The sequence below is a fragment of the Anastrepha ludens genome, chromosome X (assembly GCF_028408465.1).
Source record: "Anastrepha ludens isolate Willacy chromosome X, idAnaLude1.1, whole genome shotgun sequence".
In the NCBI taxonomy this organism is placed as follows: domain Eukaryota; kingdom Metazoa; phylum Arthropoda; class Insecta; order Diptera; family Tephritidae; genus Anastrepha; species Anastrepha ludens.
The window spans coordinates 23,313,811-23,385,899 of NC_071503.1; positions in this window are offsets into that span (position 1 = coordinate 23,313,811).

The window sequence follows — 72,089 nt, forward strand, 5'->3', positions numbered from 1 at the left end:
TTGACGTGCAAGTGCAGTTTTTTTGTTGAAAAAAAAAGAGAAACAAGTTGATATTTTCGCTTCATTGGCTGCTCATGACTTGGGCTTATAGAAATATAAAGATAGAGTACGACAGTGACGAAGAGCAAGAAATAGAATTTAGGCCAGGAAGAAACGGTCAATTAGGAATGGAGCCGGCATTACTAAAAGCGTTAGTAGAAGGTGCGGTAAACAGTGCGCTCCTCGAACAAGAGAGGAGACTAAAAGACGAGTTCCGAGCGGAACTTGAAACAGTTAGAGGTCAGGTTAATGCGTTAAGAATAGAGACCCCACAAGTTGAAACATACCAGAGAGTAACAATTGACCCTAGTGTGGGATGTGAGGTGAAGTTAGATATTGTAAAATCAGTGCCTAGCTTCAATGGAAATCATGAGGAATACGTGTCGTGGCGACAGGCGGCTATAGACGCATATGAGATTTTCAAAAGATACGTAGGCAGCGAGGCGCATTACGAGGCTGTGGCCATTTTAAAAAACAAAGTAACTGGTCCAGCTCGTGCCATCCTTACGTCGCACAATACAGTGCTTAATTTTGACGCCATTATCGCTAGGCTCGACTGCTCGTACGCAGACAAAACATCCTTGCGCGTACTTAGGCAGCAACTAGAACTGGTTAGGCAGGGTGACCTAAACTTAATGGAATATTACGATGAGGTAGAAAAGAAGCTCACTCTGGTCACAAATAAAATAGTAATGACTCATGACGAGCAAGCTGCGTCCATTCTTTGTGCAGAAATTAGAGACGATGCACTACACGCTTTCATGGCAGGGCTTAGGAGGCCCCTAAAATCTTTAGTAATCCCAGCGAAGCCCAAGGATTTGCCATCTGCATTAGCAGTGGCCCGTGAGGCTGAAAATAGCATCGAAAGAAGCGCATTTGCTGCATCTTATGCTAAAGTAATTGAAGAAAGAAACCATAGCGGCGATAATACTAGATTTGGCAATCGTAACCAAGCTAGACAAGGCAGGGGCCAGGAAAGAAATCCACATTTTGTGGGAAATCAAGGCCAAAGCAGGGCACAGCAAGCTGACCCTAAAACGCTAGCGAATGACAAAGAGCCACAATCAAAGTATCAGGCTCAACCCATGGACGTTGATCCTTCGATGTCCAAGTTAAGACAACAGACCAATTGGGGAAAGCCACAGGGCTATTCTACACAAGACGGGGCTCGGAAAAGGCATAACACTTCAGAACGCACGTCAGGCTATAGGCGCCAAAAGATTAACAATATTACGCAACGAGCGCCTACCCAAGACGAGAAAGAATACGAAGAAATGGCCGAAACTGCGCGTGCTGAAATAGATGACGAAAGTGGCGAACCCGAGGACAACGATTTATTGAATTTTTTAGAGGTCGTTCCCGATTGCCGTTCGTCGAGCGTCAATTGGCTGGCAAAACATTAAAGATTCTTATCGACACCGGGGCGGCAAAAAGTTACATTAAACCCGTAAAGGAGTTAAAAAACGTAACACCAGTCGACACCCCTTTTACTGTGAACTCCATTCATGGGTCCAGTAAAATTAAAAAAAAATGTTCAATAGTAATTTTTGGGAAAGTTGCCACGTTTTTCATATTAGATACCCTTGACACCTTTGATGCTATAATAGGCTTCGATCTGCTCACGCAGGCGGGGGTAACTATTGACCTGATGGAAAACAGCATAAACTACGGTAATACTTCGGAAATACTCAATCACCATCCGTGCGATAACGTGAACTTTACACGTGTCGATGATATCGTAGTCCCAAATTCCGTAAAAGGCGAATTCAAGAAAATGATACTGAAGAGAATTAGTGCATTCGCGACCTCTAACGAGGCACTGCCTTACAATACTTCAGTCGTCGCCAGGATCCGGACTGTAGACAATAAGCAGGTATATTCAAAGCCATATCCATACCCAGTAGGCGTGTCAGATTTTGTAAACAACGAAGTCGCACAGCTGTTGAAAGATGGCATCATAAGGCCATCAAGATCTGCGTATAATAGCCCAGTCTGGGTTGTTGATAAGAAAGGAATAGATTCCAACGGAAATAAGAATAAACGGCTGGTCATTGACTTTAGAAAACTAAATGAGAAGACCATCACCGACCGATATCCGATGCCGAGTATCCAGGTAATCTTAGCTAACCTCGGAAAGGCTAAGTTTTTTACCACACTGGATCTTAAATCCGGATACCACCAGATTTACCTAGCGGAGGACGATCGTGAAAAGACATCCTTCTCGATAAATGGCGGAAAATACGAATTCTGTCGTTTGCCCTTTGGTCTAAAAAATGCGGGAAGCATTTTTCAAAGAGCAATCGACGATATCTTGCGAGAACAGATCGGAAAGATATGTTATGTCTATGTGGATGACGTAATTATCTTCTCTGAAAATGCCGCAGACCACGTCCGCCATATCGATATAATACTTCAGCAACTTTGCGATGCTAACATGAGAATCTCCAAGGAAAAGTCGAAATTTTTTAAAGAAAGTGTCGAATATCTAGGCTTCATTGTTACTAGCGTGGGAGCAAAAACAGACCCAGAAAAAGTCAAGGCGATCCAAGAGTACATTGAACCAAAAAATTTATACTCTCTGAGATCTTTTCTAGGCCTAGCCAGCTACTATAGGGTGTTTATCAAAGACTTTGCAGCCATAGCAAGACCCTTGACTAATATACTAAAAGGCGAAAACGGCACTGTAAGCAAACACATGTCTAGGAAAGTAGCAGTCCAATTTGACGAATCTCAACGCGACGCTTTTAACCGATTGAGAAACATACTAGCATCAGAAGATGTTATGCTCATGTACCCTGATTTCAAAAGACCTTTTGACTTGACTACAGATGCTTCTGCAAATGGCATTGGAGCAGTATTATCTCAAGGCGGTAGACCCATCACCATGATCTCCCGAACGCTAAAAACGTGCGAAACTCACTATGCTACCAACGAAAGAGAGTTGTTGGCGATTGTATGGGCCCTCGGCAAACTGCAGAATTACCTTTACGGTACAAGAGAGCTACATATATTTACAGATCATCAACCTCTCACGTTCGCAGTGTCTGAGAAAAATACGAATGCGAAAATCAAGAGGTGGAAGGCGTTTATTGAACAACATAACGCCCAATTGCATTACAAGCCAGGGAAAGAAAACTTTGTCGCAGATGCCTTATCTAGGCAAGAGCTTAACGCTCTCCAAGACGAAACGCAATCAGACATAGCCACTATTCACAGTGAGGTATCCCTTACATACACTATACAAACAACTGATAACCCCCTAAATTGTTATAGAAATCAGATAACTTTGGAAGAATCACGTTATTCGTTGCATCGAAGACTTATTCTATTTGGCAAAAAAACCCGTCACTTAATTCAATTTACAGATAAAATTAATCTCATAGAAACATTAAAACTTGCTGTGCACCCCGATGTTGTAAACGCGTTTTATTGCGAACTCACAACTTTAGCTGCATTTCAACATGAGCTGGTTTCAATTTTCCCGACAACCAAATTCTGGCATTGCAAAAGAATAGTGTCAGACATCACTAACAAAGACGAACAGGTAGAAATAGTCAACACCGAACATAATCGTGCGCACAGAGCGGCACAAGAAAACGTAAAACAGATACTTCGGGACTACTACTTCCCAAAAATGACTAAATTGGCTAACGAGGTTGTACTAAATTGCAAAGTTTGCGCTATCGCCAAGTACGACCGACACCCCAGAAAACAAGAACTCGGGAAGACGCCAATTCCCTCATTTGTCGGAGAAATGTTACACATTGACATATTTTCTACCGATCAGAAACTTTTCCTGACTTGCATCGATAAATTTTCCAAATTCACCGTCGTCCAGCCCTTACCTTCTAGATCAATAGTCATTATTGTTAACCCCATTTTACTTATAATTAATACATTTCCAAACACAAAAACCGTTTATTGCGACAATGAGCCAGCGTTTAATTCCGAAACGATCACTTCATTGTTAAAAAATCAGTTTAACATTGACGTTGTAAACGCCCCCCCATTACATAGCTGTTCCAATGGGCAAGCGGAACGTTTCCACAGTACATTAATAGAAATCGCAAGGTGTTTAAAGTTGGATAAAAAAGTTAGCGATACAGTTCAGGCTATCATGAGAGCAACAATAGAATATAATAAAACCATACATTCAGTAACAGAACAAAAACCACTCGATGTAATTCACTCTATACCGGACGAAATTAAGCAAAAAATCAAAGATCGACTAATAAAAGCTCAGCAAGATCAATTAGCTAGATGCAACCCGAACAGACAGAACAGGATGTTTGATGTAGGAGAAAAAGTTTACCTCAAAAATAACAAAAGATTAGGTAACAAACTATCTCCCTTGTGCACAGAGGGCGCCGTACAAGCAGACCTGGGAACGTCTATACTTGTTAAGGGGAGGGTGGTCCATAAGGACAATGTGAGGTAAACATAGGTCATAACGCATAAGATTCTTACAGATAGTTACTACAATTCAGTTTAATCATTTCATACAGGTTCATCGGAGTGACCCTCATACTCTTATCCACAACTCACGCACGCATCACCGATTTGTCGCACGCAAGCTACATTCCGATATTGGACGGAAACGTTTTTGTATGGGAACAACATAGTTACGTGAGACATTCTACAAATTTATCTAATTTCGTGAGCATTATAGGTGATACAATTAAATTATCAAAACTTTTCCCTCAGTCACACATGCGAAAATTGTTAGATGTAGATATCGACCATATTCAGAATATTCTATCTAGCTTAACGGTACACCATAGAATGGCCAGAAGTTTAGACTTTCTAGGAACAGCTTTAAAAATCGTTGCAGGTACGCCTGATGCATCAGACTTAGAAAAGATTAAACTTACCGAAGCCGAGCTCATAGAATCAAACAACAGACAAGTAATAGTAATCACTGAAGCACAGAAACAAATTAACCTTTTAACTGATGCAGTAAATAAATTAATTAAAAAAAAAAAAGGCGAGTTCGTAGACTCTCCTCATTTGTATGAAACTTTACTTGCACGAAATAGAATGTTTACCACTGAAATCCAAAACCTTATGCTCACTATAACGCTCGCCAAATCTAACATCATAAACCCCGCAATTCTCGACCACGAAGATTTAAAATCAATTTTTACCGAACAGCTCGCAGAGGTCCCAATAGTTAGTTTAATGGCAGTATCAAATATAAAAATATTTCAATCAAATAGAGTAATCCACATAATAATTGAATATCCTAATGTTAAGACTATTTGTAAGAAGGTTATGATATATCCTGTTGCCCACAATAACACCATTCTGCAAGTACATGATGACATAGTAGCTGAATGCGACGATGGAGTCCTAGCTGTGACAGAATGCGCTACAACCAACTTTGCGACGTTCTGCAAGAAATCTGCTTATGACACATGCGCCAGCGGATTACATTCCGGAGGTTCAGCGTTATGCCACACACAGCCAAGCCACTTGGAACCGATTACCCTATTAGACGAAGGAATAATCGTTGTCAACGAACTATCAGCAAGAGTAAGAGTAGATGACGGCCCAGTGATGACAATTGAAGGCACACATCTCATCACATTTGAACGTATTGCGACTATAAACGAGACCACGTACATTAACTACAATGGTGTTGTAAACAAGAGTCCAGGCATCGCGGCGTCACCATTGCTGAATATTACAGGACACGACCAAGTGCTCAGCCTACCAATGTTACAAAGGATGAATGAGCACAATCTGCATATAATTCAGAAGTTAAGAGACGATACGTTTTCCGGAGGGACTCCCAGAGTCTGGTTCATGGTTGGTGTAACACTCAGCCTTGCCTTTGGCTGTATTGGCATCATCTATCAGTGTTGGTACCGGAGAAGATCTTCCATCAAATTGCAAGAACTGGTAAAGGAGTTAAGTGTCACCGAGGACGGCAACAATCTTAAAGGGGGGCTAGTTAACAGCCAAATCATCGAACGTCCCTCGCAATGAATTCACCGAGCAACCCGCGCGCAAACAATGTCGCTGAACCCGACCACATATGCAACATAAACAAAATAATGTGAGTCGGAGCAACGGCCAGCCGTTTCCGTTGTGTCGCAAGCGTTGGAATTCTGATCGGAAATATGCTGAGTCGGTTTTACAGACCACAAACCCATGGCATGATCTTTATGTACTTATTATGTATTTAGGTTTAGATTCATATTTCCATTTATGTACTTAGCTTTAGTCTTTTATTCATTCCATTCTTATAATCAGTTTTGTCCAGACAATTGTTTAATAAAGAACGATTGACTTTACTCCGGCACGCCGCCGTTAATATTTGATGTATTGATTTACACTGTTGAGCCACAAGGCCAATAGTCCAACAAAGGGGACGAAGTCAAGTCTCCCAACCTAAACATCCTAAAGCTAATTAGAATCAAGAAGTAGCTGAGACGTGTCAGCAACACCCGCCGCTGGACCAAGGCATCATCACTGCTCCAGAGGGAAAGTGAACCAATACTTATAACTTATATATTATATTGTAATATAAAAACAATGTACAACTACCTTAAATCAAATGGTTTGCTAAGACAGATATAACTAGATACGCTTAAGTTTACCCTATATACTAATTGGTAATATTACTTTTATCCAAAATTTAATAATATTTTAACTTTTGTAAATTCGTAGATAGCTGATAGCCTTCGTTGCTAGTGCTGCAATTTTAAAACTTGTATAATATATTAATTATATATAAATATTATTATATATATATATTATTGTATATATAAATAACTTGTTATTAAATAAGTTAAGCAAAAAAAATATATATTAAGAATTTTTTTTAATAAGTTAGAGATTTGTGTGGTATGACTCTTTGCGTTGAATTCTTATATCATTGTTTTATTAAATATTTATTGCATTCAACATTCAACACAAAGATAAATGGTGGTTTTGGAATTTGAGGTTTTTGCGGCTCATTGTTGTTATTTGTCCAGCTGCTTTGTATTTCGTTTTTGTTTTCATCAAGAAACAGTATGTATATACATCACATCCATAATGGAAAGAATAATGAGATGGCGCCTATCTTGGCCCCGTTACTTTGTTTTCAGCGAATTTGGCAACTTGAGTGAAGTCACCCTAGCGTAATTGATGGCGATGTAACCATATTACCTATTTCGTGACTTGATTTAGCATTTTGTGTTCTTTAGCTTCGGAGTTTTCATTTATTTAATTTAGTCAAAAAACATTAAGGTTCTAATATATAATAGAATAACCAATAAAACGAGCTAAAACTAAAATACAAGTGCACTAAAAAGAATACAATTAAATTAGTATATTAAATAATGAAAGAAGAAAATTGATTTTTAGTTATTGTACAAACTAAAGGGCTGCAAAAATACATTTGCTTCTTCTACGCTTTCAAGTACTCTACTCAAAGTAGAATACAAATCTCTCTTCGCGCTAGGCGGCTACTCTGTATTGGCAGTATAAATACTAATCGTGCTTTTTCTGTTGAAGTAAATTGTGTACGCGTCTTGTCTGATCACGAATACCATATACTCGAACTAGAGAACAGCGATTACAAAAATTAATACATGCTTACTTGTAGTACTCGCAAGTACTTGTGTATTTACAATTAGTTTTGTTTGCGGCTTAACTGATACCGCATATGCTGTGACCATTGAAATTTCATAAGTATTAATTAACAATATGGAACTTGACAACGTAAGTATATTATTAAATATTTTGTTTCTTTTCTTTTAATGTATTAATATTTGCAGTCATTTACCAGTGATTCACCTGCTGCAAACGTTAGTTTTAATAGCAGTTTAAAATAGTGCCATACGAGAAAAAAGAGGCGAATTGGAAATATCTAAAGTTACTGGAAAAAGCAAAGTTTGGGAGATATATGGAATAGTAGTTAGTGAAGTAAATGAATAAATTCCAAATATTGTGGCGTGCAAAACGTGCTTCAATATATTTAAGCACTGCAAAAAATCAACCTCGAACTTATTGAAACACAAGTGCTTTATAAATTATTCAACAAATAGTAACAGCAAAAATATCAATAAAGTGGTTATAAGCGCAGAATTATTAAATTATTGCAATATTTTGCTCATCTTGGTGTGTCATATGGCCAGTATATCAATGTGCAAAGCGCGCTGCTGCATCCGACTACAATATCAAGAAAGATAGAAAATATATACGACAAATATTTTAACAATGTTAGAGCCGACCTTGGATATTGCAAATTTTATGGATATGGACTGACAACAGATCTTTAGACAGATAATTTTTTAAGGAAAACTTATTTGGCGGTAACAGTACAATACATTAAAAATGGAAATATTATAAACAGACTTCTTGGCTTGCGATCTACGGGCGAAGAAAAAAATACAAGTAAGTAATTTTCGAAGATTTAAAAACACATTTCTATCATGCATACCTAGTATGTATCAAACATTTCAACCACCTTTTGCTTATTATGCTATTATGGTTTTATGATACAATCGACCAAGATCTTGATTAAGATTAATACAAGAATATAACTTGTACGTATTAACTATAGAAAATAGCAAACAAATAGAATTTTCTTAAAATAAATTTAGAAATAGAACTGAACTCCTTTCAAGAGTAACAGCCAAATAAAAAAGATAGATCGATAGAATGTGCAGCTAAACATTTTGCCTACAAATACACACATATTAGAATTTGAATATGAATCTCCGAATTCATTTTGTGCTTTTATAAAACTGTACGAAAACAGTCAACTCTAGAACAGGTAATATTTAAGTCACATGACCAATGATGTTATATTTTTTTTTTTGTTGAAAATAGATACATAGGTTCATGAAAAGTAGTCAGTTGTGTTTAAAAGGGAAATTCCAAAAAATTGCCTGAGTGCTGTTGCCCCTTTCAAGGATATTTTTAACAAATTTCAACACATTAATAAACATATTTTAACCACTTTAAAAGGAGTTTTCATCAAAAAATGCCCTACCTACTTTGGGTTTGGGTACATATGAATTAGTACATATGGTTAGTTGAAACTTGAAAAAGGACACATAGCCTTCCAAGAATTTTGTGAACCTTTACCACATAGCCTGCAATTGCAAGCTGTGCTCATCTGCTCATTTATGGATATTGTAACGATTTGCGACATATCCCAAACTACACATATGTTAGTTATGTAAAATATTTACTGTTTCAATTTATTTAGTTTTTTTTAGACAATCCCATTTTTCCTTTTGTATTAATTTCAGGCATAAATATCCATACGAAAGTCTCCGGAATCCTTGAAGAGTTCAACCTGGGTCTTGACGATAAAGCAATTATTGTGACAGACAGAGGATCCAATATGGTTGCAGCATTCCGGTCACACTGCCATCTGTTCTGTGTGAATCATTTGCTTCATAATGTAATTCAGAAATCGATTGAAGAGACTGAAGTTATAGCGAAACTGGCCCGTTCTTGCACAAAAATTGTCAAATATTTTAAAAAGTCTGGTCACAACTCGTCTTTAAGAAACACTTTGAAAAGCTTTTCACCAACACGATTCAATACTATTTATTTTTGCTCATCTCTATACAGAGAAATTGGACCGAAGTATTAAGTATATTACAGCAGAAAAATAATCTACACAAAATTAGCAGTATTCAGCTAAATAACTTGGACGCTTTAAGTGCTATTTTGGAGTATTTCGAACAAGCGTCTAAAAAATTAGAGGGAGAAAAAAACGCTACAATTTATCTCGTACATGTTTTAATTCATAGGTTACAAAAAGTTTGTATTTTTACCATCACCGATTCCGAACTTATCAAAGAATTCCAGACGAAGTTGTGCACATTTATACAGTCTACAGTCATTGAAAATCTAAGCATTATTCATAAAATTGCACTTTTTCTATTCGTTCCTGCAAATAAACTTTTACCATTTTCCGAACTCGACAAAACTTCTATTAAAAGTGAATGTAAGCGGTTAATGGCAGAATTCACTGCAGACGCATTATATACTGCGTCAGATTCTACGCCGTCGTGTTCCACTGAAAATAGTTTGTTATTTACAGATTTTGTTCAAACAAGACAAACGCTTAATGTTGAAAGCAAAATTATCAGGGAAATACATAAGTACGAGAGCACTGACGTCGAGTTTTATGATGATTTCGATCTTGTACGGTGGTGGGGCGGTCATAAAAGTGATTTCCCAATTTTGTATAAACTGAGCTGTCGAATTTTAGCAACTCCAGCATCCTCAGCTCTGTCTGAAAGAGTATTTTCAGTCGCCCGGAATATTATCACCGAGAAACGCTGCAGTATTAGTTGTAATGACAGTGCAATAAACAAGATAATGTTCTTGCATTCCAGCATAGATTAAAATTATATTAAAAAACCCAGAATTCGAGTTCATTTAATTTATAATCTTTAGTTTTGAAAAGCGTTTCTTTTCAAGTTTGTATTTTCTTTTCTTAAGTATTCTGAAATATTACACTTATTTTTGTCTAATAAATATACTATAAAACTTTCTTTAACATTAAAATTTTAACTAGTCCTCATTACCTTATGCAAAAAAGGCATTCGCTGAAATAACTACATATGCAAATATACATATACACATATTTTTTTACATAAAATAACACATTATTTGCGCAGCAATTGTTGTATTGTTCATACATAGTAGGTAGAACATATTTAGCCAAACAAAATTACCAACAATAAGCAGTTCTATGAAAATACTCAAGTACTTGCAAGTAGAGTTCTATACTTGCGAATACTTTTCAGGCAATGTAATTGTCGCTTGCAAGGCAAGTACTACTTGGCTTGCCGTTGATCGGTTTCTTAGTTACACATACACCAAATGATTTGTATAATATTTGCCCGCACTTAAAAAGAGAAAGGAGAGACAAAGAGAGTAAGTAATTGCCCTGCCAACAAATGTCTTGTTGGGCTAATCAAATGTATTTGTGCAGCCCTTTAGTACAAACTAACGATATGGAACTCGAGATCGCATTAGATTCGCGTAGAGTTCAACCAATAGGTGCATTCGACTCGAAATTCGTTTGAATATCTTGTGATAAAAAGGGTAAGAGTTTCGTAAGGTTCTCGTCGGAATAAGAAAGTTAATGCATTGCAAAATAAACGCACAATCAATGTCACAAAAGAAAGAGTTAGAATGGACCTTCTGCACCTAAACGACTTTAATCCGGTTGCTATAAAAGGAATAAGGGATAGAAAATTTTGAAGATCACCGTTCCACCGAAAATCGCCTGATCTGGTTACAAAGAAGTGTGTGAGCCAGTTTTTAACGACCTTTTTGCTATCGAAGGTAGCGCCCTTTATATGGTTTCACAGGGAGGGGAAAAGATGGTAATCGGTCGGTACAAGGTCCGAAAAACGCGGCGGATGCCGAAGAACCTCCAATCTCTTGTAGTGTGGCATTGACGACTTGTGGAACATGAGGCCTAGCGTTGTTGTGAAGGAGTATGGATTGACTATGTCGACCAGGTATTTTCAGCCGAATAGCCTCATTCACGCGTTGTAGCGTTCTTTCCGAAGAATAAGGCGGATGCTGAAGGACCTCCCATCTCTTGGAGTGCGGCATTGGCGACTTGTGGCGTTGTTGCGAAGGAGTATGAATTGACCATGTCGATCAGGTACTTTCAGCCGAATATCCTCATTCAAACGTTGTAGCGTTCTTTTCGAGCATTTCCCAGTACACCTTACCCTCCTAGTCCCACCAAGCACATATCATGATCTTATTTGAATTGATGATCCTTCTTGACTTTCGGCTTTGGCATATCTTCTGCAGCCACCCACTCTTTTCCTACTTCATATTGATGTATAGGCACAATTTCTCAGCTCCCGTGACGATTCTGTACAAAAAGCACTGTTTATGCCCGCGTGTTGCTCGAGATGTTGAGAAGCAATTTGAAGGTGACTAGCTTAGTTTTTTTTGTTATTGTTTGGTACCAATTTTTCGGTTAATAACATTGAATGGAGGTGATTGAGAATCGTTTTATGATCGCAGCTAATTTTCTCCGCCAATTTACTACTGGTTTGGCGACCGTTTTCCTACAAGTGATTTGAGAAGTTCTCTATCAAATTCAGAACACCTTCCAATGCGGGACGTGTCATCGACGTCAAAGTCACCATTTTTGAACTTTGAGAACCATTTCCGCGCTGTACGAGTAGACTCGCCTATGACATTTTCTCCATACACGTCACACATGTTCCGTGTCGGTTCGGCAACTTTTTGACAGCAGGTGTCGAAAACGTGGATTTTTGCCTCCACGGTATTCCATTTCTAAGCCCCAAAACAAATAAAAGATTAAATAACTCAAAAATACAATCAGCTTAGTATTGTAAAGCAGAAGTGGTTCTATCGAATAAATACTTACCCTTTGCCGAACAGCAAACAACTCATAAAATAAAAGAAAATGTAAAACGCTATGAACTTATTCCCCAACCCAACATATTAGCGTTTTTGCATACTTTTCTATATTTTCTAACACAATTTGGAACGCTATTAATTTTACATTTCATTTGTATATCGCTCTAATTTTTCCACAATGATGGCTGCCTTTTAAACAAATCTATAAGTTCCTTAATAAATGTTTTGCTTAATGGACCATGAGCGGCCGCCGTAGCCGAATGGTTGGTGCGTGATTACCACTCGGAATTCACAGAGAGATCGGGGTTCGAATCTCGGTGAAAGCAATATTAATAAAAACATTTTTCTAATAGCGGTCGCCCCTCGGCAGGCAATGGCAAACCTCCGAATGTATTTCTGCCATGAAAAAGCTCCTTATAAAAATATCTGCCGTTCGGAGTCGGCTTGAAACTGTAGACCTCTCCATTTGTGGAACAACATCAACACGCACACCACAAATAGGAGGAGGAGCTTGGCCAATCACCTAACAGAAGTGTACGCGCCAATTATTTATTTTTATTTTTTTAATGGGCCATTTGTCCACTCATACGAACACTTCGAAATTTCTTTAGAAATATAGAACGTGTGAAAAAAATAAATTTAAATGCGAAATCCCATGTCGCCTTTTACACTACCTAAATTGAACCAATATTTTTCTTCGTCCTCTCATCCCTTCTTTTCAAGCACAAATAAATATCATATATGGAAATAAATTTTTTCCGCGTTCCATGTTCACTCAGCAACGAACCACGTGAAACTTAAATCGTCAACCCATTGTTTCAATTTGTATCCCCTCTGTGGCCTACTTTATTTGTGTGTGACTTTTGTTCGCTTTATCTATATTTTTTCCAAGTTTATTTTCTTGTCCTCCAGAGAACGTTAATGTATAGAGAAGTGTCACGGGCTACGAATAATGTGAATTGTCAAAAATGAAGTCTAACCACCGCCGGGGTGTGGTGAAACTATGGCGAATTCTCTCTTTAGTACATTGGTTCTGCGCAGTTTTTGGCTTCTGTAGGAAATCAAATTGACGAATAACCGACGTCATTTTGCAAAGAATTGGCTTGTGCATTTCTATGTTCCCCTGATAAACGAAATTTTATTCAATTTATATTTTCAAACAAGCTTAATTTGAAATTATTTATATGCGCCAACATTTAAAATCAGAGTAACGAAAATTTATTCAATTTATATTTTCAAACAAGCTTAATTTGAAATTATTTATATGCGCCAACATTTAAAATCAAAGTAACGAAAATTTATTCAATTTATATTTTCAAACAAGCTTAATTTGAGATTATTTATATGCGCCAACATTTAAAATCAAAGTAACTTTAATGTTTGTTGATTTTATTTAAAACGAAGAAAAATACATAATAAAACGAATTCACATTTTTTTGGTTTGCTCCGATCTGGCTCTGAACGCATGCCTCATAAGGGAATGAGCGGGAACGCTTTACTTGCGGAACCGCTTGCGACCCGTAGTGAGGTAGGACTAGAGGGGATGGCCAGTACCAGTAAGAGGTACTTTCCGGGGGTTTCGGGGATTTCTCTTCAGGGGTCCCTCGTTAGGCCTAAACGGCAGCCAGGACAGAGCAGGAAAGCCTTCTCTGACCAACGCGTAGCCACTAAAATCCTGGAACGCTACGGCGCCAAAATGCTTGACAGGTACCTGAGAAGTATTTAAGGGCGCTTGAGTGGGCCAGGATGGTACTTAGTGGGACAGAGAAACGCCGGGCGGAAATGGAGGGTGCGGTAGCACCGCCAGTAGAATCGGAAGTGAAGCGGTAACGCTCTCAAGAGGAGGAAATTCTCCGGCCGAAGAAACCGAGGACTGGGGGTGGTCCACCGAAATCTTTTAGCGAAGTCGCTTAGCAAGCGGAATCCATCACTCTGGGGGTGGTCGACAACAGCAGGGAAGATGGCGCCATTTCCAGCGATGAAAACCCTGGACCTCCACCGTGCTGTGGGAGTGCCGGGTGGCACCACGGTACCTTCAAGCGTATTGTGTGCGCCGATGAGCGGTCGGCCACAATGTACAGGGCGGCATTAGCTCTGACGGGGGAGGTCTGAAAGGGAGTCAAGCTGGAGGCTGTGGACAAGAAGGACCTACCTCTTCGTCCGCGCGCCCGGGCCTGGCTCCCCTCTGCTCTAGAGCATATGAAGGAAATCCTCCGTTATTGCAGCACCAAACTTCCCACGCACAACTGGAAGGTAGTCAAGATGGAGAAGTCCGAAGGACATTTTCAGCAAGCGCTGATTCTGCTAAATGCAGAGTCCCTCAGGTCTCTCGCTGAAACTAAAGGGTTCACGCCCTATGGTTTCGAGAAGGTAGTTCTGAAGGTTTACCAGACCGATGCCAGGGGGATGTTTCTGCAACTCCGGTAGTGTTGGGAGGGGATAGGCCTACGGAGATCAGTCTTCAGTATCGGGCAACTGTTCGACAGGGTGGAGGAGGAGGGGCTTTTGCCCTCGGATAGTGAGGAAGCTGTCCACAGGATGTTGGAGAAGGTTATCGAAGATGATGATTCTTCAGATAAATCTCCGGCACTCTAAGGCAGCTTCTGCTAACTTATTAATCCACCTTGAGCACGGTGGAGTTGACGTAGTCCTGATCCAGGAGCTGTGGCTGAGCAGTAGCGGTATCTCTGGAATTAGGACAAAAAATTACTTACTGATGGTTTTCTCTGAATGAAACTAAACCGATTAGATCCTTCTAGAATCTTAGGAGCACGGATTGGGACCTATACTACAAAAACCTGCAGGTTTTCCTTCCGGAAGCACCGCAAGGAAATGCGGATCTCTCGGAAAAATCTTTAGATGCATTGGTGGAGACATTCCCCGCTGCGTGTAACAGAGCTCTCGAGAGGGCTTGTCCACTAAGATCGCCCCCCAAAGAGGAAAAGCCGCCTTGGTGAACAACCGAGCTCACAGAAATCAGGGCTTCGTGTAGGCGACTCTTTAATAGAGCCAGAAGAATTAAGTCTCCCTCGGGATGGGAACTGTACAAAATAGGACTATTAATTTATAAGTCCGAAATTAGGAAGGCGAAGCGAGACTCATGGAGGAGATTCTGCGAAAGCGTGGAAGGCTGTCATGAGTCCGCGAGACTCAGACGTTTTCTCTCGAGGAGTTCCACACCTATGGGGTATCTAAAAGACGGCTCGGGGTGCTGGAAGATGAGCAGCGAGGAGTCACTCAGATTACTTCTTGACGCCCATTTTCCGAACACTCCGCACTCGCTTAATATCGGCTGGGATAGGATGCGTAGCAGTCCACACTTCCACCACCGCTGGTTGAATAGGCAAAACCTGGCTTGGGCGATTGACTTTTTCAAGCCCTTCAAGTCACCTGGGCCCGATGGCATTATACCGGCCCAACTGTAGAAATCTGCTGATGTATCATGCGATTGGCTTCTCCCTATCTACGCGAGCTGCATACATAGGGGCTACATACCCAGATCTTGGAGGGCTGTGAGAGTTACTTCCATACCCAAGGCAGGTAAGATCTCACACGTATCCCATAAAGATTTCAGACCAATCAGTCTCTCCTCGTTCCTGCTGAAAACCCTGGAGAGGCTGATTGATCTGCATATAACGAGTGAAATTCCTCGGGGGCGTTTCTCGTACGGTCAACATGCTTACTGTAAAGGCAGATCGGCAGAGTCTGCTTTGCATACAATTGTTAAGGATATCACCTCAGAAAGATTTCACTGTAGGCACCTTCCTCGACATTGAAGGGGCTTTTAATAATGTCCTACCAGGTCGCTGGGTAAACTAGGAGTCGGAACCGAACTTATACGGCTTATCCACATGATTCTTAGCGATAGAACGGTCGTGGCAGAATGGAGAGACAAGTGACCAGAGGCCCTCCGTTCGGCGGTGTTCTCTCGCCACTACTCTGGATAGCCGTACGTAACGGTTTACTGGAGGAGCTGGAGAGGAGCGGCTGTAAGGTGATTGCCTATGCGAGTGACGAGGCACTTATTGTCAGAGGCAAGTTTCTAGATATTCTAATGGAACTGATGCAGGGTTATCTGAATCTAGTTATGAATTGGACCGCAAATTGCGGCCTATCGATAAATCCTCTGAAGACGGAGCTCGTCTTATTTGCGAGGAAATACAAAATACCTAGAGTGTTTCTCTCCTCAAAAACGGGCGCTCCTTTGGTGATCTGTGACAAGGTGAAGTAGTCAGAGGTCTTACGTGGAAGCCAAACACTGAGGAGAGAATTAGAAGGGCAACCGTCGCCTTGTATGGTTGCATTGGCGTTATCGGCTAAAGATGGGGCCTCTCGCCTAAAATCACTTTTTGGCTTTATAATACGATTGTAAAACCAATCCTGCTATACGGAGTCCTTGTCTGGTGGAACTCGCTAGAAAGGTTGGTATCAATTAAGAAGCTGGAGAGGGTTAAAAGATCTGCACTCATTGTAATCAGTGGGGCGCTCCGTACCACTCCTACTTTGCGCTTAACGCTATACTGAATGTGGCACCCGCGGACATCGTAGGTAAAACTACCGCTGCAGGCGCCGCAATCAGACTAAGGTGTCCGGGCCATAGGATATACTTAAGTTACGGACACTCTAGCATCCTTACAAATTTTGAGCTCATCCCCATGGTGCTGGATCAGTGTACACCCACTTTAGGAGCGGATCGTTTTCTACTCATATTCCCTCAAGGGATGAGCGTGGCGGCAAGGCATGGCAAACATGTTCACGGATGGCTCGAAATTGGACGGAAGGGTTGGTGGGGGAATATTCTGTAAGGAGCTTCCCATCAAACTTAAATTTAGGCTTCCGAGCCACTGTAGTGTTTTCCAAGTGGAGGTATCCGCAATTAAGGAAGCGGTGGACTCGTTGTTTACCTCGGTAATTACCGTTAAGGAAGTAAATATTTACTCCGATAGCCAAGCGGCAATAAGGCCCTTGGGCTCGTTGTTTGTGCGTTCGAGATAGGTCGGAGAATGTCTGGCTTCTCTCTCGATTGCATCCGAATACTTCGACATCAGGCTCATTTGGGTTCCCCGTCACAGCGGCACAGAGGGAAACTACTGGGCTGATGAGCTGGCTAGACAGGGAACTTTGGAGACGGTTTCGTCGGGAAATGAGAGAATTGGTGTTCCCTCAAGAACCTGTGGTCTACTCCTGGAAATATGGGCTACGAGTCAACTCAGCGAGCGCTGGGCTAGTGCGCAAACTTTCAAGGTCGCGAGATTCTTCTGGCCACGGGTAGATCGGGGACGCTCGAGGGAACTCCTAAGACTAACAAAGCCCCAGCTCTCGAATTTGGTGGGTATCCTTACGGATATTGTCCGTTAGGTGTTCTTGCCGTGAGACTTGGGATTGCCTCAAGTCCGTTCTGCAGAAGCTGTCTGGAGGACGAGGTGGAATCATCTCAACACCTTCTTCTCAGCTGTCCTGCTCTCGTCTGGCAAAGATTTAGATATCTGGGCTCTCATTTTTTCGCTACACCTGCGAATATTGCTGATCTAAGTATCATAAATTTGGTGAAATTAATGAGTAGCTTGTTGCGGCTAACTACGAACGCAAATCAGCCACCGTCGGCGTCGTCGTAAAATGCATGGTCATCATCGTCTCTAATCCCAATGCTCCTTCTTCCTTCCCTTTTCCTTTCTCCTCTCCCATGTATGGCAACACAACGGACGAATTTTCAATATTTGTCCAAGTGTGTCCTAAGCTAGGGCAGCCATTTAACCTAACCTAGTAAATTTAAAACCTCATATAAATTTGATGAAAATTTTTACAAATTTTTCGACTCGAAATTAATATGTCAATATATACATTTATTATGTTAGTTATGCTTGGGCAAAAGTTCAATTGCATCTTCAATTCTTATATATAGTTCATAATGTTCATACGCACTGCAGCAACCATGACCTATCTCCTACGCATCGCCTTATCATATAATATTTACATGCAATAATTAGGGAGTGAACACCCGAATGATCGAGTCCCTGCCTAAGAAATGCTAAAACAATTCTCTTTTGCATATACATATACATACAACCGCGCACATAGGTCACTCACGTGATAAATTCGAGTTCATAGTTCTAAGAGCATAGTACTTTCGTTCATAAAACGAGCCACCCATATGCCAATTTTCTCGAACATTCGAAAATAGTCAATACTGGAATACTGAGAAATATGCAAACAGAATAGACGTGTTTTTTTGTGCGCTGCAGTTATTTTTTATTTACTTGTGTTTGTGAACAGCTTTCTTATATAGTTTTTTGCTAATACCGGTCTCTTTGATCACTTTCTAACTCCGTGGCCGTGAAAATAATTTAGTATACGCTAAAACTAACAAATCAGAAATTTTTGTGAATTTAAAAACAATTTCAAATATGACCACCAGAGGAAAAATCACACGCCAAACGGTATCCACTCCGCAAAACAGCGCGAGCACTCTAACCAAAGCGGAGAAAAAAAGGAGCTCGCCACCTCCTTTCTGGCTTGAGCGGATAGAGGAACAACTCGAGCTGCAGAGAAGGAGTATCACCGAAGAGATTTCGGAACGAGTGAAAACATCTGAAGAGCGAGTAATTCAGCGGTTTGGCGAAATAGCGGCTGAAATGGCGAACCTGCGGAAAGCTGTGAACTGCAAAAAAAGTTTGAAATTTAAACTAAGAGCAAAGTCAAATAACTGTGAAAATGAATACTTATTTACTGAAGTATCTGATGGCATGAATAAAATTTTAATTGCATGTGTTTACAATCCTAACAAAAGTATTGCTCTTGATACACTATTTGTCGACCTGTCTGATTTTGTCTTAAATTACGAACGTATCCTGTTGTGTGGTGATTTTAATGTTAACATTTTAAAAAATGAGCCTAGTAGTAGTAAACTATTCGACCAGTTGGTAACAGCAGGACTTTGTGTTGTTAACGGAATTACACCAACGAGATATTCAAATAACTCCCAACCTAGTCTTCTTGATTATTTTATAACATGTGACTTGTCACATATTCTAAAATTCGACCAAGCTGACTTTATATCTGACCACGACTTAATATTTTGTACCTTAGATGTTGTGATGAATCGTCCAAATTTAGGTGCCACCTATGAGTATCGTAATTTTAAAACGTTGAATGTTAATTCTTTGTATTCAGACATGGGTTCTATAAATTGGAATGAATGTTGGTTTCCTAGTTCTCTTGATAATAAACTTGACTTCCTCAACCGTAACCTATCCTCGTTATTTAACATGCATGTTCCGCTTCGTTCTGTAAATGTTTTAAATAGTTCATGTCCTTGGTACAACTCGAAAGTTCGAGCTGCCATTAGAAAGCGCAACAAGTGTTATGCTAAGTGGAGAAAAAACTTGACGGATACTTCTTGGCGCCGGTACAAGGAAATCCGAAATGAAACCACTGCAATAATACGACAAGCGAAACGTTGGTACAGTTACTCAAAACTTGATCCGTCACTTCCAACAAGAGAACTGTGGCGCAACCTAAAAAAATTTAAAATTCATGGCAAGGAAAGTCCCGAATGTGAGATTGACCTTGATGAACTTAATGACTACTTCATTAGTGTTGGTAAGAAAACAAATTGTGCTCCTACTTTAAAAGAGTCCTCACCTTGTGCTACTCTAAAAGAACAATTTCAATTTATGACAGTTTGTGAGGTAGATGTCCTGAAAGCTTTATCCAAAATAAAGTCTAATGCAATAGGCGACGATGGTATCTCGCTAAAATTCGTCCGTATAGTCATCCAATATATAATGGGACCCCTTACCCATATAATAAACCATTGCTTGACTAGTTCATGTTTCCCAGCAGTATGGAAAAAGGCTATAGTTTTCCCAGTCGCAAAAAGGCAAATGCTATTTATGCTGGGGACTATAGACCTATCAGCATACTGCCCACATTTTCCAAAGTTTGCGAAAACTTGATCGCCACGCAAATTTCATCATTTGTACAGAACAATCGTCTACTCTCTCCACTACAATCTGGCTTCAAACAAAGTCACAGTTGCTCGACTGCAATGGTTAAAATACTGGACGGCATTAGAATTAGTTTTGACAACGGAGACTTGACTCTACTTTGCTTACTTGACTTTTCTACAGCATTTGATTCAGTGAATCACAAATTGTTATGTTTGAAGCTTAAACACTACCTCGACTTCAAAGACAGTGCGGGGAAGCTCATGGCCAGCTACCTTGGAGACAGAACGCAGAAGGTCAAGACCAGTAAATCAACATCTCAGTCTAGATACGAACACACTGGTGTTCCGCAAGGGTCTATCCTTGGTCCGCTTTTATTCAGTCTTTTTGTCAATGATGTTTTTAACGTTTGTCAGTATGTGAATGTCCATGCGTATGCTGATGATATACAATTGTACTTGTCAAGTCGTATCGGTCTCGTTGAAGATTTATGTTTCAAAATAAACAGTGATTTGTCTGCTATTTCTGTATGGGCTAATGAAAACTCTTTATGTCTGAACGCGTCAAAGTCATATGTCTTACCTACATGTAATAGTGTCGTGCATGTTGACAATATCCCTAAATTGTGGATAGGTACAAGTTCCCTTACCTTTATGGATAAGGTAAAAAATTTGGGGTTCATTCTCAACACAAAACTTACCTGTGCTGACCATATAAATAGGGTTGTGGGGAGCATTTATGCTACATTGCGTAAGCTGAGAGTCTCTGCAACATTCACGCCAGAGAAAACGAGGCGCAAATTAGTTCTCCAGCTAATTATGCCTCTCATTACGTACTCTGAGGTGGTATACAGCAAACTAGACTCCACATCTTGCCATAAACTTAATATGGCATTTAATAACGCCACGCGGTATGTATATGGGATTGGCAGATATTACCATATATCTGCGTGGCGATCAAGGTTACTGACATGTTGCCTTAATAGTTATTTGTCTGCTAGAAATTGCATACTTTTATGCAAACTTACATTATTCAAGTCTCCGCCCTATCTGACAGAGAAGTTGATACCAGTAAGGTCTCGCAGACACAACAAATTCATCGTTCCAAAATTTAATTACCTACCATCATCTAGATTATTTTTCATTAACGCTATTAAAGTGTGGAACTCATTACCCGATACTGTGAAGGCTGGACTTAACAGACTTAACTTCAGGGCACAAGTCTATAATTACTTTAAAAGTGTGGGTAAGACTCCGTCAGAAAATATGAGATTTGCAAGTGGTCTTTCGATTTCTTTGAAACTTTGGGAAATATTAGTTCTAGGTAAGATACATTCGAGCCTAAAAGGATTTTGAAAAATTTTCAAAATTGAGTCATCTACGCCATGTTGAAAATCGGGACCGTGTTTTTACTAAAATCGCAATATCTCGAGAACTATTATAGACACCATAAATTTTTTTTTTTCAAAATAAAGGTTAAATCATAAGGAATCGTTACGTGTATAACAGAAAATCTAAAAAACTGGCCAAATCAACTAAAAATTGATTCAAACAATTTTTTTGACTTTTTTTTGGTCAAAATTTCGAAATTTTTTTTTTTAACATAATACTAATTTAAACTACTTATTTGTTTCTATATTGTCTGTAAATTGCATTGAAATCCATCCAACGGTTCAAGAAATATTGATTTTTGAAAAAAACACGGTCCCGATTTTCAACATGGCGTAGATGACTCAATTTTGAAAATTTTTCAAAATCCTTTTAGGCTCGAATGTATCTTACCTAGAACTAATATTTCCCAAAGTTTCAAAGAAATCGAAAGACCACTTGCAAATCTCATATTTTCTGACGGAGTCTTACCCAGTGTTTGATTGCATTAAATTAGGGCATCAAATTTCTCTCTACATTCTCTAATTACTACTTTTGTTCTTTCTTCTTAAATCCTTATTTTCTTTTCCTATTGCTTCTTTTCTTCTTATTATTATAGTTAAGTCAAATATATTGGATTAATTCGTAAATGAACTGGTGTAAAATTTAGATTAAGAAACTTGTATGTTAAAAATAATCCAGTTGCTTATAATATTGTTGAAGTACTATTAAAAGACCTTAGTCTTACTATGTACTATTTATATAAACAAATAAACAAATGTTGAAATGAATTATGTATGTAAAAATGTCTTCTAATTGTTCGACAACAGCAGCTGCTGTGCGTTAATTGCTCGCATGAGCTTACAGTAAGTTGCAGAAAACAGCACAAGTAGCTTATAAAAAAGTTCTGTCCCGGATATTTCGATACTAGAGAAAATTTTGAAACCATTATTTTTTGTACTCTGATAGTAGGTAAATAATTAATAAGTATGTTACTTTACGCACAAAAAATGTGTACATATCTGCAAAGCTAGAAACTTTCTCTGACCCAGAGTGCGACTTATTTGGAGGTTACTGGACATACATTCAGCCTTCGGATGAAGGCCAAAGTGCCAAATATTTAATAGCAACAGGGGCCAACGCCGCGAATTGGTAGACTAATATTTTTCAATGAATATGCATTTTTTCCTTGTAAAATTTATTACATACTATTCCTCTTAAACAATAAAATTGATATATCGAATAATAATGTAATACTTCATAGTAAAGACCTAAAAAGTTGTTTAATTCATAATTTTTGGCACAATGCTGTGCCTATGAATGTGCGCTGGATTCCTTGGGCATTTTTAGCGAATCATAATATTTCTGCTGTACAGCCGCACGCATATGTGAGAGTATATAAATGCACAAATTAAAATTTGCATATGCCATTTTCCTGTGTGCCTGGTAGTGAAGCAATTTCCTTTGAAGGAATTTGATTTAGTTGAAGGGAATTCAACTCAATTCAAGTTTATCTATCAGGCAGACATTATATAATATATGTTTTTGGATGATTCGCCCCTTGAATAGAGCATACTTCTTTTAGAAAAAATTTAAATGCATATTGAATATATCTTAAGACTTATTTATTGTTTAAATTCTGTCTATGTTGCATATTAGCATTGTTGCGGTCTTCTGCATTTTACTGTACATTCACGCGCGCACTTGACGACCAGCAGCCGCGACCATTCGACATGCCAAAAATTCAAGATTCAATAAATATTAGCAAATATTTCTGTAAGAAATATTCCAGTACTGACTATTTTGATTTGATTTCTTCAAGCAGTTATGAATTTAATTCTAGAGTTGCTCTTAACACTATGTTAATACTGGACTGACTGCCAACATATTTGAAGTCGTATTTATACTTATACCTCATCTTACTGTTTTAGGTACACGACTTGTATATTCGTTTCTCTGTTTGCTGTTTAGGAAAAACATGTTTATCTTTTGTTATTCCTAACATATGTTTATCTTTTGTCATTCTTAAAATACATATGTTTGGATTTGTTCAGTCCTGCATGATTATACTTAGAATTTACTTAACTATTTTTGATTACTTTTTCTGAATGAAAGGATTTGTTAACTCTCCCCTTCTTAAAAATCGTACCGCTTTATACCAAAATAATGTTTTTTCCTAGTTCTTAATTATTTATGATAGGATATTTGTAAATAGCAATAATAGGATTTTTAGACTTATTAAATATTTGTTCGTATGATGTGCTAATTTTTTGTCAATTAGTTACGTAGAATAAAAATGTGAATTCGTCAAATAAATATGCATCGTCGGCTCTAATCAGAATATATTTCCTGTTAGTTATGGTTGTTATTTTTTGTGTCTCCTTCTGCTTGAATTGCGTTTATGATGACCATCGCTAGTAATATCAGGTAATTCATTGCCGTCTCCTGTAACTGTGTTATTTCTTACGTTGCCTTTGTGAATAACTTTTCCTTCCTTCGTCAAAATCGTGTCCTCACGATCTTCCTGCACTACGTACTTTTTGTAACGACTGTATTTGGTGATATTGTATACTATATTATACACATTTGTTTTAACATTGGTGTATTCAGACTACTTTCGTTATCTGTCATGAGTCGTTTACATTGCTGAAAATTGTTGATAAGAATTTCCTCTACTCTTTTGTCCATTTCTGTTTTTGAGTCTAACTGTCTGATAGTTATGTATTTTCAGAATTTCTCTACTGCTACTAAATATGTTTTGTGTTCATTAAAATAAATATCTAAGTGTACATATTCTCCTGGTTGAGTTGGTATGTCTGATTCTTTTAATTGTTCTGTGGGACTCCGTTCGTATTAGCCGTAAAGACAAGCTGTGCACATTTTGTTGTATGCCTTACATTGCTGTTTTATTTTCGGCCAATAGTATTGTTCTAATAGTTCTTTCACATCATTTTTGCATCCTCTGTGTGCTCGCTCGTGTGTTTGTCAAACTAATTCTAACTGTCTGTCTGGGTGTGTTATGTCGTCGAGTTTATTAGGTGTATATTCGAATTTTATATTATATATGTGAACGTGTTTATAGTAATTTGTCCGTATCTAAATAAATCCTCAGCTGTTGTATGTATTGCTGTGATTGTTTTCGGCTGCAAAAACTTTTTTAATTCGGATATCAGATAATTTTCGTCAGTAAAGGTTATTGTGTGACGTATTTTACTTTAAAATATAATACGCGAACTTGTCTCATTCTTTTGTGTGTTTGGTATCAATTCTATTTGGATACGGTAGGCATTTAGCGGTTGGCGTACTGCCTCGATTATGTCGTTGTATGAACTATCAGATAAGTGTACAGTACCTATATAAGATTTTAATTATTTGTCGTGACAAGGCGTCAGCTACAACATTATGTGCGCCTGGGGTATACACGACTTTTGCTCCATAATCTTCGATAATATTTTCCATCTCTTTAGTTTATGATTCGGATTCTTATCCGATACGGCGTAAGTAAGCGATTGATGGTCGGTATATTTGGTTAAGTCGGCTATGCCATATTTGTAGCGAACATACCTTCTGCTCAAATATGAATGACATATGGCAAAAATAAATTTTTTGTTTTTTGGTAGGACTGTTATAAGCTTACATGGCAAATTTCAGCGTGATATGCCACATAGTTTGTTTTCTGTGCTACTGTAAACAAGTCAAGCTCGAGTGTGTTTTTCGAATTTAACGATGGAAATTAAAGTTGAGCAAAGAATTTGTTTGAAATTTTTTTATTCCAACAAAATTTCGGTTTCAGACGCCTTAAAAATGTTGCAGACAACCTATGGGGACTCTGCTCTATCGCGAGCACGTATTTTCCAGTGGTACAAATCGTTCAAAGAGGGCCGTACATCGGTTGAAAACTTGCCTCTTGAACGTCGTCCAGCAACATCAGTAAACGACGAAAACATCGGAAAAGTAAAGGAAATTGTGTTTGAAAATCGCCGTGTGACCGAAAGAGTGATAACACTGAATATTATTTAGACGTTTTAAAGCGTTTGCGCGAGAGCATTCGTCTTAAAAGGAAGGAATTGTGGGACAACAAGTCATGGTTCTTGCATCACAATAATGCACCAGCTCACACATCACGTCTTGTTCGCGATTATTTGAACAAAAATAATGTTAATATCGTTCCGCAAGCACCGTATTCGCCTGATATGGCTCCATGTGACTTTTTCCTGTTTCCCAAGCTCAAGTTGCCGCTCCGTGGAAAACATTTTGAGACAATTGAAGTCATAAAAGAGAATTCGAAGAAGGAACTGAAATCCATACCAAAATCGGCCTTCCAGAAATGCTATGATGATTGGAAAAAACGTTGGTATATGTGTATCGCCTCCAATGGTGATTACTTTGAAGGAGATAAAATAAAAATTGAACAATAGTTAACCGTTTGTGTTTTATTAAATCAGTCTCGTTCATATTTGAGCAGAAGGTATAATAGCGAGTAACTCTTTCTCGTTGGTACTCTAATTTTGTTCTGTCTCAATACAGCTCCAATGGCTATACTGGAAGCGTCTGTAGTGAGTTCAAAAGCTTTCTCATAATTTGGCTGGTATAATTCCACCTGTTCCTTTAAGCAGTTTTTCAGTTTATTTATGGCTTCTATGGCCGTTTGGTCTAAACTAATTTTTGTGTTCTTAGTTTTATTTTTTCCGATATGAGAATTATGTCCTTTAAGATGTAAAGTTAAGGGTTTAGCTAGGGCAGCATAGTTTTTTACGAACTTTCTATAGTATCCAGTAGTTCCTATCCTCTAAGGTCTTTGAGGGTTTCTGGTGTAGGGTAATTTTCTACCATTTTTATTTTATTCGGATCAGTTGAAATTCATTGTGCTTTACAATATGACCTAAGTATTCTACCTCTCCCTTGGGGGAGCCTGTTATCCCTAGAGGGCGCGTCCCCAGGTGGTGGATAGGGGAACACCTCCCAGATATGGAAGGTAGGAGAGTAGGTCTCCCGCGAACCACACAGGCCGAAGACGTAAACTTCGTTAAAAAAACTCCCTCAACCCAAGGTGTGATGCGACCCGTGCCTATTGGGTGGGTTTGGCAGCCGGGGGACTAAACAAGGCTGTCTTTGAACGGAGCCCTCCTGATATCAGGCCGCCTCAGGTTGTAACGGTGGCCTTGCCATGGTATGGGGCGCTGCCATGGTCGACCGGTTATTTCCCCTAATTCCTCCTTGGTCACCGCGCATGGCGACATGCGCAGCCCCTTAGGCGGGGCAGGTGACCGTACGAACCAGAATAATGAAACCAACAAAAAAACAAAAATCGGAAAGCGGCGCGAAACAGACGGACAAAGTGACGGAAAGACAAACGGACGCACTGACAGCACAAGACAGACAAACGGGCACACAAACTAAGCGACAGGACAAGCAATCGGTCACCCATGACAAACTGGGGATCGGATCTTCCACGGAGGATGAGCTCCTGGCCCCTAGCCAGGAAGCAGTTGAGGGTAAAGCTGTGGGCCACAGCACGCCAACAACAAAAAATGAACCGACAACATCCGCTAAAGCCATGGGGCAAAAGCGCGCCAATAAAGGCCCATCAAAGTACAAGCTCTACCAGAGGTCTCTCGCTATCCTTGGCAGGATTCGTAAGAACGAGACCGAAGGTAAAGCTCATCCCAAAGATGAGGCTAACAAGGCAAGGTGTCAAAAGGTGGTGGACGAATATCTGGCATTCCAAACCGCCCGAAAGACAGAGGCCAAAAAACGTAGCCGTTCGCAAGACGAAAACAAAAGGGCATCAAAGAAGCACAAGATCTCAGATCAGGGTGCGGTTGTCCCCAAACTAACCAAACAATTCAGTGAGGTGGCACGGGACCACCTTCAAATGGCTCTGGTGGACGAAACTTCCAACCGCGGCAAACCTGTGCTTGAAAAATGGTCGGAGATTGAGGCACGGTTGTCTCGCATAATCGTCGACCACGTCATGGCGAACCCGGAGGGTCAATCGCCAGGTTTCGACTCGGTGGAAGTGGTTCGCGGTTGCCGGGTAATCAAATGTGATGACCAGTACTCATTGCATTTCCTGACAAAAGCGATTGGCGAAATTCAGAACAGCTGGGATGGCTTGAGGCTCAAGCTCATTCCAGCTAGCGAGATACCACGAAGGCCCAGGGCTCGCATCTGGATACCAAACATGGAGTTTGAAGCCAATCAGTTGATTCCCTATCTCCAGGCTCACAACCGCGCAGTGCCGATGGCCGATTGGTCGATCATCAAAGCGGAGGCTCCGCAAAAGCACAGCGTGTCGTTCCTCCTTCAAATTACAGAAGAGAGCCTTGAACCACTGCAAAAAGTGGAAAATAAACTTCGGTTTGGCATACGGAAGGCCCAGCTGAAGATATTCCGTTCTGCGAATCCGGAGGAGGAGCAGGATGAGGTTGACGGCACCAGCGAACTGCTGACTGGCATGCAGTTAAATGACGCCGAACCTGCGGAAGCAAACCAATAAAAAATGGTTTTAAAGGTTGTCCAAATCAACCTGCAGCATTCACAAACTGCAACGGACAACCTAACCGTTCTCCTAGGGGAGGAGAACGTTGACATAGCCTTAATCCAGGAACCCTGGGTGCGGAGCAACGAGGTGAAGGGGTTCCCTGGAAGAAACTACAATCTGTACTATAAGCGTACTCAAGGTAATCCTAGATCATGTATTGTAGCCAAAAAACACTCAAACTCAAATATTTTTAATCCCATCATACAGTTCACTGGATGTGACGGCCGTTGAGGTGGAAGCTGCTGACGGTGTCAGCATCACACTTGCATCCATCTATATGGCACATGATCGGCCAGCACCGCCCGAGGAGGCTTGTGGGCTTGTGCTTGAAGGAGCCAGAAACAAAACCCTGCTACTCGGATGCGACGCCAACGCGAGGCATGCGTTGTGGGGAAGCTCTGAGACAAACGACCGAGGTGAGTCTTTATATAATTTTATTATTAATACTAACTTATCGGTATGTAACAGGGGTAACACTCCCACTTTCACCATTCCTAGTACGGAGTACTTCAGAGGATGGGAGGAAGTGATTGATGTTACTCTACTGTCTGAAAATAGCTTAGTAAGGGTAGATAATTGGAGGGTATCCAATAAAAGGTCCTTTTCTGATCATAGTTGGATCCTCTACGATTTGGATCTTAAGGTAGATCCGCCCCTACCGTATCGAAATCCTTTAAGAACCAACTGGAAGAAGTTCAAAAATGCAGTAAACAATAGGTTAAGAGAGATTCCTATCCCTCAAATCACTCTCACGGAAAACCTTGAGAGTAGGGTCAAAACACTGGAAAAGGCATTTAGTAGGGCCTACAAAACGCCCTGCCCCATAAAATTTAGCAAAAAAACTCACCCTCCTTGGTGGAGCAGAGAGCTCTTAAAACTAAGGGAAAAATCTAGATCAACGTTTAACCTTAGCTACTCGACGGGAAAATGGGAATTGTACAGAGAAAGTCGGAGACAGTACAAAAAGGCAATCAGGGCCGCCAAAAAAGAGAGCTGGAGGGAATTTTGCTCATCAATCGAATCCACCAGGGATTCTGCTAGGCTCAGCCGTGTTCTTTCCAAAGACCACTCAATGGCTTCTTGGGTCAAGAAACCTGATGGAACTTGGACTCCTACAGCAGAGGAATCGCTAGAGCTTCTGCTAAACACGCATTTTCCGGGATGCAGCGCTTACGAAAGGAAACATTAGGCGGAGCCAATATAATCCACAGCATCTTGCAAATGAAATTATTACCAAAGAAAAAGTTGCATGGGCAATCAAATCTTTCTCACCCTTTAAATCTCCGGGGCCAGATGGGATCATTCCAAAGATGTTACAGGAAACCTTGGACTGTATCCTACCATGGCTAGAGGAAATTTTTAAAGCGTGTTTAAACTTAGGCCATATTCCAGATAGCTGGAAACTAGTCAAGGTCGTCTTCATACCAAAAGTAGGTAGAAGAGGACATGAATCAGCGAAGGACTTCAGGCCAATCAGTCTTTCGTCTTTCCTGTTAAAAGCCTTTGAAAGACTTTTGGATATGCACCTCAGAAGCTCTTTGGAGAGCTCTGGTATATCAACTGCACAACACGCATACCTTAAAGGCAAATCTACGGAGACAGCGCTTCACGAGGTAATCCGAACTATAGAGGGCTCTCTAGAGAGCAAACATTATACCATGGCGGCATTCTTGGATATCGAAGGCGCTTTTAACAATGTTAGCACAGATGCCATCCAACGGGCGTTGATAGACCTGGAGGTGGACAGTTGCGTTAGTAACTGGGTCATCTCCATGCTAGAAACCAGGATCATCAAAGCTAATATGGGTAATATCAACATAACCAAGAAGGTCCACGGGGGCACTCCACAAGGGAGAGTATTATCTCCACTTCTTTGGCTATGTGTGATCAGCAAAATCTTAATAAAACTTGACGGAGGTGGGGTAAAAGTGGTGGCGTACGCTGATGATGTGGTGCTAATGGTGTCAGGACTGTGTCCAAATACGATCAGTGGGATCATCCAAAGGGCATTAGGCGAGCTTAACTCTTGGGCCACAGGATGTGGGCTAAGTTTAAACCCGCGTAAAACAGAACTTATGCTTTTTACCACCAGATACAAGGTACCAACTTTCACCCTACCAAATATCAACGGACAAACTCTGTCACTATCAACCAGTGCAAAGTACTTAGGAGTAATTCTGGACTCCAAACTTAGCTGGAAGTTAAACGTCGAAGAACGGGTAAGGAAAGCAGAAATTGCTTTATATGCCTGCAAACGTATGCTTGGAAGAAGATGGAGTCTTCAACCTAAGCATACATTATGGCTGTATAAGGCGGTTATACGACCAATTTTAACGTATGGCTCGGTAGTTTGGTGGAAAGCTCTAGAGGGAGAGTACAATACCAAATTACTCGGCAGAATACAAAGATCAGCCTATCCAATAACGGTCGGTGCAATCAGATCATGTCCTAGAGAGGCTCTCAATGCACTGACACACGTTATTCCAATAGACCTACATATAAAGAAGACGGCAACCATGAGTGAATTTAGGTTAAATGAAGCGGGTCGCTGGAAAGAAAAAACTTATGGTCACGCTAGTCTATTATTGCGACAAACTCAGTTAACCTCGGTGAGGACTGACTACATCGTCCCGATGGTAACGTTCAATAGGAATTTTGCCACACTATTTCCATCTAAAAAAGAGTGGAATAAGGGATTCTCTCTAAACAACTTCGATACCACAGTCTATACAGATGGCAGTAAAATGGATTGTGGTGTCGGAGCTGGTATATATTCTCAGAGACTTGGAATTGAAAAATCTGTGCGTCTCCCTAATACCAGTAGCGTCTTCCAAGCGGAAGTACTAGCAATTGGGGAAGCCTGTAGGTTACTAATCGCCGATTTCTCTTTTAAGGGCAATATCGCTATTCTTTCAGATAGCCAAGCTGCAATCCAGGCGCTGGATGCGACTATAACAACCTCTAAAGTGGTGGAGCAAAGTAGGAACAGCCTCACCAACTTGAGTGAAAACCATAGCGTAACCTTAATTTGGGTCCCGGGACACCGGAACATAGAAGGTAACGAAAAAGCTGATGAACTGGCAAGAGGGGGATCTGCCATGAATAGCGCTCTTGCAGTACCAGTACTCACTCCACTAGGTGCGGTCAAGAATGCAATTTCCCTAAAATACCTTCGAATTGCAGAGTGTAGATGGAGAGACCAGACGAAATGCAAAATCAGCAGAACGTTATGGCCCACCTACAACCTCAAGCAATCGTCGACATTAATAAACATGAAACGACAGGACACCTGTAGACTTACGGCAGTCATAACTGGCTTCTGGTCTATCGGAGAACAAACCGCCAAAATGAGCATCCCTCACAACACATACTGTCATAGTTGTAAACAACCGGAGAAAAAAGAAACAATCTTCCATTTTCTCTGTGAATGCCCTGCCCTATGGAAGGACAGAATGTCAACCCTGGGCAAACCGCTGTTCGAGAGTCTCGAGCAGCTGTCTGGCTTAGACGTCAACAACCTAATAAGGTTCCTAAACCGCACAGACTGGATATAGTCCTGCTGTAAATAACTGTTAAACAATTTGGTAACGAGGATGTGGCAACAAAATGGTGCGGAAGCGCTAGTTGGATTCTGGATGAATCACCACTCTAACCAACCAACCAATTCTACCTCTTCCATGAAAAAATGTTGACTTTTCATTGGACACTTTTAAAAAGGCATTATTTAATGCGTTGAAAATAGTTCGGATGTGTTTCATATGCTCTTCATAGGATGAGGAGTAAATGATTACATCGTCAATGTAAACATATGTATGCGAATTTACCTATGAAGTCGCGCAGGATGTCATCCACACGTCTTTGGAAAATAGATGGGGCAATCCGAAAGGCATTCGAATGAACTCATATTTACCTACATTCACACAAAACGCTGTTTTCTCTCTGTCACTTTCTTTTTTCTTAATTGAAGAAAGCCGGACTCCAAATCAAGTATAGTGAAAAATTTGGCTTTCCCTAAGTTTTGCAGGGTAATATATATGTCTGGTATTACGTATCTGTCTGTGATGGTTTGTTCATTTAATTTCCTAAAATCTATAACCATACGTCTTTCGGGTTTTCCGCTCTCATCTATACCTTTCTTATGTACGGTTAACATGGGTGAATTGTATGGGCTGTAGCTCTTTTATATTATTCCCTCTTTCAATAATTTGTCAATTTCCTTATTTACGAGTGCTACGTCATTTATATTACTTGTATATTGTTTGGTCCATATACGCTCCTTTGTATCTGTCCGTATGCTAGCTTCAATCTTTGTAGTGAAGGGTAACGGATTTCTGCTCTATACGTGTCTATCTCTATAGTGTAATTTGAATAATTTTTTCCCCTAATTTCCGACTTTCTTAACATTGAAGGTGTCAGGTCATCTTGTTTCAAATTTATAACCGCGTTCAATTTCTTTATTCCGTTCCATTCTAGCATCAAATCAAATCCATTTATCTCATCTACCTCAAAAAAATCTAAATCTTCATTCATAAACTTAATACTTTGTTTCGTATTAATTATACATAGAATTACTATGCATTGATATCACTTGCTATGGTTTTACTTTTTTGGTTATATTATATTAAATTTAAATTTAAAGATTTCTTAACATAGTTATGGGTTGCACCTGTATCTATGTACTAAAACATTATAATTTACTTTACCATCATTCATTACTATACTGGGCAACCCGTTTATTAGTTTTAAATACTTAATTTCTCAATGATTTTGTCTACCTGTCTCTACAATTGTGCTAGAGTTGTCTCCTTCGGATTTTAAGTTGTTGTTCCGCATGAGTTTTGGTTTTTGGTATTGATTGGTGAACTGGCCACTGTTACCTAGTGGTCTTTTCCAATTTGTAGTAGTAGTTGTTTTGATGCTGAGTTGGTTTCCTGAATGTTTCCGGACGTTGTGTCCATGGGTTCTCGGTTTGGTAATTCTGATGGCGGCTGGTTATAGTTGTAGTTCTGCTGATACATGGGACGTCTCTGGTGATGTTGTTTCTCATAGAAGTGCTTATTGTTGGTTGGATGAATGCTCTGTTGTGCATAGCCTAAACGTAACTTTCGATGTTCGTCATTGTGCTCTATGGCACGGGCTACTGCAAATGCATGCTCTAAATCCCTTATAGGATTTCCGGAATGGGGTGGAGCGAATATATGATTTATTTATTCCATCCTTAAACACTCTTACCGCTTCTTGTGTTGCCCCATCAGTCATAACTTTGGTCACTTCTTGGCTTGTGTGAGTCTCTTCATCTCGTTGCATCAACATTAAATGTAGTGTTATGGTTGATCAACACGTCAGCTGCTGCACCTTGTAAGATTATTTATCCTTGTAAGATTTTTCAAATTATTCGTTAAAATCTCTTCGTTCTTGTATATAGAGTTCAATCAATTTTTAATTTCTAATTCATCGTCGCTGTTCATCGACACAGCTACTAATTTAAGTCCTTTTCCTAAAATGTTAATCAGTCCTCGTTTTTGCCTAAAGTGTGGATTTAAGTTTGCAATCTTTTCCTTGACTAAAATACAATTTTTATTTACTGTATGTTTTTTATTTAAGTAATATATGTTTTCATGTATTAGTGATAAAGTATCGGAGTATGGTGTAACGTTAATGATGTGTATTTTTTTGTTGTAATGTTCCATTACTTTCGCTTCGTCGGTCTTAATTGGTAAGGATCCGTTGTTCCTAAGGTATAATATAATATATAATGGTTTGTGCATAGATGGTCGTTAGGAATACAGTTATCAGTACCCTGGAAGTCATCTGAAAGGGTTATGTTAGTTAATTTTTATTTTGGGGTTATCTTTGTCCAGGTATTTTTTATTCTGTGTTATATGAACCTTATAATATTTGTGCCCAGTTTTTGTATTCTCTAGGTGGCCTTCGTCGATTTTTCTAGTATTTATTTTTCTATATTTTCTATGATTTTTACCTCCTCTTATTACTTTAATAAAATTAGTTCCTTCTTCTATTTCTACGTCAGATCTGTCTCTGTTTAATTTATCTATACATTTCTCTTTTTCTTGTCTATTGGTTTAATTTTCGTTGCTCTGTGTATTGTATTATTGTAAAAACCTATTATTCTTAGCATTTTCTCTTCCATTGTCCCGTTTTTATTCCTATCGTCATGTCTTAACAGCCTTATATAATATGATATGTTCGTTAATTGTATTGTGAAGTCTTTCGACGTCGGCATTTGAAGTGTGGTTACTGTTTGAGGCAGAGTGTATGTTGATATTTTCATCTGCAAGTAATTGTTGTATTGGGATAGCTTTTAATCCTAATTCATTGTCTACTACTATCTTTTATATTTTTCCTTATGTGTTTATGTAATGGAGTCTTAAATTCTGTTCAATTTCTGCTAATAATTTTATAAACTACCGCAGACTTTGTAAATTTATCGATAATAGTCATAAAAAGTTCCTTTCCTAAAGTGTAGAATACGTCTATATGAATAATTTCACGGGGTTTCGCTAACTTTATATGGTATCTTTGGTGGTTGTCTGTCATATTTTTCTAACGTGCATATTTCGCAATTTTTGATAAATTTTGTTATTCTTAATTTGAGTTGAGGGTTATAAAATTTGGTTTTTAGTTCTTCATAAACTGCTTCAATGCCTCTATGATTCTTACACATATGCTCTTTCTCAATTAATTCACTTAATTCATTTTCATCCTCCATATCTTTTAATAAAGTAAAACATCTTATAATTCTAAACTTTCTGTTATCAAAGAATAATTCTTCGAAAGTGGTCTTAAAGGTGTTCTAAAATACGTCATCTGTTAAAATTGCATTTAGTTGTGTAGGGTTAAAATGATTTTTAAGTAGGGTAATGACTGTATTTTTATTGAACTATTTTATTTGTATAACTTTTCTTTTGTTTTGAAAATTACCTTGTTTTTCATTCTTACGGATCCTGATTCAATTTTTCCTATAACAACCCGATTTTTAAATAGATTAAGTAGACACAGAGTCTCTTTAATACTTGAATGATCGGATTCAATTGCATTTATGTTCATAGGTTCGTGTTCAACACGAGATAACGCGTCCGCGTTACTCTTTTTCGTTGCTTTTTTATATTTTATTTCGTAGTCGAAATCAGATAATTTTAATCGCCATCTAACAAGTTTAGAATTAGGTTCCTTAATGGAAAAAGCCATGTCAAGAGTTATAGTCAGTTTCGATTAAAAATTTGCGTCCGAAAAGATAGGGTCTAAAATACTTAGTTGCCCAAACTATTGCTAGCAGATTTTTTCTATAATGCTATGGTTAAGTTTGTGCTCTTTAAGAGTACGGCTCGCATAACAAATAGGGTGATTGTCCTGTGAAAGTACTGCTCCCAAGGCATAGTTACTCGCCTCCGTTGTGAGTAATTTTTTTTGAAAAATCAGGATATGTCAGAATTGGGTCGTTAATTAGCAATGTCTTAAGGGCATTGAAGCCTTCTTTATATTGTGGATCGGATGTTTTTATTTATACATCCTTTTTTAAATGCTTAGTCATGGACTTGGCGATTAAAGAGTATTCTTTTATAAACTTTCTATAGTAACCAGTTACACCGAGAAATTGCTTAATTTGTTTAGGAGTTTTAGGGATTGGGAGTGTTTTAACACATTATATTTTCTTTGGGTTTGCCTTTATACCATTGGGGGTCACTATGAGGCCAAGGACTCTAGTTTCCCTTTTCAAAAATTCTGATTTATCTAATTGCACCATAAGATTATATATATATATATATAATTGGCGCGTACACCCTCTTTTGGGTGTTTGACCGAGCTCCTCCTCCTATTTGTGGTGTGCGTCTTGATGTTGTTCCACAAATGGAGGGACCTACAGTTTCAAGCCGACTCCGAACGGCAGATATATTTTTTTTTTATGAGGAGCTTTTTCATGGCAGTCACGCACCAACCCATTCGGCTACGGCGGCCGCTTAAGATTAGCGGTTAAAAATTAGTTTAATGGACTCAATGTGCTCTTTTAGAGGAGTTGAGAACATAATAATGTCGTTCAAATAACCGAGACAAATTTTATTTATAAATTCCTTCATTATATTGTATTATTTTATTATTAATGAGGCCACTGCCTAGAGTAACATGTTCTTCTGTCTTGTCGCCATCTTTGCTTTCGACAAAAAGAGGTAATGTACGTCCTCTACATGTAATTGTGTTATTCACATAATTTATGTTTGTTTTTAAAGGCCTTAATAAATCATTGCCTATTAATTCGTCAGAGAAGTCATGAAATTTTGTGATATAAAATTCGATTACGTTAAGTCCTGTTTCAAATTCTTCAAAAGTTGTAATCTTTGCTTTTTCACTTAGGCAGATTTTATGCTGTAACTTATTTATGTAAATGGGATCTATTTTCTGGATCCATTTTGGATGACAAATACCTGGATTTAAATTTGAACTAGTTGCACCTGTATCTAATATATTATTAATGATATGTCCTAGTTTTGTTTTAACATTTATATATGGAAGTTCTCCGAGGTGGTATAACGAAACTTTTCATTTTTGGTTATTTCGTATTGGTTGATATTCATGGGCTCGGGTAAAGGGAATTGATTAGATTGGTTATAGTTTTCATTTTGGGGGGGCGAAATTTTGCCTATTATGGTTGAAATTAGAATTAGATTGTGAATTATTGTTAAAATGTTGTCTAGAGTTGCGCGAATTAAAATTCCGTTCTTGAAAATTTTGTCTGTATAAATTATTTTGTGAACTAGAATTTTGGTTTGAGTTTTGATTATAATTGTCCGGGTTAAAATTTTGCCTGTTGGGATTTTCGGTGAGAATTGTGTGGGTTAGGATTTGGGAAAATTTGCCTATGACGATTGAAATTTGGTTTGCTTTGTTGGTTGTCTATTCGGAGGTGAGCATATCCAGATTCGAAAAGAATATTCATTGTAAATTATTTGGAGTAATTCAAGCCAGAATGATGTTCATGGGGTCAGGAATTTTCGATTGGAATATATTGAGGGCTGTGCGCGATTTATTTTGAGCGACAGCATTCGCAGCTCCTAGTTCTTGTCCAAGGACAAATAATGTTTTATTGTTAAGAGGCCTAAGTTTTCTCTTAATTTCGTCAAAGATGTCAATACTGGGGCCGAATCGTAACAGTCGTGAACGAGCAATTTGTCACGTAAAAGAACGCAAATCGGATTATAACTATCGTGAACGTGTTATCGCTATCGTAATTCGGTATGATGACAAACGTCATCGAGTAATCGAACAACTCGTTCGTTCGAATTGTCATTAGATCGGTTATTTATTAACGTAATTGCGCAGAATTTCAAAGTATTAACGAAAAATGTAAGAATAACTAAAATATATGTAAATTGTGTAACTTTAAATGAACTTTTATAGTTTCAGGACTAACTGTAATAAATTAAACAACAAGCAGAAGGATATAATTTCACATTTCATGAGTGAGCGCACAGATTTGGCCAAAAATTCCTTGCCGAATTGTGCACAAGGAAGGTCGACTGCCAACCGACTTTGGGAAGAGCTCAGCAAGCAGTTAAATGCGGAAGGACCCCCCCTAAAAAATGCGAAGTTATGGAAAAAAGTTAGTACATATATTATAATAATGTTATCAAAATGAAACTTATTAGTTTCTTTCTAGGTATACGCAGATCAGAAGTACAATGCGAAAAGAAAGTTGTCCTTCAACAGAATTTCAAAAAGGCAAACAGGCGGGCGACCTTACCAGCAGAGGGCTTTAACTCCAGCTGAGGAGGTAATAGTTGAAGCTGCTGGTCTTGAAGCATCTGTTTCAGGAAACAGCATGGTGCAAACATATGGTAGTTCACAACCTGCACCAGTCGCAGTTGCTTCAAGACCAGCATCAAGTGATTCGGCCTCAAGCAGGAGCAGTGGACGTAATTCGAACCATTCAACTAGTAGTGTTCCAAGTCGTTCCTCCTCCAACAGCCCTGCTTCCTGTACGCCTTTTCGTCCAGTCGCTCCAACTCCGCGAAGAAGAACAATAAATAAAGCTTCGCTGCTGGAAGAAAACATAAAATTGACAGCAGATCACCATAAAGCTATGGGGCAGAAAATCGATAGGCTGCTTCAAATTAAGGAGAGTCAACTAGAGATTGACGAGAGGCAGCTTGAAATAAGTGAACGACAGCTAGCTGTCTCTAGGAGGATTTTGGCGATGAAGGAGGAGAAGCACCGAGCTATAATAGCTGTAAAAGAACTTGATTTGAAAATAAACAGTATTGAATTAAACCAATTGAAGGTCAATGAAAAAGAAAAAAATAGTGTCCCTCCTTCTGAATTAAAATCCTCTTTGTAAATATGTATATATTCCAAATTTTTATTCAAGTTTTATGTAAATATGTATATATGTAATTGAAGTTTTGTTTAAGTTTTTGTAAATATGTATATATTCTAGGTTGTACTTAAGTTTTATGTATATATATATTTGAAGTTTTATTTAAGTTTTTGTAAGTATGTATATATTTAAGTTTTATTTAAGGTTTTTGTAAATATGTATATATGCATTAGAATATTTATTTCAGTTCTTTTTAAATAACTATACCTGAAGTTTTGTTCAAGTTTAAATTAACTAAATTTTACGTTTTTAAATGGAGTAAAAAAAAGCATTAAATGAAATTGATTTTGAATAAGTATCCATTAGTGTTTCGAGTTATTTTATTTTATTTAGGTCGGTTAGCATTATACGGTTTGACTCTCTGAATTTATTGCTGTAAAGCTCACATTAAATTGTATACAAATATTGTGAAGCGCTGCACACACATTCGCAAATCTAGCCACTTTTATAGGATCATATCTTCCTCTTTTGTTGTATTCTAGGATTCTCCACCGACCTTTCAGTACACCATTAGTTCGTTCAATGATGCACCGTGCCTTGGAATGAATTTCATTGAACCTTGCTTCACCTGATCCGTCCGATGGATATCTGTACGGTGTTATGCACCACGGCTCAAGTGGATATCCAGAGTCCCCTATTAAAAACAAACAACACGTAATTTAGCACAATCTAAATCAATTGTAATTATATATGTATAACACATACCTAGCAGCCAGGCATTGTCACTCCTATTGTGCAAAAAATGATGTTCCATAACTATTCGTTCGTTTGAATGCTTCTATATGAATGAGTCGTGGGCTGCACCCCCATATTGGCAGTTTTATGCGAGAATTTTCGTAGTGTGGTCGCAAATCTAACAGAAACAACCTTAAAGTAACATTCCATCTCTTTATTAAAAAGCTCACCAACATCGCATTTATGCTATGAAAACCCTTCCTGTTGAAATACATGTGCTCGTTGACCGTGGGCTTTTGTAGTCCAATGTGGGTGCCATCAATGCATCCAACCACTATTATTAAAAAACGAACATTAAATAAATTTTTCACAGCTAAACATGGATTGAATTTACCTCCTGGAATTTGATAGTTCTCAACAAACCACTCTTTGCACCTTCTCGAATCCTCTGGCTCAAATTTAATATGTTTAGGACACAATTTGGCTTCAATTTCTTCCAAAACATTGCCCGTTAATTTCGAGACAGTGCTCTGACACATTCCTATCAAATAGTCATTGCCTATTGCATGCTGATAGCCACCACTTGCGAGTAGGCTGAGACACGCAGCCAGTTGGAGCACCGCCGGAACAGCTTTTGTGTCTTGGCAATTTATATTTATGTTATTTAAAACATAATTAAATGCTTCTTTGCTTAAGCGAAACCTTTTGATAAACCTGAGGAACTGATAAAGCGAAGGATATTTATTACCTATTTTTCGTCATATATAAAGTACTTACGCATTGTTTGATAATGCTAGCGGATTGCTTTTGTCTCGAAGTTGTTTTCGCACAACTCTTTCATTATTTTCTTCATCGCTGGAACTTAAATAAAAGAAAATACTCGGATCCATTTAAACTTTTTATATTTTCGTTACTTTCTGCGGTTTATTTTGACACTTCAAATTCTATTGTGACTTAAAAAAACGAAGAAGATGAGAAAAATAATCGATAAACAAAATTACAATTACGATACGTCTTCTTTCGACTGTTATGATCCCAACTCGTTCATTCGATTATCGACTCACGTAATTTGTGTTCGAACGATTATCGTTTCGTTAATGACTGCCTCGATTCGACCCCTGGTTGTTTTAAAACTTGTGGCTGTAAGTGAATCAAAAAGTTCGTTGCTACTTAATCTATCTCCAAAGTTATTTTGGAGTACGTTCTTAATGTCGGTCCATGAAACTGATTGGCAATTAATTTCTATTATTTTCCTAGGTTTCCCGCTTGCTTTTAATCATGTCCGAAAACAGTCCCTGCGATAGTTCATCATATGTCTGTAACATAGGATGGACTCAGTCTGAAAGGTCCCAATTACCACCGGTAAATTCAAGAAGATTTCCTAAATACTTCAGGGGATCGAACCATATTTGAGCCATTATACTCTAATTGCTTTTATTTACGTTAATTAATTAATTTCCTAATAAAATTTCTTAATAGTCTGCTATTTCTTTGACGTCCTCGGCTTCGGTGAGAATACAATTCTGCTTGGGTGTCGAAGTACTCGTCCATATAAAAGAAAATGTAAACTTTTTCTACCTCTGTCTGTTAGGCCGGATGGGTCCTTTCGATGTCCTTCCGCTGGGCGGAATGAAGCTTTTCTTCGCCTTTTCTTTACACTCTATCTGTTAGGCTGGATGGGTCCTTTCGATGTTCTTCCGTTGGGCGGAATGAAGCTATTCTTCGCCTTTTCTTTACACTCTATCTGTTAGGCTGGATGGGTCCTTTCGATGTTCTTCCGTTGGGCGGAGTGAAGCTATTCTTCGCCTTTTATATTTTCAAAGGTTTTAATTTATAGTAGCAATCTTTTGCTTACGATATTTTCACAAAGAACAATTTTTGAGTTTTTATTTTATAGTAGCAATCTTTTTCTTACTACATTTTCACACACAAAGAAAAATTTTTGAGCTTTTAATTTATAGTAGCAACCTTTTGCTTTCTATATTTTTAAAAACTAAGAAAATTTTTTTAGTTTTCAATTTTCAGTAGAAATCTTTTGCTTACTATATTTTCACACAAACAAATTTTTTGAGTTTTTAATTTATAAGAGCAATCTTTTGCTTATAAATATTTTCACCGTTGGGGCAATCTCTAGCCAACAATTTCGCGAAAAAAATGTTTTTGGTACCGCACTAAGAAATATAAATTCACTTATCTTCCCTTTTATGATGGGTAAGATAATTGTCTACCGACTTCGCCACTTTTGAGTTCGAAAGTTTTGATGAATAAAAAAAAAAAAAATTTATATTCAATCAAATTCAAACCTTTCTTTATGGAATATATCTTAAGACTACTTTACAATTACTGTTACAGTATTATTTATTGTTTAAATTCAGTCTATGTGGCGTATTATCACGGTGAATAGTTCTGTGGAATTGTTTACCGTTTATTTGGCAAGTGTCGGAAATGCAAATTCTGCCATAAAGTGAATAAGCGTTCATTAAAAATATAAGTTGCATTATTGCACTTTTAATAAAGCAATTCTTTGCAATTTCTTAATTCCAGATGGCACATGGCGGAAATGAATAAAAATATGAGTTGCATTATTGCAAATTTTAATAAAGCAATTCTTTGGAATTGCTTACTTCCAGACGGCACAGGGCGGAAATGCAAGTTTAGTTAAATTAGTTTAGTTAAATTATGAATGTATTAAGGGGCTTAACTATAACAATTCACCACTAGACCTATTTTTCACAAAAGTTAACAGAAATATACTCAACTCGTCAAATTAAACAGCAGTTAAGTAAATTTCGTTTGAAAGCAGGAAGAAAGAATGTTAATACTGTAGGTTAGGTAGCTACAGGCACTTTATCCATGCATATCCAAAAATATAACATACCTGTATATTATGTCTGTCTAACGTACATATCCCTATTAAAACTTTGTTGAATTCCCTTAAACCAAATCAAATCATGAGAAGCTTAATATACATATTTAGAAGTCTCAATGACAGGAACGTATGGAGCTTTGAGGGGTACTCGTCCCACGAAGACTAATCACCACAGACATATTTTTCACCAAAAGTTAACAGCAATAGACTGAATTATGTAAATTTAGAAGCAGTCGATTAGAATTTGTTGGTGATTAGAAACAAAGAATGCTATCGTGTAGGCTAGCTATGACATATGAATGTAAGATTTTCTTCTTTTACAAACAACGATATTTATTTTCGATATTATAAAAAGTTTCACAAAGGAAGTAATTTTATGCAAATATATAATTATATGTACGATCAAGGGTCGGCAATGGCCAATTTACCGACTGACTCTTAGACTACACTATACTTCGTTTCAGTCCTCTGTTCGTTCTTATGCTCCTGTGTTCGTCAGTTGGCACTGTTGCATTTCGTTACGTTAAATTGTTAAAAGGTGTGTCCGCTTCTCGTTGGCTTACGTCCGTCTGTCACTCCTACATTCGGCCTTCCTGACTCAGGAATCGACCAGAATTCTGGGTGCCATGGTTTGATGTATTTTCAGCCGTTGAGGTCAAATTGGGTCCCTCTACTTCGTCGAGTTTCTGCACTTTATAACGTCCATGCGGTAACTTTTCTATAACTGTATATGGTCCCAAATATTATATTTCCTTTTCAATTTTAAGTTTGTACCGAATTGGGTGCGTTTTATGGCCACTAAGTCGTTGACGTTATAATTCACGTCTTTTTGTCGTTTACGGTTATAGCTTCGACGGTTTTCTTCTTGAATGACAGAAATGTTTTGCCTAGCTAGTCGTAGAGTTTCGTTCCAGTCAAACTTGACCGATTCAATGGCTTCACTTTCAATTATTTGGTCTAATCGTGGTGATTCTGCAAGTGTCATGTCACAACCTGTCAAGAGCTTAAACGGCGCTATTTTAGTGCTTCTCGGTTCCGAATTGTTGATATATTGTTGAACTTCATCGATGGGCCTATACCACTGGTCGGGACTGTCTTCTGACAGCTTTGCTAGCATGGGTATCACGATTCTGTGTATTCGCTCTAACTGGTACTCCCGTTGTAATGAGTAAATGCTGAACTTCACAAATTTTGAAAATTTTTGAAAAAGCATCTGCGATTACGCGGATATAATTATATAGCTTGCGCATCATCGTGAGTGGGCCAACATCTTATCTTCCTTATCAATAGGTACTAGTAAGCCATCTTTTTTACCGGTTATCGGATTCACTAAAATACAAGCGATGCAACTATTCACCGTTTCTGCAACCGTAGCTTCCAGACGAGGTACGTAGAAGTCCTTCTCAACTAAGTCTTTAGTCTTTTTCAGAGAGAAGTGTTCCTGCCGATGTGCAATCTCAATTATTTCTCTCTCCATTTGTGACGGTACCACGATGAGCTGTCGGGTTGGGTCTTTGTAGGGAATATAATAATGAATGTAAAAATCGTCGTGACTGCTTGCCTCTACAATTTTCCTGACGGCCTTCGTCCACATGCCTTTCATCTGCGCTTCTCTAAGCCGATGCTTCAACGAATCTTCCATCATCATACACGAAATTCTACTAAGGGTGTCCCCGTGTCTCATCTGCGTTCCTCGTAGATGTTCAATTGTATAGTTATATTCCTAAAGAAACATCGCCCATCGTGCTACTCGCAAAGGTGCATCTCGCTTCTGTAATGTGATCGTGAAAGCGTTACAGTCAGTAACAATTTTAAACTGCAGCAGCATATGCACGCCACTTTTTAAGCGCTTCTACTATGGCGAGTACCTCCAGCTCGTAAGAATGGTATTTCTGTCCCGTCGATGTGGTTTTCCGTCGATATCGCGTGAATATAGCGGCAAAATACAGCGGCTGAATTGCATTTGCTGAAAGATACGTATTAAAATTCGAATTGGCCGCTATGAGTCACGAATGCGGTGTATTTACGAGAACTTTCATCTACGGACACATGGAGAAACCCATTGGCCAAGTCCAAGGTGGTAAAAACATTTGCTTCTCTAAGCTTTTCAAGAGCGTCGTCGATTAAAGTCATAGGGAAATTATCGCGAATGATTTTCTGGTTTAACCTACGGTAGTCGCAGCAAAGTCTTTTCGTACCATTTTTCTTAAATACGAGTACTACAAGCGATGTATAGGCCGAACAACTAGGACGTATTATGTTCAACAATTTGCGGCTTCGGTCCTTGTTGTTACGAGTATGAACAGCGCTGCCCAGCTCACAGAAGGTTCAATATTCAATATACATTTCTAGTAGGGATTATTGTAGTATGTATGTAGACATAATAAGGCGATGCGTCGTGAGGTATTACATGTTTGCTTCAGTGCATACATACATGTGTGTGTAATACTAAGGAATTAAATATGCAATTGATCTGTTGTACAAACATAACTAACATTATATATTTATTAATATACATTTGTATTAATATACCAAAACTCTAGTACGCTCTACGCATTCTCGTCTAAAATTAGTTTCTACACAAAATGTAGGTACTAAATTGCACGCACCAAAATGTGAGTTCGTTTTTGTATTTGGTTTAAATTCCTTTTTTTTAATTATCAAGAGAACATAGAAATGCACAATCAATGCCTTGTAAAATGCCGGCCATTCGTCAATTTGATTTCGTAAAGAAGTCAAAAACTGTGCACAGCCAATATACTAAAGAGAGAATTCACTGTAATCAGTTCTGTTTCACCACACCGCGGCGGTTAGACTTCATTTTTGACAATTCCCACTATTCGTAGCCCGTGAGACTTCTCTACAAATTAACATTCTGTGCAAATCTCTCTCTTGCAACTGCCGTGTTGCCTAGTTTTGGATATAAAAAAGCAATTAAATGCCTATTTATAGAAAAGAAAGTACCAAATTTTTATCGAATTATGGTACTTAACGAATTTTGTATGCGTAAATTGCAAAATGTGCGTTTTCTTTTAAATAAATGTGTTATGGTTACATACAATAAACTGTACGGAAAAAACAGAGTTTTAAAAATCCATCCTTGTATTTAAAACGTATGTTAAGAGAATCTCTTTAAAAAAGGGCCGAAGAACATTTTTTTGCTGTATTTAAGGTTATGTAACAAGATAAGGTACTCCTTTTTCAAAAAGGTCGTACTGGTTTTTGCAGTATTATCTAAAATTTTTGTGTTTATTTTTACTATGAATACACCTTTGTAGCTGCAATTCGTATTCAGTAAATTTATAAAAAGGGCTTAAATTTATAACAAGTGTTAAGAAGGGTTGAGAGAAGCAGACCTTGGTTAGCCTCAAAAGGAGCAAAAATTAGATAAGCACTTTTAAAACATCAAATTCTATAAGAGTCAATAAAATTTCAAAAGCACTAAAATCTTCTCAGAGTGGCTTTTTTAATCTTTTTTTAAATTGCACAATTTTTTTACCTTACAATTTTGGTAGCTTCAAACTAAAAAAAAAAAAGAATGAAACACCAAACTCAAAAAATTTCGCATTTTGTGTATAAAAAAGCATTAAATTTATTGCCAAGAGCAAAGAGTTGGAAACACTATACAACTATACTAGAGTGACGTCACGCAATCTTGTTTCTATAATTATTGAGGTTGTATACTATACAATGTATAGCTGATAACTTAATGTTTGTTTCTCTTGCCGAGAGCGCTACACTAGAGCTGCAGTTGGCACTTGTGAGTTTGCTTTTATGCTTCTCTTCGGGAGGAAAGTGTGCGCAGGCATTTATGCGTTCAAATTCTTCACTTGTTGTTATTTATTTATTTTAATATATTTTTATTTTTATTTGCAAGGCAATAGATGAGCTAAAATAGCGCAAGTTGTGTTGTGTTGTAGTATTAAAGCGTACTTCGTTTCAATCCTCTGTTCGTTCTTATGCTCTTGTGTTCGTCAGTTGACAGTGTTGCATTTCGTTACGTTAAATTGTTAAAAGGTGTGACCGCTTCTCGTTGACTTACGTCCGTCTGTCACTCCTACATTCGGCCTTCCTGACTCAGGAATCGACCCGAATTCTGGGTGCCATGGTTTGATGTATTTTCAGCCGTTGAGGTCAAATTGGGTCCCTCTACTTCGTCGAGTTTCTGCACTTTATAACGTCCATGCGGTAACTTTTCTATAACTGTATATGGTCCCAAATATTATATTTCCTTTTAAATTTTAAATTTGTACCGAATTGGGTGCGTTTTATGGCCACTAAGTCGTTGACGTTATAACTCACGTCTTTTTGTCGTTTACGGTTATAGCTTCGCCGGTTTTCTTCTTGAATGACAGAAATGTTTTGCCTTGCTAGTCGTAGAGTTTCGTTGCAGTCAAACTTGACCGATTCAATGGCTTCACTTTCAATTATTTGGTCTAATCGTGGTGATTCTGCAAGTGTCATGTCACAACCTCTCAAGAGCTTAAACGGCGCTATTTTAGTGCTTCTCGGTTCCGAATGGTTGATATATTGTTGAACTTCACCGATGGGCCTATACCACTGGTCGGGACTGTCTTCTGACAGCTTTGCTAGCATGGGTATCACGATTCTGTGTATTCGCTCTAACTGGTACTCCCGTTGTAATGAGTAAATGCTGAACTTCACAAATTTTGAAAATTTTTGAAAAAGCATCTGCGATTACGAGGATATAATTATATAGCTTGCGCATCATCGTGAGTGGGCCAACATCTTATCTTCCTTATCAATAGGTACTAGTAAGCCATCTTTTTTACCGGTTATCGGATTCACTAAAATACAAGCGATGCAACTATTCACCGTTTCTGCAACCGTAGCTTCCAGACGAGGTACGTAGAAGTCCTTCTCAACTAAGTCTTTAGTCTTTTTCAGAGAGAAGTGTTCCTGCCGATGTGCAATCTCAATTATTTCTCTCTCCATTTGAGACGGTACCACGATGAGCTGTCGGGTTGGGTCTTTGTAGGGAATGTCATAATGAATGTAAAAATCGTCGTGGCTGCTTGCCTCTACAATTTTCCTGACGGCCTTCGTCCACATGCCTTTCATCTGCGCTTCTCTAAGCCGATGCTTCAACGAATCTTCCATCATCATACACGAAATTCTACTAAGGGTGTCCCCGTGTCTCATCTGCGTTCCTCGTAGATGTTCAATTGTATAGTTATATTCCTAAAGAAACATCGCCCATCGTGCTACTCGCAAAGGTGCATCTCGCTTCTGTAATGTGATCGTGAAAGCGTTACAGTCAGTAACAATTTTAAACTGCAGCAGCATATGCACGCCACTTTTTAAGCGCTTCTACTATGGCGAGTACCTCCAGCTCGTAAGAATGGTATTTCTGTCCCGTCGATGTGGTTTTCCATCGATATCGCGTGAATATAGCGGCATAATACAGCGGCTGAATTGCATATGCCGAAAGATACATATTAAAATTCGAATTGGCCGCTATGAGTCACGAATGCGGTGTATTTACGAGAACTTTCATCTACGGACACATGGAGAAACCCATTGGCCAAGTCCAAGGTGGTAAAAACATTTGCTTCTCTAAGCTTTTCAAGAGCGTCGTCGATTAAAGTCATAGGGAAATTATCGCGAATGATTTTCTGGTTTAACCTACGGTAGTCGCAGCAAAGTCTTTTCGTACCATTTTTCTTAAATACGAGTACTACAAGCGATGCATAGGCCGAACAACTAGGACGTATTATGCCCTCGTCTAACCCCTGTGTCACTTGCTTTACTAAATATAATTTGCTGCTCTTCATAAGACCCCCTACGTGGCGGTTGGTAAACCGAAACTTCGTCAGCAAGAAAAATTTTCATATTTACAGGAGGATTATCGTCTTTTTTAGGTATATAGTGTTCAATCATATGTTTTACCTCACTTGCGCAATTTTTGATAAGGTGACTTAAGTCTTAATCTTGCTCTTCACAGTCGATGTTAAAACATGAAAAAACATTTGACAAACTATCATTACGGGGGGACTCTTGGACGATGTCCTCCGACGTATCATCACTAACCTGCATATTAACCTGGTTTTAAACTCGACACCATCATCACGCACTAAGATATCAAAATGTTTGAAAATTGAAGTACCTAGAATTTCTTCTTACCTAATGACGTTTGTTTGCACTACATGGAACGTTAGCTTAACAACACTTTTGTCTACTTGTACCTCTATCTCAAAACTACCCATCGTTGATAATTTTGCTGCACCGATCCCAAATAGTTGCCGTTGCTCCGGAGTTAGCTTTAGGGATTTACCCAACTTGTTGAATGTGTCACATCGCATAAGACATAAGCTGCATCCAGTGCCGATTAGAGCTTGTATTCTGATATAGCAAATTGTGACCTTCTTTAGTTTTAACTTTGGACTTGAAAGTTCACCAATTGAATTTACATGAACCGCCTCCCGCTTTGTTCTGCTGTTGGTACTTACAAGATTTGAATTGTTTATGTGAACAATCTTTGGCTAAGTGCGAGTATTCACCACATTTGAAACCTCTTTTCTCGTTTTTTGATGACGCCGAGGAACTACTAGTTTCTGGTTTAGTTTTATTGTGCACCTCCATATTTTTAGGGTTGTCGGCTTTTGCGTCGTGTCTTATCTTCTCGTAAATTACTAATTGCTCTTTAAGTTCACTTACCGTTTTTGCTTGATAGAGTACAGACTTGCTAAATTTAGATCCAAGGATCCCATCTATAAAATATTCGAGCAAACTTTATTCATCTGAACAAATCGATTTTCCTATCTCCATTGAAACATATAAGTATTCACGGTACGAATCGCTATGCTTCTTATGTCTTTTCCCCAATGTATTATGCACGTTTGCTGGCGATGACTTGCTACCAAACTCGTTAGCGAGGGCCAATTTTAAAGAATTCAACTATTTCTGCATTTTCTTCTATCTGCTCAATAAATTTCTTTACGTCGGACGTAGCAGCTCCATCAAATGTTGAACGGCTTTTCAAAGCCGTTACTATCGCCGTTGAGCCCCCAAACGTAAGATTTTTTTCTTTTACAAGCAACGATATTTAGTTTCGATATTATAAAAAGTTTCACAAAGAAAGTAATTTTATGCAAATATATAATTATATGTACGATCAAGTGTCGGCAATGGCCAATTTACCGACTGACCCTTAGACTACACCATACTTCGTTTCAGTCCTCTGTTCGTTCTTATGCTCCTGTGTTCGTCAGTTGACTGTGTTGTATTTCGTTACGTTAAATTGTTAAAAGGTGTGCCCGCTTCTCGTTGTCTTACGTCCGTCTGTCACTCCTACATGTATTTTTTTTTTTCTTAAACAAGTATGCTAAATTCAAGGGGCAAATCATCGAAAACCATATATATATATAGGGTTGTTCAATAGGTGCGCTTCAACTTTTTTCCGATAGGGAGGGCGAACGACGCAATATTTTTTATTTTTCGCTTGTCATTTGTAAACTTCATTAGTATACATTTCATCATGGAATGCTACACACTTGAGCAACGATTGCAAATCGTGCAAATTTTTTATGAAAATAATCGTTCTGTTGCTGCTACTTTAAGAGTATTACGGCCATTTTACGGTCCATTTAACAAGCCGTCCCGTTTTGGGGTTATGTGAAGTCATTGGTCTACAGAAACAAGCCGGCGACAATTTGTGAGCTCAGAGCCTATATTGAACGCGAAATTGCTGGAATTTCGGCCGATTTATGCAAAAGAGTGGTCGAAAATTGGTTTCAACGATTGGACTTCGTAAAACGTGCACGCGGTGGTCATGCAAAAGAAATCGAATTTCATACTTAAATGTATATGTTCAAACTCGATAATAAAAAAAAATTAGTTAAAAAAGTCAAACCGTTTGTGTTTTATTCAAAAAAGTTCAAAAGTTGAAGCGCTCTTACTGAAAAACCCTATATATGTACATACATATATTATGTCTGCCTGATAGATAAACTTGATAGAGAAACGTTTCATTACCAAGCACACAAGAAGATGGCATATACAAACATAAATATGTGAATTTATATATTATACATACTAGCGAAAACCCGCCCGTTCCGCTGGTCGTCTTTAAAAAAATCTAGATTAATTAACTAAATTACGCTGAAAAACACTGTGTGTTTTTTATAAAAATTCTCGCGCATGAATAGTAATGAAAGAAGTTTTAAATAGTAGTAGCAATTAAAAAACGTTTGATGTGATTTACTTTATTACTTTTTTTATTGTAATGCTCTTTGGTATACAATATTCTTCGTTTTTCCATGCGTTGTTGAATAAATGAACAATACCGATTGCTTACCAACTCTTGAGCATGAAACATAAAGTTGGCCATGAGAAAAACATGGGTATTCTAAGTCAATACCACAAATTGATAAAGTTTGGCCTTGTGACTTATTAATAGTAATCGCGAATGCAAGGTGAACAGGAAATTGAAGACGTTTGAATTCAAACGGCATATCCGATGGTATCATTGGTATTCGCGGTATTAAAACGTCTTCACCAGAGTATTTTCCGCTCAAAATTGTTGCTTCAATGCCGTTATTCATCAATCTTTTAACTGTTAATCGAGTGCCATTACATAGTCGTGGTTGATTTATGTTTCTCAACATAATAATCGGTGCTCGTATTTTCAAGTTTAGCATGTGTGGCGGTAATCCAGGTAAATCAAGGGAATTCAAAAATTCAGTGGGATAATTTACAATATCATCTTGATTTGTAACAGTGTGAACGGATCGATATGTTTGTTCTGGACTTGGTATGTTAGCCAAAATAGCCGCATTCATTTCATTCACATCTTTATTTTTGCCAGCCATGATGGCTCGTTCACTAAGCCAATCATGATTTTAGTAATTTTGAGGCAAATTTGGGAAAATACTTCGAACTAACTGTTCTTTCGATATACTTATTTGACAAAAGTTTGGTTGTAAAGTTATTAAGCCAGTTAAATTATCGATAGGAACTTTGCCATTTCCAATATCCAATAATTACTGTGAAAATTCAGCAGCTGATGGATCATTTTGCATTAGAACACGTACATTTGTAGGTAGTTTGAGTGTTTGAACATGTCTCCACAAATATGATGATTTCAAACATGCAGCCAATTCATCTGCTACAGTTGCTCGAGGAATAACAGGCAGTGTTTTTCTAAAATCACCTGCCAGCAGCACTAAGGCACGACCAAACATTTCAATTTTACTAGGTAAATCTCGTAATGTCCTATCAAGCGCTTCCAGTGACTTTTTATGTGCCATCGTGCACTCATCCCATACAATTACGTGTGCGAAAAAGCGGAGAAGGAGAAGAGAACTGTTCTATTCCCCCCCGCTTTAACCCAGCTATGTGTTCAGGTGCAAATGACTTTTTTGCGTGAAGTCTGATATAAAATAAGTTCTATTTACTCTTCTTAAACTTATATAATAGGACTATGAATAAGTTCGTGCGGTTTTACAGCAGATGGCGTAACTTGGTTATTATTCCATCGATCCACATTTCCAAACATTCATTGGAGAGCTACTGTCGTAAGGCACAAACGTCAGTATAAGTTTTTTATTTGAAGCGTAAACAACAATATTTTTACCACACTTGAAAATGTCGAATTTCGTGCCAAATAATGTGTTTTTGCGGGGAATTCTTCTTCATTATTTTAATATGAAGAAAAAAGCAGCCGAAAGTCATCGTATCTTGGTGGAAGTTTATGGTGAGCATGCTCTATCTGAGCGAACGTGCCAGAAGTGGTTTGCACGCTTTAAAAGTGGTGATTTTGGCTTGGAAGACGAAGAACGCGAGGGTGCGCCGCCAAAGTTCATGGATACCGAATTGGAGGAATTGCTCGATCAAGATCCGGCTCAAACGCAAGAAGAGGTTGCAAAAACTTTGGGAGTTGATCAATCAACCATTTCCAAACGTTTAAAAGCCATGGGAATGATCCGAAAGGTAGGCCATTGGGTGCCGTATGAATTGAAGCCAAGAGACGTTGAACGCCGTTTTATGGCATGCGAACAACTGCTTCAACGGCACAAAAGAAAGGGTTTTTTGCATCGAATTGTGACTGGCGATGAAAAGTGGGTCCATTACGACAATCCAAGACGTCGGGCAACGTATGGATACCCTGGCCATGCTTCAACATCGACGTCGGCGCAGAATATTCATGGCCTGAAGGTTATGCTGTGTATCTGGTGGGACCAGCTGGGTGTTGTGTATTATGAGCTACTGAAACCGAATGAAACGATTACGGGGGATGTCTACCGACGACAATTGATGCGTTTGAGCCGAGCACTACGAGAAAAACGGCCGCAATACGCCGATAGACACGACAAAGTTATTTTGCAACATGACAATGCTCGGCCACATGTTGCACAAGTGGTCAAAACATACTTAGAAACGCTCAAATGGGATGTCCTACCCCACCCGCCGTATAGTCCAGACCTTGCGCCATCCGATTACTATCTCTTCCGATCGATGCAACATGGCCTGGCTGACCAGCACTTCCGTAATTACGATGAAGTCAAAAAATGGATCGATTCGTGGATTGCGGCAAAACCGACCGAATTTTTCACAAAGGGAATCCGTGGATTGCCAGAAAGATGGGAAAAAGTAGTAGTAAGCGATGGCCAATATTTTGAATATTAAATTTGTAACCATTTTACGTCAATAAAGTTTGAAATTTCGAAAAAAAACCGCACGAACTTATTCATAGTCCTATTAATATAAACTTTTCCAGGCGAAGTAAAAAAACTGACATATATTTGCTTCAACCGTTTTTTTGTGGGTACACAGGTAATACGTAAATATATGAATGATATAGATAATATCTCATATTAGCATAACCTTTCTGCAAAAAATTAAGGAAACGATCACCAATCACGCTAGCAATGATACAATGAATTTTTCACTATAATTGACTTCAGATTTACGTTTATATAATAAGCGTATATGTAACATTTTAAAATTTTTTTTTTAATTTTTTTTTAATTTTTAATAATAAGTGGTCTTCCTCTTCCTGTAGCTATTCCTTTTCCTTTTCCTCTTCCATCTCCATCACTTAAAAGCTTTCATCAACAGCTTCCATCTGATACCCATATTGTACAAACACATCCAAGGGTACCGTGGTCCACCTTTTCGGCTATATCTCGAGACCCTGGTCACTCAGAGATCTAAAAAATACTCTGTATTAAAGCACTCATCAGTAGCTTTGATTTGATACCCACAATGTAAAAACACATCCTAGGGTTACCCGGGTCCTCGTTTTGGACTTCGGCGAGCCACCTGGTGGCGAGTGGAATCAATAAGCATATTATACTAACCTTCACCGTGGAAAAATATATATATATACCAAATCTCATAATAATCGGCCCAGACACACACGACCAAAATGTATTCAATTCTAATGAATGCTATGTGCGGCACAAAAAATACGTGCGGCAAATAGCAAAAACACACTCACTTAACCGACGCACCGCACACACACGCGTTATCGGATTTCAACCAAACTTCACAGAAACCTTTGCCAAAGCAACACCAACAATGTGTGAAACTTTCATTGTTTTCCTTAAACGCGTTGCTGAGATTACCCCGGACAAATGCACACTTTTTTTCGGCTTTATTTTTATATATATAGATGCGCATATACATGTGTGTGCATATATATGCTACGTGCACTTTCCACAGCGAAAAATATTACGATTCACTAATACGTCTCAAGAAATCGAGCGAACATTCATAGGCACAGCATTGTGCCAAAAATTATGAATTATGAAGCGTCAACAAAATTGTTTCTTAATCTACAACTTTTAAGGTCTTTAAGCAACTTATTAGGGCTTTACTATGAAGTAGTACAATATTATTCGATATGTGAATTTTAATGTTCAAGAGGAAAAGTATTTATATATTTACATATGTTTTTGTGCACTTTTTAGTAGGGATTATTGTAGTATGTATGTAGACATAATAAGGCGATGCGTCGTGAGGTATTACATGTTTGCTTCAGTGCATACATACATATGTGTGTAATACTAAGGAATTAAATATGCAATTGATCTGTTGTACAAACATAACTAATATTATATATTTATTAATATACATTTGTATCAATATACCAAAACTCTAGTACGCTCTACGCATTCTCGTCTAAAATTAGTTTCTACACAAAATGTACTAAATTGCACGCACCAAAATGTGAGTTCGTTTTTGTATTTGGTTTAAATTCCTTTTTTTTAATTATCATGAGAACATAGAAATGCACAATCAATGCCTTGTAAAATGCCGGCCATTCGTCAATTTGATTTCGTTCAGAAGTCAAAAACTGTGCACAGCCAATATACTAAAGAGAGAATTCACTGTAATCAGTTCTGTTTCACCACACCGCGGCGGTTAGACTTCATTTTTGACAATTCCCACTATTCGTAGCCCGTGAGACTTCTCTACAAATTAACATTCTGTGCAAATCTCTCTCTCGCAACTGCCGTGTTGCCTAGTTTTGGATAGAAAGAAGCAATAAAATGCCCATCTATAGAAAAGAAAGTACCAAATTTTTATCGAATTATGGTACTTAACGAATTTTGTATGCGTAAATTGCAAAATGTGCGTTTTCTTTTAAATAAATGTGTTATGGTTACATACAATAAACTGTACGGAAAAAACAGAGTTTTAAAAATCCATCCTTGTATTTAAAACGTATGTTACGAGAATCTCTTTAAAAAAGGGCCGAAGAACATTTTTTTGCTGTATTTAAGGTTATGTAACAAGATAAGGTACTCCTTTTTCAAAAAGGTCGTTCTGGTTTTTGCAGTATTATCTAAAATTGTTGTGTTTATTTTTACTATGAATACACCTTTGTAGCTGCAATTCGTATTCAGTAAATTTATAAAAAGGGCTTAAATTTATAACAAGTGTTAAGAAGGGTTGAGAGAAACAGACCTTGGTTAGCCTCAAAAGGAGCAAAAAATTAGATAAGCACTTTTAAAACATCAAATTCTATAAGAGTCAATAAAATTTCAAAAGCACTAAAATCTTCTCAGAGTGGCTTTTTTTATCTTTTTTTAAATTGCACAATTTTTTTACCTTACAATTTTGGTAGCTTCAAACTAACAAAAAAAAAAAGAATGAAACACCAAACTCAAAAAATTTCGCATTTTGTGTATAAAAAAGCATTAAATTTATTGCCAAGAGCAAAGAGTTGGAAACACTATACAACTATACTAGAGTGACGTCACGCAATCTTGTTTCTATAATTATTGAGGTTGTATACTATACAATGTATAGCTGATAACTTAATGTTTGTTTCTCTTGCCGAGAGCGCTACACTAGAGCTGCAGTTGGCACTTGTGAGTTTGCTTTTATGCTTCTCTTCGGGAGGAAAGTGTGCGCAGGCATTTATGCGTTCAAATTCTTCACTTGTTGTTATTTATTTATTTTAATATATTTTTATTTTTATTTGCAAGGCAATAGCGTACTTCGTTTCAATCCTCTGTTCGTTCTTATGCTCCTGTGTTCGTCAGTTGACAGTGTTGCATTTCGTTACGTTAAATTGTTAAAAGGTGTGACCGCTTCTCGTTGACTTACGTCCGTCTGTCACTCCTACATTCGGCCTTCCTGACTCAGGAATCGACCCGAATTCTGGGTGCCATGTTTTGATGTATTTTCAGCCGTTGAGGTCAAATTGGGTCCCTCTACTTCGTCGAGTTTCTGCACTTTATAACGTCCATGCGGTAACTTTTCTATAACTGTATATGGTCCCAAATATTATATTTCCTTTTAAATTTTAAATTTGTACCGAATTGGGTGCGTTTTATGGCCACTAAGTCTTTGACGTTATAACTCACGTCTTTTTGTCGTTTACGGTTATAGCTTCGACGGTTTTCTTCTTGAATGACAGAATTGTTTTGCCTAGCTAGTCGTAGAGTTTCGTTGCAGTCAAACTTGACCGATTCAATGGCTTCACTTTCAATTATTTGGTCTAATCGTGGTGATTCTCCAAGTGTCATGTCACAACCTGTCAAGAGCTTAAACGGCGCTATTTTAGTGCTTCTCGGTTCCGAATTGTTGATATATTGTTGAACTTCACCGATGGGCCTATACCACTGGTCGGGACTGTCTTCTGACAGCTTTGCTAGCATGGGTATCACGATTCTGTGTATTCGCTCTAACTGGTACTCCCGTTGTAATGAGTAAATGCTGAACTTCACAAATTTTGAAAATTTTTGAAAAAGCATCTACGATTACGAGGATATAATTATATAGCTTGCGCATCATCGTGAGTGGGCCAACATCTTATCTTCCTTATCAATAGGTACTAGTAAGCCATCTTTTTTACCGGTTATCGGATTCACTACCCATCGTTGATAATTTTGCTGCACCGATCCCAAATAGTTGCCGTTGCTCCGGAGTTAGCTTTAGGGATTTACCCAACTTGTTGAATGTGTCACATCGCATAAGACATAAGCTACATCCAGTGTCGATTAGAGCTTGTATTCTGATATAGCAAATTGTGACCTTCTTTAGTTTTAACTTTGGACTTGAAAGTTCACCAATTGAATTTACATGAACCGCCTCCCGCTTTGTTCTGAACAATCTTTGGCTAAGTGCGAGTATTCACCACATTTGAAACCTCTTTTCTCGTTTTTTGATGACGCCGAGGAGCTACTAGTTTCTGGTTTAGTTTTATTGTGGACCTCCATAATTTTAGGGTTGTCGGCTTTTGCGTCGTGTCTTATCTTCTCGTAAATTACTAATTGCTCTTTAAGTTCACTTACCGTTTTTGCTTGGTAGAGTACAGACTTGCTAAATTTAGATCCAAGGATCCCATCTATAAAATATTCGAGCAAACTTTCTTCATCTAAACAAATCGATTTTCCTATCTCCATTAAAACATATAAGTATTCACGGTACGAATCGCTATGCTTCTTATGTCTTTTCCCCAATGTATTATGCACGTTTGCTGGCGATGACTTACTACCAAACTCGTTAGCGAGGGCCAATTTTAAAGAATTCCAATCACGCAACCCGATTTGACTACTTACAAAAAGCTTGGCTGCACCTTTAGCGTATATGAATTTTTATATTTCATTCCAATTAACTATTTCTGCATTTTCTTCTATCTGCTCAATAAATTTCTTTACGTCGGACGTAGCAGCTCCATCAAATGTTGAACGACTTTCTAAAGCCGTTACTATCGCCGTTGAGCCCCCAAACGTAAGATTTTTTTCTTTTACAAACAACGATATTTATTTTCGATATTATAAAAATTTTCACAAAGAAAGTAATTTTATGCAAATATATAATTATACTAGCAACCCGCCCAGCTTCGCACGGGTATAAAATATATACCCTATGTCACTCACTGAAAAAATGATTAAAATCGATCCAGTAGTTTTGGCTTATTCATTATTGCCCGTGGCCCGCACGCGTTAAATTTGGAGTAAAACAATTCCCCTTTCTTTATAGCATGAAGATTTCCTGCTATCTTTGGGATATCTAAATTCATACCCTACATTTTTGCATATTAACTTTTTACATTTTTACATATGTATTTATTTTATTTTTACAACAATTACTATATTACAGAATGTCTTTATATACAACGTTCATAGCCTTCTTGTCATTAGACAATACAAACATGTTGTCTCTAGAGGTTACTCTTGAAAGAGCGACATACAGTTGGCCATGTGAAAAACAGTCAACACTCAAATCTAAGCCTGCAACGTTGAAGGTTTGACCCTGAGATTTATTAATGGTCATTGCAAAAGATGTCTTTACCGGAAATTGTAAGCGTTTAAATTGGAATGGTAGATCTGATGGTATCAGAGGGATTCGGGGAATCAATACATCTTCTCCGGTACCACATCCTGTGAGTATTGTGCACTCTATTATGAAAGTTTTCAGTGATTTTACCAGCAAACGCGTGCCATTGCAAAGTTTAGGTGGACTTAGGTTTCTTAATAAAATAACAGGACAACCTATTTTCAGCTCCATTTTGTGAGGAGGGAGTCCAGACGGTTTCAAAGAATTTAGAAATTCTGTAGGAAATTGAACAGCTTCTTCCAAATCGAGAACAGTATCGACCGAGTAGTATATTTTCGTCAGCGCATCAATCTTTGAAATAATCAAGTTATTTACTTTATCTACTTGTTCGTTAGTTGGTGACAGAATAGCTCTTTCTTTAAACCAAGATATTGTCTTATAACTTATGTTATCAATGTCTGGATAGACATTGTTGACTAACTCTTGGATGTTGTCTATCAAAACACAAAGGTTTTCTAGGTTAATCCTTCCCTCACTTTGTGTTAATTCTCCATTGCCAACTTTAAGCAGCATCTCTGGAAATAGCCTGTTCTCACGTGAAGATGACGAAATCCTCATATTAGTTTTAAGCTCTAATTTATTGACATACGACTAAAGGTGGGATCTTTTTAGCGAAGCATTTATTTCGTCAGCACGTGTTCCTCGAGTCACAACTGGTAAGATTTGACGGAAATCTCCTGAGAACAGAATTGTACATCCACCCATAGGTGCATTTTTGTTGCGCAAATCGCGCATTGTCCTATCCAGTGCTTCTACAGACGTCTTGTTTGACATGGTAGCTTCGTCCCAGACTATTAATGAGCAGTCACGCATCAATTTTCCTGTATTGCTCTGTCTAGAAACACTACAGACGCTGTTATCATCATCGGTGGCGATTTTCAGCGGGTGCTTCATTGTAGAGTGTGTGGTTCGGCCTCTTTCCAAAAGACTCTTTCCAAAAGAGTAGCGGCAATGCCGGATGACGCAACAGCTAACGCAATTTTTCCGGTAGATCTCAATTACTAATTACTGTTGTAATATCTTGAAAAATATTGTTTTTAATTATATGCTGTAAAGAGCCATATATGTATCTATCTATATGAAAACAACAATGTATTTAAGGTATTTAATTGGATAAGGATTAATGTTGTACCCATTTGTTGAAATCGCTTCGAAAATAAGCTATTAGTTGTCGTAAAAAGTAAATGACAAAAAATGTTATTGTATGGAATTGATAGCAAACTAAACGCGCTCCGAATCAATAAAAACTATTCAAAAACTGTATTTTAATTATGTGCGATTTACTAATATATAACCTGAAAATAGCGTTTTATTTCGCTGTAAAATTGTATGTACATATAATTACATGGAATTCAGTACATACATAGATACATATGTACATATGTCCGAAATGAAATAATGCGTGCGATTCGTAAATACATACATACATACGTCACCATACGATGTAATTCAACATTAATGAGGTGTGGTGAGATTATCGCTTAACGCCTGTTGCTTCATTCGGTTGACAGCGAACACACACACAAACAGCTTTTTTTGGAAAAAGAGCTGCTTTTGTTTAAACAATTTTGGTTAAATAACAAATAAATCAATTATTTTTTTGATGCAGAACGAAAGTAAATATTTCAAAGTTAAACTTCAAGAAAGTTTCATTTTAATTGGTTGATTCGTTTATGATTTATGGCCGTGAAAACAACAAAATTATGTTTTTTTGCCACATTTTGACCGATTGCCACGCCCCCTTTATATATTTCTTCACATTATATAGATATAAACCTTCCTCTTCAATCAATCTATCTTTAAAAAAAACCGCATCAAAATCCGTTGCGCAGTTTTAAAGATTTAAGCGTATGAGGGGACATAGGGACAGAAAAAGCGACTTTGTTTTATAATATGTAGTGATGTACGATCAAGTGTCGACAATGGCCAATTTACCGACTGACTCTTAGACTACACCATACTTCGTTTCAGTCCTCTGTTCGTTCTTATGCTCCTGTGTTCGTCAGTTGACTGTGTTGTATTTCGTTACGTTAAATTGTTAAAAGGTGTGCCCGCTTCTCGTTGTCTTACGTCCGTCTGTCACTCCTACATGTATTTTTTTTTTTCTTAAGGGGGGAAGCTGGTCTAGAGCGCAAAAAATGGGCATATTTTATGAATTTATTTTGACTCAACAAAGGAATCAATCGAAAATCTGTGAAATAGGTTTAATAATATAGCTTTCATGGTACAAATACAAAATTTTTCGTCTGAATTAATTTCAAAATGGCCGCTGTCCAGCAGTTCTCCTAAGGCGCCTTTTTTTCTAGTGGGTCCATTGCCGAAGACGTAAACTCCTTAATGTTTGTCCTGGATCAAAAAATAAAATTTTTTTAGTTTCTATATAACAACAGAAAGAGACGTACGTAGGATTTTTTCGATATTTTGTTTTTTCGCGAAATGGTGCACGTTTGAACAAAAAGTTACAATTTTCACTATAAAGAACGACATAAAATTGTTGATTAAAAAAAAAACTATGTAATATAAATAAAAAATCCTACGTACGTCTCCGGAGAAAGGTATTTCGAATGTATTGTCAAAATTTCGTAAGAATTGGTAAAGATTTGTTCGAGTTATGTCTTCGGCCAATTTAAAAAAAGTGATTTCGAGAAAAACGCGTTTAAAGTTTTTTATTTATTTATTTATTTATTTATTGTCTTTGAATGGATACATTCTTACAGACTATATTAAGCTAATGTACAATAGTTTAGTAGTATACTAAGAAAAGAACGATTTAAGATGATTGACTAAGATGCCATACGGCCATGTAAAATCAGCACCAGAAGAATTGAAAAACATATTTAAATCTGCACATGTCCTAGGAATCGGAGCATTCACCCCATAGTTGGTTCTCGAGAAGCCAATTTTAAAGGTTTCATACTGTCGGAGCCTCATACTGGGTATATTAAATTGAATTTTACTTAAAAGGGAAGGACAATCAATAGATCCAGAAATGATGCGAATAATAAATGAGCACGATAGAATAGATCGTCTGCTATCAAGTGGTTTTAAGTCAATTAATAAACATCGAGAGCAGTACGATGGAACAGGTTCAGAAAAGTTTAAAGATCGGAGCGCAAAACGAAGAAAGACTTTCTGAACTCTCTCAATCCGATTAGACAGACCTATTTGGTACGGTCTCCAAATAATAGCGGCATACTCTAATCTTGATCTAACAAAAGCACAATACAATGTTTTGAGAGTGTGTGGGTTGGTAAATGCAGAACAATTACGGCGAACGAATGCTAGCATCGCATATGATCGTCTTATGACGTGGTTAACATGGCTGGTGAAATTCAGCTTAGAGTCGAAAATAACGCCTAAGTCTTTAATTTCCTCAACGGATTGCAAAGGTAAGCCAGCAATATTATACGAAGTATGCAAAGTATTGTTTGATTTAGCATATTTTACGTGAAAGCATTTGCTAATATTTAGTGACAAACGGTTTAAATAGCACCAGTTCCGAACATTGTGCAAGTCGGTTTGCAACTTTTCAGAGTCCCTAACACTGTTAATCACCGCAAATATTTTAAGATCATCAGCATACAACAAGTGGTCTGCAAACGAAAAGCAAGAACCAATGTCGTTAATAAAAAGTATAAAGAGGAGGGGTCCTAGAATACTTCCCTGTGGGACACCAGAGGATGCAATAAATGCACGGGATGTCGTATTATCAACGGCTACAACGCAGTGCCTGTTGGACAAATATGATTTGATCCATGACAAAAACGTGGAGTGTATACCCAATGATGCAAGCTTCGACAAGAGTATCCGGTGCGATACTTTGTCAAACGCTTTAGAGAAGTCTGTGTAAATTGCATCAACTTGAGATCTGTTCTGGAAGGCTGAAATGCAGTAATCATTGAAAATAGACAAGTTAGTGACAGTGGAGCGACTTGCAACGAAACCATGCTGGTTGGTAGATATTAGGCCTTTGACAGCAAAATATAACTTTTCATTCACTGTTATCTCAAAAAGTTTTGAGACAGACGAAAGCTTCGAAATCGGTCTGTAGTTGCTAACATCGTTTTTATTTCCACTCTTAAATATAGGCGTAACGGAAGTAAATTTCCAGTCGTCAACAAAGATACCAGAGGACAACGATTTATTGAATATAATTGTGAGAGGCTCAGCAAGACACAAGCAATTCTTCAGCAAAATGCCCGAAAGGCCATCCGAGTCAGTTTTCGTTGTAGACTTAAGCTTCATAATACCCTTGACGACATCAGTAACAGATAGGCACAAAGTCCCAAAATTGAGAGGTGAAAAACTATTAGAGGGTAAACTAGAATCGGAGTCTAAGTCGGGTTCAAAATTAGAGCAGAAAAAGTCAGCAAATAAATTGGCAGATTCTATGGCAGAATTTGCATATTTACCATTATAAAAAACATTGTTTGGCACCATTGAGCAAGACTTTTTTGATTTGATGAATTGCCAAAAGGCCTTCGAATCCGAAATAATAGTGTTTTCGAAATTCAAGATGTAATTTCTATATAAGAACTTGTTCAAACAGTAAAACTCTTTTAAATGGCATTGAAATTTTGAGAAGTGCATTGGGTCTCCAGACCTTTTATACAGTTTAGAAAATTTGTTTTTTAGATTCTTTAGATGCCTAAGCCGTTTGGTATGCCAAGGTGACTTATATACTTTCTTACGATAAACAGTTGTAAGTAGCGTTCGGGGCATACCTGCGAGGCACTGCCGTCGAATGAAAAATTTGGGCATTTAGACATTTTTGCTGGCATCCCTCATTTGGTATATTATTTCTAAGACCCTAAAGCACCTTTTAAGACAAAAAAAAATTTTTCGATTTTTTCAAAATTCTAGACCAGCTTCCCCCCTTAAAGAAGTATGCTAAATTCAAGGGGCAAATCATCCAAAACCATATATATATATAGGGTTGTTCAATAGGTGCGCTTCAACTTTTTTCCGATAGGGAGGGCGAACGACGCAATATTTTTTATTTTTCGCTTGTCATTTGTAAACTTCATTAGTATACATTTCATCATGAAATGCTACACACTTGAGCAACGATTGCAAATCGTGCAAATTTTTTATGAAAATAATCGTTCTGTTGCTGCTACTTTAAGAGTATTACGGCCATTTTACGGTCCATTTAACAAGCCGTCCCGTTTTGGGGTTATGTGAAGTCATTGGTCTACAGTAACAAGCCGGCGACGATTTGTGAGCTCAGAGCCTATATTGAACGCGAAATTGCTGGAATTTCGGCCGATTTATTCAAAAGAGTGGTCGAAAATTGGGTTCAACGATTGGACTTCGTGGTGATCATGCAAAAGAAATCGAATTTCATACTTAAATGTATATGTTCAAACTCGATAATAAAAAAAAATTAGTTAAAAAAGTCAAACCGTTTATGTTTTATTCAAAAAAGTTCAAAAGTTGAAGCGCTCTTACTGAAAAACCCTATATATGTACATACATATATTATGTCTGCCTGATAGACAAACTTGATAGAGAAACGTTTCATTACCAAGCACACAGGAAGATGGCATATACAAACATAAATATGTGAATTTATATACATACTAGCGAAAACCCGCCCGTTCCGCTGGTCGTCTTTAAAAAAATCTAGATTAATTAATTAAATAAAGCCGAAAAATACTGTGTGTTTTTTATAAAAATTCTCGCGCATGAATAGTAATGAAAGAAGTTTTAAATAGTAGTAGCAATTAAAAAACGTTTGATGTGATTTACTTTATTACTTTTTTTATTGTAATGCTCTTTGGTATACAATATTCTTCGTTTTTCCATGCGTTGTTGAATAAATGAACAATACCGATGGCTTACCAACTCGTGAGCATGAAACATAAAGTTGGCCATGAGAAAAGCATGGGTATTCTAAATCAATACCACAAATTGATAAAGTTTGGCCTTGTGACTTATTAATAGTAATCGCGAATGCAAGGTGAACAGGAAATTGAAGACGTTTGAATTCAAACGGCATATCCGATGGTATCATTGGTATTCGCGATATTAAAACGTCTTCACCAGAGTATTTTCCGCTCAAAATTGTTGCTTCAATGCCGTTATTCATCAATCTTTTAACTGTTAATCGAGTGCCATTACATAGTCGTGGTTGATTTATGTTTCTCAACATAATAATCGGTGCTCGTATTTTCAAGTTTAGCATGTGTGGCGGTAATCCAGGTAAATCAAGGGAATTCAAAAATTCAGTGGGATAATTTACAATATCATCTTGATTTGTAACAGTGTGAACGGATCGATATGTTTGTTCTGGACTTGGTATGTTAGCCAAAATAGCCGCATTCATTTCATTCACATCTTTATTTTTGCCAGCCATGATGGCTCGTTCACTAAGCCAATCATGATTTTAGTAATTTTGAGGTAAATTTGGGAAAATACTTCGAATTAACTGTTCTTTCGATATACTTATTTGACAAAAGTTTGGTTGTAAAGTTATTAAGCCAGTTAAATTATCGACAGGAACTTTGCCATTTCCAATATCCAATAATTACTGTGAAAATTCAGCAGCTGATGGATCATTTTGCAGTAGAACACGTACATTTGTAGGTAGTTTGAGTGTTTGAACATGTCTCCACAAATATGATGATTTCAAACATGCAGCCAATTCATCTGCTACAGTTGCTCGAGGAATAACAGGCAGTGTTTTTCTAAAATCACCTGCCAGCAGCTCTAAGGCACGACCAAACATTTCATTTTTACTACGTAAATCTCGTAATGTCCTATCAAGCGCTTCCAGTGACTTTTTATGTGCCATCGTGCACTCATCCCATACAATTACGTGTGCGAAAAAGCGGAGAAGGAGAAGAGAACTGTTCTATTCCCCCCTGCTTTAACCCAGCTATGTGTTCAGGTGCAAATGACTTTTTTGCGTGAAGTCTGATATAAAATAAGTTCTATTTACTCTTCTTAAACTTATATAATATAAACTTTTCCAGGCGAAGTAAAAAAACTGGCATATATTTGCTTCAACCGTTTTTTTGTGGGTACACAGGTAATACGTAAATATATGAATGATATAGATAATATCTCATATTAGCATAACCTTTCTGCAAAAAATTAAGGAAACGATCACCAATCACGCTAGCAATGATACAATGAATTTTTCACTACAATTGACTTCAGATTTACGTTTATATATTATAATAAGCGTATATGTAACATTTTAAAATTTTTTTTTTTTAATTTTTTTTTAATTTTTAATAATAAGTGGTCTTCCTCTTCCTGTAGCTATTCCTTTTCCTTTTCCTCTTCCATCTCCATCACTTAAAAGCTTTCATCAACAGCTTCCATCTGATACCCATATTGTACAAACACATCCAAGGGTACCGTGGTCCACCTTTTCGGCTATATCTCGAGACCCTGGTCACTCAGAGATCTAAAAAATACTCTGTATTAAAGCACTCATCAGTAGCTTTGATTTGATACCCACAATGTAAAAACACATCCTAGGGTTACCCGGGTCCTCGTTTTGGACTTCGGCGAGCCACCTGGTGGCGAGTGGAATCAATAAGCATATTATACTAACCTTCACCGTGGAAAAATATATATATATACCAAATCTCATAATAATCGGCCCAGACACACACGACCAAAATGTATTCAATTCTAATGAATGCTATGTGCGGTACAAAAAATACGTGCGGCAAATAGCAAAAACACACTCACTTAACCGACGCACCGCACACACACGCGTTATCGGATTTCAACCAAACTTCACAGAAACCTTTGCCAAAGCAACACCAACAATGTGTGAAACTTTCATTGTTTTCCTTAAACGCGTTGCTGAGATTACCCCGGACAAATGCACACTTTTTTTCGGCTTTATTTTTATATATATAGATGCGCATATACATGTGTGTGCATATATATGCTACGTGCACTTTCCACAGCGAAAAATATTACGATTCACTAATACGTCTCAAGAAATCGAGCGAACATTCATAGGCACAGCATTGTGCCAAAAATTATGAATTATGAAGCGTCAACAAAATTGTTTCTTAATCTACAACTTTTAAGGTCTTTAAGCAACTTATTAGGGCTTTACTATGAAGTAGTACAATATTATTCGATATGTGAATTTTAATGTTCAAGAGGAAAAGTATTTATATATTTACATATGTTTTTGTGCACTTTTTAGTAGGGATTTTTGTAGTATGTATGTAGACATAATAAGGCGATGCGTCGTGAGGTATTACATGTTTGCTTCAGTGCATACATACATATGTGTGTAATACTAAGGAATTAAATATGCAATTGATCTGTTGTACAAACATAACTAATATTATATATTTATTAATATACATATGTATCAATATACCAAAACTCTAGTACGCTCTACGCATTCTCGTCTAAAATTAGTTTCTACACAAAATGTACTAAATTGCACGCACCAAAATGTGAGTTCGTTTTTGTATTTGGTTTAAATTCCTTTTTTTTTAATTATCATGAGAACATAATATAGAAATGCACAATCAATGCCTTGTAAAATGCCGGCCATTCGTCAATTTGATTTCGTACAGAAGTCAAAAACTGTGCACAGCCAATATACTAAAGAGAGAATTCACTGTAATCAGTTCTGTTTCACCACACCGCGGCGGTTAGACTTCATTTTTGACAATTCCCACTATTCGTAGCCCGTGAGACTTCTCTACAAATTAACATTCTGTGCAAATCTCTCTCTTGCAACTGCCGTGTTGCCTAGTTTTGGATATAAAGAAGCAATAAAATGCCCATCTATAGAAAAGAAAGTACCAAATTTTTATCGAATTATGGTACTTAACGAATTTTGTATGCGTAAATTGCAAAATGTGCGTTTTCTTTTAAATAAATGTGTTATGGTTACATACAATAAACTGTACGGAAAAAACAGAGTTTTAAAAATCCATCCTTGTATTTAAAACGTATGTTACGAGAATCTCTTTAAAAAAGGGCCGAAGAACATTTTTTTGCTGTATTTAAGGTTATGTAACAAGATAAGGTACTCCTTTTTCAAAAAGGTCGTTCTGGTTTTTGCAGTATTATCTAAAATTGTTGTGTTTATTTTTACTATGAATACACCTTTGTAGCTTCAATTCGTATTCAGTAAATTTATAAAAAGGGCTTAAATTTATAACAAGTGTTAAGAAGGGTTGAGAGAAACAGACCTTGGTTAGCCTCAAAAGGAGCAAAAAATTAGATAAGCACTTTTAAAACATCAAATTCTATAAGAGTCAATAAAATTTCAAAAGCACTAAAATCTTCTCAGAGTGGCTTTTTTAATCTTTTTTTAAATTGCTCAGTTTTTTTACCTTACAATTTTGGTAGCTTCAAACTAAAAAAAAAAACAAAAATGAAACATCAAACTCAAAAAATTTCGCATTTTGTGTATAAAAAAGCATTAAATTTATTGCCAAGAGCAAAGAGTTGGAAACACTATACAACTATACTAGAGTGACGTCACGCAATCTTGTTTCTATAATTATTGAGGTTGTATACTATACAATGTATAGCTGATAACTTAATGTTTGTTTCTCTTGCCGAGAGCGCTACACTAGAGCTGCAGTTGGCACTTGTGAGTTTGCTTTTATGCTTCTCTTCGGGAGGAAAGTGTGCGCAGGCATTTATGCGTTCAAATTCTTCACTTGTTGTTATTTATTTATTTTAATATATTTTTATTTTTATTTGCAAGGCAATAGCGTACTTCGTTTCAATCCTCTGTTCGTTCTTATGCTCCTGTGTTCGTCAGTTGACAGTGTTGCATTTCGTTACGTTAAATTGTTAAAAGGTGTGACCGCTTCTCGTTGACTTACGTCCGTCTGTCACTCCTACATTCGGCCTTCCTGACTCAGGAATCGACCCGAATTCTGGGTGCCATGTTTTGATGTATTTTCAGCCGTTGAGGTCAAATTGGGTCCCTCTACTTCGTCGAGTTTCTGCACTTTATAACGTCCATGCGGTAACTTTTCTATAACTGTATATGGTCCCAAATATTATATTTCCTTTTAAATTTTAAATTCGTACCGAATTGGGTGCGTTTTATGGCCACTAAGTCGTTGACGTTATAACTCACGTCTTTTTGTCGTTTACGGTTATAGCTTCGACGGTTTTCTTCTTGAATGACAGAAATGTTTTGCCTAGCTAGTCGTAGAGTTTCGTTGCAGTCAAACTTGACCGATTCAATGGCTTCACTTTCAATTATTTGGTCTAATCGTGGTGATTCTGCAAGTGTCATGTCACAACCTGTCAAGAGCTTAAACGGCGCTATTTTAGTGCTTCTCGGTTCCGAATGGTTGATATATTGTTGAACTTCACCGATGGGCCTATACCACTGGTCGGGACTGTCTTCTGACAGCTTTGCTAGCATGGGTATCACGATTCTGTGTATTCGCTCTAACTGGTACTCCCGTTGTAATGAGTAAATGCTGAACTTCACAAATTTTGAAAATTTGTGAAAAAGCATCTACGATTACGAGGATATAATTATATAGCTTGCGCATCATCGTGAGTGGGCCAACATCTTATCTTCCTTATCAATAGGTACTAGTAAGCCGTCTTTTTTACCGGTTATCGGATTCACTACCCATCGTTGATAATTTTGCTGCACCGATCCCAAATAGTTGCCGTTGCTCCGGAGTTAGCTTTAGGGATTTACCCAACTTGTTGAATGTGTCACATCGCATAAGACATAAGCTACATCCAGTGTCGATTAGAGCTTGTATTCTGATATAGCAAATTGTGACCTTCTTTAGTTTTAACTTTGGACTTGAAAGTTCACCAATTGAATTTACATGAACCGCCTCCCGCTTTGTTCTGCTGTTGGCACTTACAAGATTTGAATTGTTTATGTGAATAATCTTTGGCTAAGTGCGAGTATTCACCACATTTGAAACCTCTTTTCTCGTTTTTTGATGACGCCGAGGAACTACTAGTTTCTGGTTTAGTTTTATTGTGCACCTCCATATTTTTAGGGTTGTCGGCTTTTGCGTCGTGTCTTATCTTCTCGTAAATTACTAATTGCTCTTTAAGTTCACTTACCGTTTTTGCTTGATAGAGTACAGACTTACTAAATTTAGATCCAAGGATCCCATCTATAAAATATTCGAGCAAACTTTCTTCATCTAAACAAATCGATTTTCCTATCTCCATTAAAACATATAAGTATTCACGGTACGAATCGCTATGCTTCTTATGTCTTTTCCCCAATGTATTATGCACGTTTGCTGGCGATGACTTACTACCAAACTCGTTAGCGAGGGCCAATTTTAAAGAATTCCAATCACGCAACCCGATTTGACTACTTACAAAAAGCTTGGCTGCACCTTTAGCGTATATGAATTTTTATATTTCATTCCAATTAACTATTTCTGCATTTTCTTCTATCTGCTCAATAAATTTCTTTACGTCGGACGTAGCAGCTCCATCAAATGTTGAACGACTTTCTAAAGCCGTTACTATCGCCGTTGAGCCCCCAAACGTAAGATTTTTTTCTTTTACAAGCAACGATATTTATTTTCGATATTATAAAAAGTTTCACAAAGAAAGTAATTTTATGCAAATATATAATTATATGTACGATCAAGTGTCGGCAATGGCCAATTTACCGACTGACTCTTAGACTACACCATACTTCGTTTCAGTCCTCTGTTCGTTCTTATGCTCCTGTGTTCGTCAGTTGACTGTGTTGTATTTCGTTACGTTAAATTGTTAAAAGGTGTGCCCGCTTCTTGTTGTCTTACGTCCGTCTGTCACTCCTACATGTATTTTTTTTTTTTCTTAAACAAGTATGCTAAATTCAAGGGGCAAATCATCTAAAACCATATATATATATAGGGTTGTTCAATAGGTGCGCTTCAACTTTTTTCCGTAGGGAGGGCGAACGACGCAATATTTTTTATTTTTCGCTTGTCATTTGTAAACTTCATTAGTATACATTTCATCATGGAATGCTTACACACTTGAGCAACGATTGCAAATCGTGCAAATTTTTTATGAAAATAATCGTTCTGTTGCTGCTACTTTAAGAGCATTACGGCCATTTTACGGTCCATTTAACAAGCCGTCCCGGTTTGGGGTTATGTGAAGTCATTGGTCTACAGTAACAAGCCGGCGACGATTTGTGAGCTCAGAGCCTATATTGAACGCGAAATTGCTGGAATTTCGGCCGATTTATTCAAAAGAGTGGTCGAAAATTGGGTTCAACGATTGGACTTCGTAAAACGTGCACGCGGTGATCATGCAAAAGAAATCGAATTTCATACTTAAATGTATATGTTCAAACTCGATAATAAAAAAAAATTAGTTAAAAAAGTCAAACCGTTTGTGTTTTATTCAAAAAAGTTCAACAGTTGAAGCGCTCTTACTGAAAAACCCTATATATGTAAATACATATATTATGTCTGCCTGATAGATAAACTTGATAGAGAAACGTTTCATTACCAAGCACACAGGAAGATGGCATATACAAACATAAATATGTGAATTTATATACATACTAGCGAAAACCCGCCCGTTCCGCTGGTCGTCTTTAAAAAAATCTAGATTAATTAATTAAATTAAGCCGAAAAATACTGTGTGTTTTTTATAAAAATTCTCGCGCATGAATAGTAATGAAAGAAGTTTTAAATAGTAGTAGCAATTAAAAAACGTTTGATGTGATTTACTTTATTACTTTTTTTATTGTAATGCTCTTTGGTATACAATATTCTTCCTTTTTCCATGCGTTGTTGAATAAATGAACAATACCGATGGCTTACCAACTCTTGAGCATGAAACATAAAGTTGGCCATGAGAAAAACATGGGTATTCTAAATCAATACCACAAATTGATAAAGTTTGGCCTTGTGACTTATTAATAGTAATCGCGAATGCAAGGTGAACAGGAAATTGAAGACGTTTGAATTCAAACGGCATATCCGATGGTATCAATGGTATTCGCGGTATTAAAACGTCTTCACCAGAGTATTTTCCGTTCAAAATTGTTGCTTCAATGACGTTATTCATCAATCTCTTAACTGTTAATCGAGTGCCATTACATAGTCGTGGTTGATTTATGTTTCTCAACATAATAATCGGTGCTCCTATTTTCAAGTTTAGCATGTGTGGCGGTAATCCAGGTAAATCAAGGGAATTCAAAAATTCAGTGGGATAATTTACAATATCATCTTGATTTGTAACAGTGTGAACGGATCGATATGTTTATTCTGGACTTGGTATGTTAGCCAAAATAGCCGCATTCATTTCATTCACATCTTTATTTTTGCCAGCCATGATGGCTCGTTCACTAAGCCAATCATGATTTTAGTAATTTTGAGGTAAATTTGGGAAAATACTTCGAATTAACTGTTCTTTAGTTTGACTTATTTGACAAAAGTTTGGTTGTAAAGTTATTAAGCCTGTTAAATTATCGACAGGAACTTTGCCATTTCCAATATCCAATAATTACTGTGAAAATTCAGCAGCTGATGGATCATTTTGCATTAGAACACGTACATTTGTAGGTAGTTTGAGTGTTTGAACATGTCTCCACAAATATGATGATTTCAAACATGCAGCCAATTCATCTGCTACAGTTGCTCGAGGAATAACAGGCAATGTTTGTCTAAAATCACCTGCCAGCAGCACTAAGGCACGACCAAACATTTCATTTTTACTATGTAAATCTCGTAATGTCCTATCAAGCGCTTCCAGTGACTTTTTATGTGCCATCGTGCACTCATCCCATACAATTACGTGTGCGAAAAAGCAGAGAAGGAGAAGAGAACTGTTCTATTCCCCCCTGCTTAAGCCAGCTATGTGTTCAGGTGCAAATGACTTTTTTGCGTGAAGTCTGATATAAAATAAGTTCTATTTACTCTTCTTAAATTTATATAATATAAACTTTTCCAGGCGAAGTAAAAAAACTGACATATATTTGCTTCAACCGTATATTTGTGGGTACACAGGTAATACGTAAATATATAAATGATATAGGTAATATCTCATATTAGCATAACCTTTCTGCAAAAAATTAAGGAAACGAACCCCAATCACGCCAGCAATGATACAATGAATT